Genomic DNA, 72,089 nt, shown 5'->3' on the forward strand with positions numbered 1-72,089 from the left:
CCATCTGGCAGTCCGACGGACGAATCTGGGTTTGGCGGATGCCAGGAGAACGCTACCTGCCCCAATGCATAGTGCCAACTGTAATGTTTGGTGGTGGAGGAATAATGGTCTGGGGCTGTTTTTCATGGTTTGGGCTAAGCCCCTTAGTTTCAGTGAAGGGAAATCTTAATGCTACAGCATGCAATGACATTCTAGACAATTCTGTGCTTCCAACTTTGTGGCAACAGTTTGTGGAAGGCCCATTTCTGTTTCAGCATGACAATGCCCCTGTGCACAAAATGGTTTGTTGTGATCAGTGTGGAAGGACTTCACTGGCCTGCACAGAGCACTGACTTCAACCCCATCATACACCATTGGGATGAATTGGAACGCCGACTGCGAGCCAGGCCTAATCACCCAACATCAGTGCCAAACCTCACTAATGCTCTTGTGGCTGAATGGAAGCAATGTTCCAACATCTAGGTGAAAGCCTTCCTAGAAGAGTGGAGGCTGTTATAGCAACAAAGGGGGGACCAACTCCATATTAATGTCCATGAATTTGGAATGAGGTGTTTGACGAGCAGGTGTCCACATACTTTTGTAGACACTGGTATAGTGCTGGAGATAATGAATGAGGTTGAAATGTGGCGGAATTGGCCTTTAAGGTGAGGCTTTTATTGGGAATTAAGTGAAAGGGGAGACCTAGTCAGGTGCACAACTGAAGTGCATTTATCCGAAATGTGTCTTCTGCATTTAACCCAACCCCTCTGAATCGGAGAGGTGCAGGGGTCTGCCTTAATCGATGTTCAGGTCTGAACCTTCCATTTTAGAATGTAAATATATTTATTTAGTTTCCTGTCATGAATGATACATGTTATGTACAACAATTTAGTATATCAGGATTTGTCACTCATCTACAAAATGTTAGAGAATTGAGAACATTGTTTTTACTGTGTCATGATGCAACAGACAGTACAATGTAACTGTTGTCTTTGATTCAACCGGCCCCTATAATCTGTGCTTCATCATAAACACCTCTGGACTGGTCTCCCTGCCTTTTCATATGGCCCTATTTATTATACACAATAACCTTATTTCTACACACACTTGTGTGTGTGTATTCCCACTTGGGAAGAGGACACGGTGGTGGAGAGACAAGACAGAGACGGGAGAAAAACAATGCAGTACTAAAGAAACAAAAAGGAAGCCGACATTGTAGCAAGTTATTCAAAAGCAGTCAGTACAACAGTTTAATCCCTTCGGCTAGAGTTGCTGACAGTGGCTAACCCTTTAAAATGGCCCCTGTCCTGCCTCGTGATGTTGGAGCGCCCCCTGTCTTTATACATAAAGATACCTGCTTTCAACAGGCCAGTTTCACCCGCACAAATCCTCCCACAGGACTGAATCCCCTTGGCTTCCCCAAACACACTTGACCACTTGTCTTCATACGCCAGTGAGCAGGCCAAAGCCGAACAAGGTCAGTGATATGCTGGTCAGTGATAGGCTGGTCATTTATGAACATTTGAACATCTTGGCCATGTTCTGTTATAATCTCCACCCAGCACAGCCAGAAGAGGACTGGCCACCCCTCATAGCCTGGTTCCTCTCTAGGTTTCTTCCTAGGTTTCGGCCTTTCTAGGGAGTTTTTCCTAGCCACCGTGCTTCTACACCTGCATTGCTTGCTGTTTGGGGTTTTAGGATGGGTTTATGTACAGCACTTTGATATATCAGCTGATGTAAGAAGGGCTATATAAATAAAATGTATATTTGAGACAGATTGATGAGAAGCTTGCATTGATGGAAAGATACTGGATGGATGTTAGTATCAATCAAAACCTGAATGTTATTGAACTCAAACTGTTAAACGTAATGATTTTATCTACAAATGTGATTTTTGTTGTTGTTGTTGTTGTTGTTAGAGATGGTGATGATCAGTTCACTGAATTATTCAGTGATATGTCTGTTAATTGTTGTACACTTAAACTATGTGTTTACCTTGATGAACACAGAAGAATGTTTATCTATGATAATTTGAGTGACCAATGAATATGTGTATTTTATGGAGGGTATTACATTTTTTAAATATGTGCAAATAAGACATTGAGAAGATGAATAATTTACAGTTGTTGGAATACAGGAATGACAAGGCAATTTAGAGTTGATGTATCCCAATTAAGCATAGGATCCACTGTACATCACATCTTCACAACAGAGGAACCTGACCCAGCCAACAAGCCTGCAGAGTACAGAGGGACCAACCAGTCACGTCATGATTGAAGCTGACCGAGAGCTATCAGTCATGGTGCAGGAAATATGGGATAAAGACGTCAACAGACTGAAACCAGGGACAGACTACCGGATCTCTCTGCAGGTAGAAAAACTATACAAACGGGACTACTGTATGTGGATGACATTTATTAATTTACTGACGGCATTCCGTGACAGATTGTGCAAACATATTACTCCAAAATAACTTATGATGTTTTTGCTAATAGTAAGGTCACAGGCATTGTTTGTTGTAAGGTCACAGCACATTGAACAAATCCAGACCCCTAAAATGCTCTATATTGTTGCTGTTGTGGTCTTTCTAAAGCAGGGTTCCCCAACTGGTGGGCCACGGGCCGAATTTGGCCCGCATTTGATTTGGCCCCCCAAGTTTTCTGAGCAAGACATTTTTTGTTGTTGAGAAATCACTTTTTATTTTTTTATTGTTGGACATAAGACTGTAAAAACATCAGCAAATCAGCTCCAAGTGATTTTAATTTTGGAAATCTGTTTCAAAGTATTCCCATGCATAATAGCGAGATATACTGTATGTGATCGTACACAAATGTAAGCAAGGTTTCAAATTATTATGTTTTAGTCAAATATATCTGTTTGGGCTTCTTGCGTTACCTTTTTTGGTCTACAAATTATTTGTAATTATGTTCTGGCCTCCTGACCAACCGCTCAAGAAAAAAAATGGCCCCGGACTGAATCTTGTTTATGATCCCTGTTCTAAAGGACACAATAGCATGTTAGACACTGTGCCACAGATAGAGTGCAAGTCCAGTGAAAACATGCTGCTGTTGGAATCTCCTAACTCATAAACAAATGTGGAGTTGCAGCTTCAAAGGGCACTGGGTCATGCTTCATTTCTTTCAAGAGGATACAATGTTTCTAAACAAAAGTGGACAGCTTCATCCCTACATCATTGGTGGGCATACTTACATATTTGTAATGTGTAACTGATTTCCTCTTCCTCTGCTGTGCTTTGTGCAGGGGAAAGCCAGGACTGTGAATGCTGACATGAATGATGACAGTGATGGAGCTGGATATCCTCTATTCTCGTTTGTCGATGAAAGCATTTTCAAAAAGGAGTCTTTCTTAGGTAAACGCTTGAGGTGTGAGTGTTAGTGCTTTCATTTTTATGAACTTTTGATTTCAACCGTTTCCTGTGTGTTACCATTATTTTCCTTTGGAAATCCTATCATATCTGCAATGTATTACGTACGTAAAGAGTAGCAGGAGTTCAAGTATAATTGCACATGATACAAACAGGATGTGTACTGACATCCAGGAGGAGTGGATAGACAAAACAAAATATTCCTTTTGTAAGATCAGAACACATGCTACCCTCGAAACCGATCTGCATGCCCTCTTTCAGCCTTTATCTCTCTACTGGATAACTATGAAAGTGATACCGGTGAGCCTGAGACTGTAACCCCAGAGGAGGAAGCAGAAAACCACACGTTTCTGGACTGCATGCTTCGAATGCCCACCATGAAGGTATCAGTTAAAACATATGGTGGATAGGTCGGTAACAAGAATACTGTATCTTTATTTAGTCTGGTGAGTAGGAACATAAGTCAAATCACAGATGCATGCAGAAAAAGTTAAAACCATTTTAATGTCACATCAATTCACAGGGAGAACCATGGCCAAGTTGGAACCTTTACAAGCTAAAGTGAGTCAATCAACACCCCATGATTGAAATTGTCTCCATATGTTTCTCTCATTTTTAGATTGCACATTAGTACCTAGTAGAGGAACCGCTCTCCCCAGAGGTATTACCGGAATTCAAGGAGCAACTCTACCGTATCTGGTTTGAGCTGTACGCCAGACGAGGAACTAGCAAGTGGGTAAAACTCTCCTCTTATGTAACTGTTACTTTTCAGATGTCAAAATAGTTCTTCATTAGGCTGCTAAATGTTTTCTCTTCACTGGTTAGGGTTATGTTTGTTCAATGTGAAATCCATTCACAATTAAAGAAGGCTGTATTGTCACCTCAGTCTCTCATTTATTTAGTCTTTATGCCTGTCTTTTCAAATGGCATACAGTGTGGACTTAAGACTTGAGACTTGGACCGACTCAAGGCACACATTTGATGAATTGAGACTTGACTTGGCAGGAAAGTAAATAACTTGAGCCTTGACTTGGAGCCTCGAGGCTCGGGACTCGTCTTGAGATTGATGTCTCGAAAGGCTTGATCTGGCCTGTTTCTGTACAGCTTAGTCCGAATTTGATAGCTTATCTTACTATATGACACAATGAAAATGGCCTGTTGCTGTTTCATTCAATGACTAGACAAAATATAATTCTATAGTCATCATTACATCTAGGGAAAATATGACCAATGACTCGAGCTTGGGAGAAAAAAACTAACTTGTGACTCCACATGACTTGAGATTACAATGACTTGACTTGCCCTTAGCTTTTGTGTATTCCTAGGAGTAGAGTAGTCTATTTTCACCTATGCTGTACAGTATGTGAAGCCGCAGATTGTGCTATCATGTCATCGTGTGCATCATCAAGCTAATCTAAGTGGTGGATGACCTCGCATTACTCTTCAATATCATCCCTTCAGGAAGAGGGTGGAAAAGCAGTGGTGTTCTATGTTCCAGCCTAATAATGTTCTCCCATGTTCCTCCAGGCCGGACTCCTCAGGGTTTGAGCATGTCTTTGTCGGAGAGACCAGAGGGGGCCGCACAGTCATCGGCTTTCATACCTGGATCCAGTTGTGTGTGTGTATATATATATATGTATGTGTGTGTGTGTATCTATGTGTGTATGTATATATATATATATATATATGTGTATATATATATATATGTATATATATATGTATATATATATATATATGTGTATGTATATATATATATATATGTGTATATATATATATATGTATATATGTGTATATATGTATATATGTATATGTATATATGTATATGTATGTATATGTATATATATATATGTATATATATATGTATGTATATATATATGTATATATATATGTATGTATATATATATATATACATATATATACACACATATATATATATATATATATATATATATACATATATATATATATATATATATACACACATATATATATACACACATATATACATATATATATATATATATATATATACATACATATATATATACACACATATATACATATATATATATATATACATATATATATATACATACATATATATATATATACACACATATATATATATATACAGTGGGGGAAAAAAGTATTTAGTCAGCCACCAATTGTGCAAGTTCTCCCACTTAAAAAGATGAGAGAGGCCTGTAATTTTCATCATAGGTACACGTCAACTATGACAGACAAAATGAGAAAAAAAATCCAGAAAATCACATTGTAGGATTTTTAATGAATTTATTTGCAAATTATGGTGGAAAATAAGTATTTGGTCACCTACAAACAAGCAAGATTTCTGGCTCTCACAGACCTGTAACTTCTTCTTTGAGACGCTCCTCTGTCCTCCACTCATTACCTGTATTAATGGCACCTGTTTGAACTTGTTATCAGTATAAAAGACACCTGTCCACAACCTCAAACAGTCACACTCCAAACTCCACTATGGCCAAGACCAAAGAGCTGTCAAAGGACACCAGAAACAAAATTGTAGACCTGCACCAGGCTGGGAAGACTGAATCTGCAATAGGTAAGCAGCTTGGTTTGAAGAAATCAACTGTGGGAGCAATTATTAGGAAATGGAAGACATACAAGACCAATGATAATCTCCCTTGATCTGGGGCTCCACGCAAGATCTCACCCCGTGGGGTCAAAATGATCACAAGAACGGTGAGCAAAAATCCCAGAAACACACGGGGGGACCTAGTGAATGACCTGCAGAGAGCTGGGACCAAAGTAACAAAGCCTACCATCAATAACACACTATGCCGCCAGGGACTCAAATCCTGCAGTACCAGACGTGTCCCCCTGCTTAAGCCAGTACATGTCCAGGCCCATCTGAAGTTTGCTAGAGAGCATTTGGATGATCCAGAAGAGGATTGGGAGAATGTCATATGGTCAGATGAAACCAAAATATAACTTTTTGGTAAAAACTCAACTCGTCGTGTTTGGAGGACAAAGAATGCTGAGTTGCATCCAAAGAACACCATACCTACTGTGAAGCATGGGGGTGGAAACATCATGCTTTGGGGCTGTTTTTCTGCAAAGGGACCAGGACGACTGATCCGTGTAAAAGAAAGAATGAATGGGGCCATATATCGTGAGATTTTGAGTGAAAACCTCTTTCCATCAGCAAGGGCATTGAAGATGAAACGTGGCTGGGTCTTTCAGCATGACAATGAACCCAAACACACCGCCCGGGCAACGAAGGAGTGGCTTCATAAGAAGCATTTCAAGGTCCTGGAGTGGCCAAGCCAGTCTCCAGATCTCAAACCCATAGAAAATCTTTGGAGGGAGTTGAAAGTCTGTGTTGCCCAGCGACAGCCCCAAAACATCACTGCTCTAGAGGAGATCTGCATGGCGGAATGGGCCAAAATACCAGCAACAGTGTGTGAAAACCTTGTGAAGACTTACAGAAAACGTTTGACCTGTGTCATTGCCAACAAAGGGTATAAAACAAAGTATTGAGATAAACTTTTGTTATTGACCAAATACTTATTTTCCACCATAATTTGCAAATAAATTCATTAAAAATCCTACAATGTGATTTTCTGGATTTTTTCTTCTTCTCATTTTGTCTGTCATAGTTGAAGTGTACCTATGATGAAAATTACAGGCCTCTCTCATCTTTCTAAGTGGGAGAACTTGCACAATTGGTGGCTGACTAAATACTTTTTTCCCCCACTGTATATATATATATACACATATATACACATATATATATGCAAATGGCATAGACAACAGGTGGAAATTATAGGCAATTAGCAAGACACCCCCATTAAAGGAGTGGTTCTGCAGGTGGTAACCACAGACCACTTCTCAGTTCCTATGCTTCCTGGCTGATGTTTTGGTCACTTTTGAATGCTGGCGGTGCTTTCACTCTAGTGGTAGCATGAGACGGAGTCTACAACCCACACAAGTGGCTCAGGTAGTGCAGCTCATCCAGGATGGCACATCAATGTGAGCTGTGGCAAGAAGGTTTGCTGTGTCTGTCAGCGTAGTGTCCAGAGCATGGAGGCCCTACCAGGAGACAGGCCAGTACATCAGGAGACGTGGAGGAGGCCGTAGGAGGGCAACAACCCAGCAGCAGGACCGCTACCTCCGCCTTTGTGCAAGGAGGAGCAGGGGGAGCACTGCCAGAGCCCTGCAAAATGACCTCCAGCAGGCCACAAATGTGCATGTGTCTGCTCAAACGGTCAGAAACAGACTCCATGAGGGTGGTATGAGGGCCCGACGTCCACAGGTGGGGGTTGTGCTTAAAGCCCAACACCGTGCAGGACGTTTGGCATTTGCCAGAGAACACCAAGATTGGCAAATTCGCCACTGGCGCCCTGTGCTCTTCACAGATGAAAGCAGGTTCACACTGAGCACATGTGACAGCGTGACAGTCTGGAGACGCCGTGGAGAACGTTCTGCTGCCTGCAACATCCTCCAGCATGACCGGTTTGGCGGTGGGTCAGTCATGGTGTGGGGTGGCATTTCTTTGGGGGGCCGAACAGCCCTCCATGTGCTCGCCAGAGGTATCCTGACTGCCATTAGGTACCGAGATGAGATCCTCAGACCCCTTGTGAGACCATATGCTGTTGCGGTTGGCCCTGGGTTCCTCCTAATGCAAGACAATGCTAGACCTCATGTGGCTGGAGTGTGTCAGCAGTTCCTGCAAGAGGAAGGCATTGATGCTATGGACTGGCCCGCCCGTTCCCCAGACCTGAATCCAATTGAGCACATCTGGGACATCATGTCTCGCTCCATCCACCAACGCCACGTTGCACCACAAACCGTCCAGGAGTCGGTGGATGCTTTAGTCCAGGTCTGGGAGGAGATCCCTCAGGAGACCATCCGCCACCTCATCAGGAGCATGCCCAGGCATTGTAGGGAGGTCATACAGGCACGTGGGGCCCACACACACTACTGAGCCTCATTTTGACTTGTTTTAAGGACATTACATCAAAGTTGGATCAGCCTGTAGTGTGGTTTTCCACTTTAATTTTGAGTGTGACTCCAAATCCAGACCTCCATGGGTTGATAAATTGGATTTCCATTGATTATTTTTGTGTGATTTTGTTGTCAGCACATTCATCTATGTAAAGAAAAAAGTATTTAATAAGATTATTTCATTTTTTCAGATCTAGGATGTGTTATTTTAGTGTTCCCTTTATTTTTTTGAGCAGTGTATATATTTTTTTATTTCACCTTTATTTAACCAGGTAGGCAAGTTGAGAACAAGTTCTCATTTACAACTGCGACCTGGCCAAGATAAAGCAAAGCAGTTCGACACATACAACAACACAGAGTTACACATGGAGTAAAACAAAACATACAGTCAATAATACAGTAGAAAAATAAGTCTATATACAATGTGAGCAAATGAGCTGAGATAAGGGAGGCAATAAATAGGCCATGAAGTAAATACAATATAGCAAGTAAAACACTGGAATGGTAGATTTGCAGTAGATGAATGTGCAAAGTAGGTGCACTGGGGTGCAAAGGAACAAAATATAAATAAATACAGTAGGGGAAGGGGTAGTTGTTTGGCCTATTTATAGATGGGCTATGTACAGGTGCAGTGATCTGTGAGCTGCTCTGACAGCTGGTGCTTAAAGCTAGTGAGGGAGATAAGTGTTTCCAGTTTCAGAGATTTTTGTAGTTCGTTCCAGTCATTGGCAGCAGAGAACTGGAAAGAGAGGCGGCCAAAGGAGGAATTGGCTTTGGGGGTGACCAGAGAGATATACCTGCTGGAGCGCGTGCTACGGGTGGGTGCTGCTATGGTGACCAGCGAGCTGAGATAAGGGGGTACTTTACCTAGCAGGGTCTTGTAGATGACCTGGAGCCAGTGGGTTTGGCGACGAGTATGAAGCGAGGGTCGCAGTGGTGGGTAGTATATGGGGCTTTGGTGACAAAACGGATGGCACTGTGATAGACTGCATCCAATTTATTGAGTAGGGTATTGGAGGCTATTTTGTAAATGACGTCGTCGAAGTCGAGGATCGGTAGGATGGTCAGTTTTACGAGGGTATGTTTGGCAGCATGAGTGAAGGATGCTTTGTTGTGAAATAGGAAGCCAATTCTAGATTTAACTTTGGATTGGAGATGTTTGATGTGAGTCCGGAAGGAGAGTTTACAGTCTAACCAGACACCTAGGTATTTGTAGTTGTCCACATATTCTAAGTCAGAACGGGCGGGCAGGTGCAGGCAGCGATCGGTTGAAGAGCATGCATTTAGTTTTACTTGTATTTAAGAGCAGTTGGAGGCCATGGAAGGAGAGTTGTATGGCATTGAAGCTCGTCTGGAGGGTTGTTGACACAGTGTCTAAAGAAGGGCCAGAAGTATACAGAATGGTGTCGTCTGCGTAGAGGTGGATCAGAGACTCACCAGCAGCAAGAGCGACATCATTGATGTATACAGAGAAAAGAGTCGGCCCAAGAATTGAACCCTGGGGCACCCCCATAGAGACTGCCAGAGGCCCGGACAACAGGATGTGGGGATTGACAGAGTCGAAAGCCTTGGCCAGGTCAATGAATACGGCTGCACAGTATTGTTTCTTATCGATGGCGGTTAAGATATCGTTTAGGACCTTGAGCGTGGCTGAGGTGCACCCATGACCAGCTCTGAAATCAGATTGCATAGTGGAGAAGGTACGGTGGGATTCGAAATGGTCGGTAATCTGTTTGTTAACTTGGCTTTCGAAGACCTTAGAAAGACAGGGTAGGATAGATTTAGGTCTGTAGCAGTTTGGGTCAAGAGTGTCCCACCCCCTTTGAAGAGGGGGATGACCGCAGTATATACACTGAGTATACCAAACATTAGGAACACCTTCCTAATATTGAGTTGTACCTCCCCCCACTACCGTTTGCATAAATTCGTTGGGGCATGGACTCTACAAGGTGTCAAGCGTTCCACAGGGATTCTGGCCCATGTTGACTACAATGCTTCCCACAGTTGTTAGGTTGGCTGGATGTCCTTTGGGTGGTGGACCATTCCTGATACACACAGGAAACTGTTGAGCGTGAAAAACTCAGCAGTGTTGCTATTCTTGACACAAACCGGTGCGCCTGGCACCAACTACCATACCCTGTTCAAAGGCACTTAAATAGTTTGTCTTGCCCATTCACCCTCTGAATGACACACATACACCACCCATGTCTCAATTGTTTCAAGGCTTACAAATACTTCTTTAACCTGTCTCCTCCCCTTCATCTACACTAATTGAAGGAGATTTAACAAGTGACATCAATAAGGAATCATAACTTTCACCTGGATTCACCTGGTCAGTCTGTCATGGAAAGAGCAGGTGCCCTTAATGTTTTGCATACTCTGCGTATATGTCAAGCATAACGAATGACTCTTTCTCGTGGATGTATGTCTTCATTGTTGTCTCTCTCTTTTCTCTTTTATGTCAAAACCAGCCTGATGAGAACAAGCACAACCTGGCGCTACAGTTCAGTTGGAAGAATGGAATAAAACCCAAAGGCAGCATCTTCGTTGGCGTCAGTCCTGAATTTGAGTTTGCCCTTTTATACCCTGTGTTTTCTGTTCTCACCCAATGAGCGTGTCAGTGTTCTTCCGTATCTATGAGGTGGACATCGTCTGTCACCACTATAACAAGAAGCATATCGGCACAACCTACCCTGTTCTTGTGAAGTACCAATACGAAGAAAAAAACCTAAAAACCCTAATCAAACTTATCAAATACACTCTCATCCATGTGTCACGAGTATTGTTTTTGTCTTTTTCATTTAAATAAAGATAAAATAAATCTGTAAGTGTTCTGTTGCTTTATTCATTATTGCTGCACTATCACACAAAAGCTGAATATTGAATGTGAAAGACAGTATCAAGAAGAACTGTCAGCACAGGATGCAATCTTCAGAGGTAACCTCTGTATCATTTCACTATTCAAGTTCCTGAATAGTGAAATACACTAAATTCTAAGCCAAAATGTACAATAACTGGAATATGGATGGCTATTCTTTAACTGTCAATGGTAGATGCCAGTGTCACGGACAGAAGTGTTAGTTACAAATACAGTGGCGATCGGTGCCATTTAAGATGAGCATAGCCTTATTTCTATTAGAGCATATTAGATGACTGTCATTAATTTTCCATTCACCCAGTTCAATGTAACATTGATGATACTCAAATTGTCCCTATACCCACCATTAGCTTGCTACAACCTAGCCTATGAATGAAAGTTTACAATGTAGGTGCACACAGGTCGAGAGAAAGATTTGAGGTGACAGACAGTGACGCATTCAATACAACCTTGCATATTCTTGCCTGCATCTACTTGATCTAGTGTGTAATCATTAGTCCAAAAGTTGCAAACAAGAGTTTCTATTGGGCAAATTCAGGTATGTTTATCCCCGTTTCATTCCATTTGCTTCCGTTTAAGAAACACATTACATTTACGTCATTTAGCAGACGCTCTTATCCAGAGCGACTTACAAATTGGTGCATTCACCTTATGATATCCAGTGGAGCAACCACTTTACAATAGTACATCTATATATTTTGGAGGGGGAGGGTAGGGGGGAGGGTTAGAAGGATTACTTAATCCTATCCCAGGTATTCCTTAAAGAGGTAGGGTTTCAGGTGTCTCCAGAAGGTGGTGATTGACTCCGCTGTCCTGGTGTCGTGAGGGAGCTTGTTCTACCATTGGGGTGCCAGAGCAGCGAACAGTTTTGACTGGGCTGAGCGGGAACTGTGCTTCCGCAGAGGTAGGGAGGCGAGCAGGCCAGAGGTGGATGAACGCAGTGCCCTTGTTTGGGTGTGGGGACTGATCAGAGCCTGAAGGAACGGAGGTGCCGTTCCCCTTACAGCTCCGTAGGCAAGCACCATGGTCTTGTAGTAGATGCGAGCTTCAACTGGAAGCCAGTGGAGTGTGCGGAGGAGCGGGGTGACGTGAGAGAACTTGGGAAGGTTGAACACCAGACGGGCTGCGGCGTTCCGGGTGAGTTGTAGGGGTTTTAAGGCACAGGCAGGGAGCCCCGCCAACAGCGAGTTGCAGCAATCCAGACGGGAGATGACAAGTGCCTGGATTAGGACCTGCGCCGCTTCCGGTGTGAGGCAGGGTCGTACTCTGCGAATGTTGTAGAGCATGAACCTACAGGATCGGGTCACCGCCTTGATGTTAGCGGAGAACGACAGGGTGTTGTCCAGGGTCACGCCAAGGCTCTTAGCACTCTGGGAGGAGGACACAATGGAGTTGTCAACTGTGATGGTGAGATCATGGAACGGGCAGTCCTTCCCCAGGAGGAGGAGCAGCTCCGTCTTGCCGAGGTTCAGCTTGAGGTGGTGATCCGTCATCCACACTGATATGTCTGCCAGACATGCAGAGATGCGATTCGCCACCTGGTTATCAGAAGGGGGAAAGGAGAAGATTAATTGTGTGTCGTCTGCGTAGCAATGATAGGAGAGACCATGTGAGGATATGACAGAGCCAAGTGACTTGGTGTATAGCGAGAATAGGAGAGGGCCTAGAACTGAGCCCTGGAGGACACCAGTGGTGAGAGCACGTGGTGTGGAGACGGATTCTCGCCACGCCACCTGGTAGGAGCGACCTGTCAGGTAGGACGCAATCCAAGAGTGAGCCGCGCCGGAGATGCCCAGCTCGGAGAGGGTGGAGAGGAGGATCTGATGGTTCATTGTATCAAAGGCAGCAGATAGGAGAGCCTCCGTGACACAGAGAAGAGCAGTCTCAGTTGAATGACCAGCCTTGAAACCCGACTGATTTGGATCAAGAAGGTCATTCTGAGAGAGAGAGATAGATAGAGAGTTGGCCAAGGACGGCACGCTCAAGAGTTTTGGAGAGAAAAGAAATAAGGGATACTCGTCTGTAGTTGTTGACATCGGAGGGATCGAGTGTAGGTTTTTTGAGAAGGGGTGCAACTCTCGCTCTTTTGAAGACGGAAGGGACGTAGCCAGCGGTCAAGGATGAGTTGATGAGCGAGGTGAGGTGAGGGAGAAGGTCTCCGGAAATGGTCTGGAGAAGAGAGGAGGGGATAGGGTCAACCGGGCAGGTTGTTGGGCGGCCGGCCATCACAAGTCGCAAGATTTCATCTGGAGAGAGAGGGGAGAAAGAGGTCAAAGCATAGGGTAGGGCAATGTGAGCAGGACCAGCGATGTCGTTTGACTTAACAAACGAGGATCGGATGTCGTCAACCTTCTTTTCAAAATGGTTGACAAAGTCATCCGCAGAGAGGGAGGAGGGGGGGAGGAGGATTCAGGAGGGAGGAGAAGGTGGCAAAGAGCTTCCTAGGGTTAGAGGCAGATGCTTGGAATTTAGAGTGGTAGAAAGTGGCTTTAGCAGCAGAAACAGAGGAAGAAAATGTGGAGAGGAGGGAGTGAAAAGATGCCAGGTCCGCAGGGAGGCTAGTTTTCCTCCATTTCCGCTCGGCTGCCCGGAGCCCTGTTCTGTGAGCTCGCAATGAGTCGTCAAGCCACGGAGCAGGAGGGGAGGACCGAGCCGGCTGGGAGGATAGGGGACATAGAGAGTCAAAGGATGCAGAAAGGGCGGAGAGGAGGGTTGAGGAGGCAGAATCAGGAGATTGGTTGGAGAAGGATTGAGCAGAGTGAAGAGATGATAGGATGGAAGAGGAGAGAATAGCAGGAGAGAGAGAGCGAAGGTTGCGACGGTGCAATACCATCTGAGTAGGGGCAGAGATGAGTAGTGTTGGAGTAGAGCAAGAGGGTAAAGGATACAAGGTAGTGGACGGAGACTTGGAGGGGAGTTGCAGTGAGATTAGTAGAAGAACAGCATCTAGTAAAGATGAGGTCAAGCGTTTTGCCTGCCTTGTGAGTGGGGGGGCGGACGGTGAGAGGGTGAGGTCAAAAGAGGAGAGGAGTGGAAAGAAGGAGGCATAGAGAAATGAGTCAAAGGTAGACGTGGGGAGGTTAAAGTCACCCAGGATTGTGAGGGGTGAGCCATCCTCAGGAAAGGAACTTATCAAGGCGTCAAGCTCATTGATGAACTTTCCAAGGGAACCTGGAGGGCGATAAATGATAAGGATGTTAAGCTTGAATGGGCTAGTGACTATGACAGCATGGAATTCAAAGGAGGAGATAGACAGATGGGTCAGGGGAGAAAGAGAGAATGTCCACTTGGGAGAGATGAGGATTCCAGTGCCACCTCCCCACTGACCAGATGCTCTCGGGGTATGCGAGAACACGTAGTCAGACGAGGAGAGAGCAGTAGGAGTAGCAGTGTTTTCTGTGGTAATCCATGTTTCCGTCAGCGCCAAGAAGTCGAGGGACTGGAGGGTAGCATAGGCTGAGATGAACTCTGCCTTGTTGGCCGCAGACCGGCAGTTCCAGAGGCTGCCGGAGACCTGGAACTCCACGTGGGTCGTGCGCGCTGGGACCACCAGGTTAGAGTGGCAGCGGCCATGCGGTGTGAAGCGTTTGTGTGGCCTGTGCAGAGAGGAGAGAACAGGGATAGACAGACACATAGTTGACAGGCTACAGGAGAGGCTACGCTAATGCAAAGGAGATTGGATTGAAAATTAACTAAACAACTGGGGAAGCGAGAGAGCAGGGCCTCCCTCACTAACACTTTTCAACAGTATCGGCGGAATGAATACACCCCTGATCACATGCAAACAGTTAACTTTTATAGCCACACAAACAGCTCAATATATTCCTTCTCACATCTACGCTCTCTTCCTCTCACCTTTTCCCTTTGCTTGTGGACTTCAATGCACAACACATCAGCTGTCTGTGACCAGGTGAAAAACCCTTTCCAAGCCAAACCATACCATAACTACTATACACGGTCTACATCATTGTCACCATTAGCTAAAGTAACGTCATGGTCAACATAGCTAATAGAATTAACGCGTTAGTAAACCAGCTACACTCATGCAGTACAGTGTACAGTCAGTAAGCAGTTACACTAACGAGCCCCGGTGGCAATACATTTGTAAAACCAAAAGCTTACCTTGACTTGGAAGAGTTCCAGTGTTGGATAGCCATAGCCAGCTAGCTAACATAGCATCCCTCTGTTTGAGCCGGGTGTTTGAGTAGGCTAACTAGCTGGCTGCATTTGCTAGCTAAGTAAGTGGAAGTGAAGAAAAACAATCTTTCTCTCTTGCTCTGTCATTTTTTAAGAAATTGTCTGTTGTCTTTCTCTATCTTTTAGTCAACTACTCGCCACATTTTATGCAGTGCTAGCTAGCTGTAACTTATGCTTTCAGTACTAGATTAATTCTCTGATCCTTTGACTGGGTGGACAACGTCAGTTCATGCTGCAAGAGCTCTGATAGGTTGGGGGATGTCTTCCGGAAGTTGTCATAGTTACTGTATAAGTCTATGGAAGGGGGTGAGAACCATGAGCCTCCTAGGTTTTGTTTTGAAGTCAATGTATCCAGAGGAGGATATAAGCTACACCATGGTGCTACCCTATAGAGTGCAGCTGAGGCTACTGTAGACCTTCAATGCCAAACAGTGTGTTTTAATAAATTATTTGGTGACGTGAATATATTTTGTATAGTTTTATCTAAAAAAGATCACTTTAAATGTTTCACTATTTTTATATTTAAGAAATTCCCTGAGGATGGTCCTCCCCTTTCTCCTCTGAGGAGCCTCCACTGTACAAATATATTTGCCAGTGCGTTCTGTTGGGGCAGTAGAGTAAAGAGCGAGACCAGGCTGCTGAAAGAGCAAATGCTACCATGTTTTGGAGTCTTGATGTCACAAGCTCGCAAGAGAGGGACAGTGAGTGGGTGTGGCCTTGTATTTATTTTACTAGGCAAGTCAGTTAAGAACAAATTATTATTTTCAATGATGGGGAAGATACAAGAAGCTGTGGGAGTTGTGGAAGATTGGTATCTAACATGGGGTTTAGGATGTCTGTGGCCAAGTCTTGCTTTGTGGTGTATTCTAGGAGGAAAGTTAAATATGTTAGGCTGTAAATATACAGTCAGGATATAGGTAGGGTGTCTGAGTTTAAGTATTTAGGTATGTGGTTTGATGAAAGGCTTACGTGGAAGAGACATGTTGAGCATATTTAAATGAAGTGCATGAAGGTACTGAACCTCATGAGGGCAGTGGCAGGATAGGGGGTCGTATAGACAAACATTGTTGTATATGTATCAGGCATTGATCAGGTCATCTTTGTGTGTTATGGGTGCTTTGTATATGGATCAGAAGCCAAAACGGTACTACAGCGCCTGGATAGGATACAGTCAAGGGCCCTGAGATTATGTGTGGGTGCCTTCAAAATGATACCTGTTGAGGCATTGCAGGTGGATAGTGGGTAACTGCCACTGAGGATAAGATGGGACAAACTTGCATTAGCCTACTGGGCGAGGTTGAAAGGGAGTTAAGAAGGACATCCTGCAGTCACGGCAACTGGGGAATGCTGAGAGCGAGGAGTGGTTAAGCAGAAGGTGTACGGGTGGACAATCAGGCAGAAGGTGGTAGAATATGGACTGGTGGAGAGAGAGATAGGGCCGGAAATTGCATTGGGGAACGTTCCTCCGTGGTTGTTTCCGAAACCAAGTGTAGATGTGGACATGATTGAAGGCAGGAGAGAATGGGGTGAGGACGTGAGACAGTGTGTGGAATGATATATAGATTATCGGTTTTATTTGTTTTTAAGGAAATATACAGATGGTTCAAAGGCTACAGTCAGTGGTAGGCTGGGGTCAGGGGTGAATATCCCCGATTTCAATATTAGAGTATATAAGCAGGTTAACTGATTACGTGTCAGTGTATGCGGCCAAGTTGATGCCATGATAGGCTTGAGATGGGTGGAGTAGGTGAAACCACTCAGAGTCTGTTAATGGGATTGGAGAGGATAGGAGTGGTGGTAAGCTTTTACTGGGTTCCTGTCCATGTGGGTGTGGAGGGTAATGAGAAGGTCGATTTGGTGACTAATGCTGCGTTTAGACGAGGGACGCTAAAAACGTCATACCTGTCAGCATAGTGGGATGAGAAATCAAGAAAGAGAGTGACAGCAAAAGAAAGCCAGCACGACGGTATGTGTTGCTATGGTGATTTCAGTAAACAATCAGTGCAAATCAACATCCGAAAGAAAACAACTCGACAGCAGACCAGACGGCAAAAGTTGAAATATTTGAACTTCGGCGGCAAGTCCTGACTAGTGGCGGCTGACAGCATTCACCGCCAGCTTCAATGGCATTTACCGTTGTGCTCTCATTGAAAACAATGACATCCGGTTTGCCGCTTATCATCTACCTCGTACCATGTAAACGCAATATAAGCACAGATACAACAATGAGACAGATATTTCACCGGATGTATAAATGTGAGCATCCGGTTGGCGTTTCCACTCACTACCAAACATGTGGGCCGGCAGTGGGAGAAGATGGAACGAGATGGATTTTGGCTGACACACAATTTGCGTTGTTTAGTAGGCGTTCCCCAACAGAAATTTGCAAATGAATGCTAGAATGCGCTAATAGGATTTCGCTAGCTCCTGCTTGGCTCTGCCAACCCCATTGCTTGTGTTGCCCACTATGGCTCATTTGTTCCCGTTTGAAACGACAGGTTGTGGTCTGTCTTGGTTTAGATATAAAAATCTTTGGTCCCGCTGGGCCGCAGGGAAGTCAAGTCCTTGATCCAGGCAAAAGGGCTCAATCTTTGGGAGTGGGATGCTAGTAGTAAGGGAGTGGGATGCTAGTAGTAAGGGGAGGCAATTTTATCGTGCGCACCGGCCAGTAAAGGAAGAGGTGGGGAGTATGGGATGTAGGAGAGAGGAAGTTGTGTGGAGTAGACTACAGTTTGGGCACAGGTTTGAATGCAACATTGTGGATGATAAGGAGACATGAAACAGTTCTGTGTGATGAGTGTTTAGTGGAGGAAACGGTGGAGCATATGTTGATATTTTGTGAACTGTATGAAGTAGGTAGGGAGAGATTTATGTGAAAGGGTTCGAGATGCTGGACAGAGTTGGAGTTTGGGTGGTGTAATGGGGGAGGGAAGTGGTGTCTAGGGCTCTGTTTCACTTTCTTATAGGAACAGGATTAATGAAGATAATGTAAAGTAGGTATGCCGTGATTGGCCTCACACTCCGGTACAGTAGGTGGCGGTGTATGCACCTTAAAAATTGGATGCGATCTGCCAGCCAAATCCCAAAGAAGAAGAACAAGACGAAGAAGAAGAAACAAGGGGAGGGACCTGAGCAGAGACAGTGTCCCGAGGAAAGAGTTTATATTACGGTTATAGCTATAATTTCTGTATTGAATAACGTTACATTGGTGATAATCTAATTGATTTATTGTTTAAATACAAGGATTTGCCTCTGTTCATATCAGGATGTCTGAGCCAAGCGCTAGATATCAGCAGGTGAGTAAAACGTTTGTCGTGTCTTTGAGTTAACGTTGGCAAGCATTAGCTAACAAACGTTAGTTAGCTAGAGGTTTGCAAGAAACACTGGTGATGGGTTGGCTCGAGTTAGGCCTCGTTGTTTTGAATGGCACCATGATTGAAACGTCAGTTAACAAATTAATATTAACACGTCATAATGCTTTATAGCTACATTAACATGTTAGTCATTGTTTTGTTGGTTAGCAATGCATTTTTGCTAACTTGGTCAACTTTCATAATGGTAATGTTTTGATAGTGTAACTAACATTAGCTAATAATGCTAGCTAACAAACTACACTACATTTTATTTGATATTTTTTTACATTTACTCCCATTTCTCCCCAATTTTGTGATATCCAATTGGTAGTAGTTAGTCTAGTCACATTGCTGCAGCTCCCGTACGGAGAGCCATGCGTCCTCAGAAACATGACCCTGCCAAGCCGCACTGCTTCTTGACACACTGCTCGCTTAACCCGGAAGCCAGCCACACCTATGTGTCGGAGGAAACACCGTACAACTGTCGACCGAAGTCGGCATGCATGCGCCCAGCCCGTCACAAGGAGTGGCTAGAGCGTGATGGGAGAAGGACATCCTGGCCGGCCCAACCTAGACGACACTGGGCCGATTGTGCGCCGCCTCATGGGTCTCCCAGTCACGGCTGGCTTCGACACAGCCTGGGTTTGAACTCAGGTCTGTAGTGACGCCTTTAGCACTGCAAGGCAGTGCCATAGGCCGCTGCGCAGCTCAACATGACCAAAAGCATGTGGACAACTGCTCATTGAACATCTCATTCTAAAATTGTGGGCATTAATATGGAGTTGGTCCCACCTTTGTTGCTATAACAGCTTCCACTCTTCTGGGAAGGCTTTCCACTATATGTTGGAACATTGCTGCAGGCCTTGATGTTAGGTGATTAGGCCTGGTTTTCAGTCATTGCTCCATTTTATCCCAAAGGTGTAAGATGGGGTTGAGGTCAGGGCTCTGTCAAGTTCTTCCACACTGATCTCGACAAACCATTTCTCTATGAACCTTGCTTTGTGCACGGGTGCATTGTTATGCTGAAACAGGAAAGTGCTGTCCCGGAACTTGCCATAAAGTTGGAAGCACAGAATTGTCTAGAATGTAATTGTATGCTGTAGTGTTAAGATTTCCCTTCACTGGAACTAAGGGGCCTAGCCCGAACCATGATAAACAGCCCCAGACCGTTATTCCTCCTCCACCAAACTGTACATTTGGCATTATGCATTAGGGCAGGTAGCGTTCTGGCATACACCAAACTCAGATTTGTCTGTCTGACTGCCAGATGGTGAAGCGTGATTCATCACTCCAGAGAACACACCTTCTGTACCCTTTTTATGGAGAACAACATAGGACAATGGGTTGAGTCTTGCGACGCTAACAGATCGGCAACGGCCCTTCTGAGTCGTGCCCAGATCATCGCCACTACTGTGGGATATATCCTCCAGTCTGAAGGAAGAGGGCCTCTAGAGAGAGGGCCTGCTGCCTGATTCTCCACCCCTGGCAGGTGTATTGCTCTGAAGAATGTGAGGTGTCTGTTTGCCCATAGCAGTAGTTACCTGGTGCAGTTGATGTGTGCAAGGCTGTGGGACGTGAGTAATGGTTTGCTGGCTGATGCATTCTATGGTTTGAAATTAAGCTCCATTTGTGCTTCTCTGCGTTCCTGCAGTTCCTTCTAATTGAAGGCCACTGTCGCTGCTGAATTGCTAAGCTTTTTGGCTGAAGCAGTGCTGTCATATGTCCTGCGTAGGATGCAATCAGATGCCCTGCATTGTTTGTTAGGCAGCTCTTTGTCTGAAAAGAGAGCGAGAGAAGCAGGCAGGACAAGTGAAGCAAATGATTTATCCACACGGGGGAAGTGGCCAAAACCAAGTGCCTTGGAGCACGCCAAATCTTTGAACAACGGGATTATGTCTGTCTTTTAAAAAACGGAATTGATCAAACTTGGATGTGGATGCCATGGCAGTAGGTGCATGTTCCACGTTGAAGTTCCTGCTTGCCCTCTCAAATATTTCAGACAAATGTATTTTCTGGTCAACCGTCACTGCTAGGCCGGCAGGCTTAGACGATACTAGAGCTGTGGTACATGACAGCATCATCAGATGTAGGGGATTTGGGACCGGCAGGGGAAGCCTGGCCAGGATGTGCTTAAGGGCAGACCTTAGACCGCTGCGCCACTCGGGAGCAGTGGTCTAAGTCACTGCGTCTCAGTGCAAGAGGCGTCACTACAGTCCCTGGTTCGAATCCAGGCTGTATCACATTCGGCCATGATTGGAGTCCCATAGGGCGGCGCATAATTGGCCCAGCTTCGTCCGGATTTGATCGGGGTAGGCCGTCATTGTAAATAAGCAGTTGTTCTTAACTGACTTCCCTAGTTAAATAAAGGTTGAATTTAATCTTATACCGCATCTGTGTCAATTTGTGCCCTGGCAAGGATGAGCTATGGTGTTTATTGAGTGGTGGATCACGAGGGGAGTGAGACCCATCATTAGACCTGGAGTGTTAGATCTGTGTGGTAGACTCATTTGATGCAAAGTGCGCAAGTCGAGATTTGAATGATCTTGGGTTTGAATTTCTGACTGAGTGCATGAGCTTCTACCCTGTCCGCTTGAGCATGTTCAGCTCCCAAACAAAGAAGTGTGTGTGCTCATCTGAGGCTGGGAGTTGTTTTTCACACTGTTGACATTTAGAGGTCAACCGATTATGATTTTTCAATGCCGATACCAGTTATTGGAGGACCAAAAAAAGCCAATACCGAATAATCGGTCAGATTTTTTATTTAAAAAATATATATTTATTTTATTTGTAATAATGACAATTACAACAATATTGAATGAACATTTTTTTATTTTAACTTAATATAATACACCAGTAAAATCAATTTAGCCTCAAATAAATAATGAAACATGTTCAATTTGGTTTAAATAATGCAAAAACAAAGTGTTGGAGAAGAAAGTAAAAGTGCAATATGTGCCATGTAAAAAAGCTAACGTTTAAGTTCCTTGCTCAGAACATGAGAACATATGAAAGCTGGTGGTTCCTTTTAACATGAGTCTTCAATATTTCCAGGTAAGAAGTTTTAGGTTGTAGTTATTATAGGACTATTTCTCTCTATACCATTTGTATTTCATATACCTTTGACTATTGGATGTTCTTATAGGCACTATAGTATTGCCAGTGTAACAGTATAGCTTCCATCCCTCTCCTCGCCCCTACCTGGGCTCGAACCAGGAACACATCGACAACAGCCACCCTCGAAGCATCGTTACCCATCGCTCCACAAAAGCCGCGGCCCTTGCAGAGCAAGGGGAACAACTACTTCAAGTTCTCAGAGCGAGTGACTTTACCGACTGAAACGCTATTAGTGCGCACCCCGCTAACTAGCTAGCCATTTCACATCGGTTACACCAGCCTAATCTCGGGAGTTGATGGGCTTGAAGTCATAAACAGCTCAATGCTTGAAGCACAGCGAAGAGCTGCTGGCAAACACACAAAAGTGCTGTTTGAATTAATGCTTACGAGCCTGCTGCTGCCTGCCACCGCTCAGTCAGACTGCTCTATGAAATATCAAATCATAGACTTAATTATAACATAACACACAGAAATACGAGCCTTAGGTCATTAATATGGCCAAATCCGGAAACTATAATTTCGAAAACAAAACGTTTATTCTTTCAGTGAAATACGGAATCGTTCTGTATTTTATCTAACGGCTGGCAACCCTAAGTCTAAATATTCCTGTTACATTGCACAACCGTCAATGTTATGTCATAATTATGTAAAATTCTGGCAAATTAATTACGTTCTTTGTTAGGGATAAATGGTCTTCACACAGTTCTCAACGAGCCAGGCAGCCCAAACTGCTGCATATACCCTGACTGCTTGCACGGAACGCAAGAAAAGTGACACAATTTCCCTAGTTAAAAGAAATTCATGTTAGCAGGCAATATTAACTAAATATGCAGGTTTAAAAATATATACTTGTGTATTGATTTTTAAAGAAAGGCATTGATGTTTATGGTTAGGTACACATTGGTGCAATGACAGTGCTTTTTTTGCGAATGCGCTTGTTAAATCATCACCCGTTTGGCGAAGTGGGCTGTGATTCAATGAAAAATTAACAGGCACCGCATCGATTATATGCAACGCAGGACACGCTAGATAAACTAGTAATATCATCAACCATGTGTAGTTAACTAGTGAGTATGTTAAGATCAGTTTAATGCTAGCTAGCAACTTACCTTGGCTTCTTGCTGCACTCGCGTAACAGGTAGTCAGCCTGCCACGCAGTCTCCTCGTGGAGTGCAATGTAATCGGCCACAATCGGTGTCCAAAAATGCCGATTACCGATTGTTATGAACTCGAAATCGGCCCTAATTAATCGGCCATTCCGATTAATCGGTCGACCTCTAGTTGACATGGGTGGAATGACATGTGTACAGCACTGAATCAGTGTGGAAAGAACAGATTTCACGTAAGAGAAGTGTGTTCCAAGAAAAAGGTAACAAGAAGTAGCTTTTTGTCTCTGTGTGCTTCGATTGCCTTGGTATTGGCTTTGGATGCTTAGAAAGTAATATTTACCGTTGGCTTCGACCCATCGTGCTTCGGAGTCGAGACTCCCACCTAAATATGTATCAAGGACCCAACTCGAAACTCCCGCCTATATGACGCCATCAGACTGGCAGAGTTAAGAGTGGACTGTAAGGCTCAGCGTTGGTGGACTTGGTCAAGAGAGGACCGGTAGCCAACAGCACCGCTGAGCACTGTGGTCACAGCAGAACTCCAAGTGAGGGAATGGTAATGCTAGATCAACGGGCTAGTCTGCGGGGACTGGCCCGACATGGCGGGTCAACAACCGCCAACCGGGTACAACAAACCAACTAGCTACGGTAGCTATGTGTGGCTAATTTAGCTAGCTAGCTACGAGCTAACTTTTGAGGTAGCTTCGAGTGTATCCCGAAAACTAGCTAGCTAGAGAACACACAAAGATGGAAATGCCTGACAAAAAGCAATACAAGTTAGCTAGTATGGGCCAGCACAATAACGACAGAGGGGGACTAGATTAGATAAAAATCAACAATTCCTAGAACTGGGATGTGATGACTTGTGCTTGTGAACCCATTTAGTTCTGTATTGTACCTTGTGAGATACTGTGTATATGTGCTATGTTGGAGGATATGTCTGGATGTCATGCTCAATGTTTTTATGCTGTATTTTATAAATGCATAAATCAACTATTCACGGCCAGGGCTCAAAATTAAGGGCGTCCTAAAATGTTTAAACACCATTCTCAAACACGCACCTGATGCGAGCAGTTTTTATAATGCGACAGATGGATATACAGACTAATGGTAGAAACGTAGAGTATCTGAAGATGCAACAATAGGATTCTGCCTTACTGACTTTGGACAGTAGAAGAATGCTTTCAATGGCATATCAGGAAGTCTTTGCTTTTTTTTCTTTGGTCGGATTTTGGATGTAGTCTATTAAAAGCAAGGTAAGATATGCCATGTAAAAGGTCCAGGTTTCAAACAGTGATATGGCTGGCTAGGCATCGCATATGTAACATAATATTAGAATATCATTCCAATGTTGAGCAAATAGGCCTATTAGAATGCACATTTGACTCTCCCAGCCCGTCTGCGGGCCACCAGCCCGGAGAGGATATTTCGCGTGCAGGGAGTTGCTGTGCCATTTGCATTGTCTGTTTGCTATGGCTAGCTACTATGGTATTCTAGAGAATATGGTTGTATCTCCTGAAACGAATGCAAACAGTAAAATGTTCTAAGTATTTCTGCCTCGCGCTGCAACACTGCCTGCCTGGGGACTGTGTGTGCACACGTGAAGAGCTGAGTGACAGATTCATTTTTAGAATTGCTGCGTACAGGCATACAGTCTACAGAAGTGAGACTTTGTGCTTGTGTTCCTTGGCTATTTATATTGTTTTGTTCACAAGCTAGGTTGTTTTTCAATGTTTAGTTTCAACTGCTAGGGAAGAGAAGCACCCCGGATACGAGTCACTCTCACAAACACCAACATGACTGGAGTCGCATTACTACGGTAACCAGGTGAACATTTGTCTCATCTGTGATATTTTGATTTAAAAGACTCATGTCACAAAAGAAATTGAAGAAATATACTTCATGATGCTAAACGTTTTTCTTAACAAATTTAAGGTTATGAAATATACACCAATTACTTTAAAAGCCCTGCAAATGACCTAGTCCTAGCCCCATGTTGGCATAATAAAATAAAATAAATTGTTTTTTCATTTTGGGAATGATCAAGTTCTGTTTGGGACAGTTGAAATTCCACTCTGGGATGGTGAGGGAAAAAGTTAGTCGCGCCATGCCTCTTTGTACAGTGGGGGGGAAAGTATTTGATCCCTGCTGATTTTGTACGTTTGCCCACTTACAAAGAAATGATAAGTCTATAATTTTAATAGTAGGTTTATTTGAACAGTGAGGGACAGAATAACAACAACAAAATCCAGAAAAACGCATGTCAAAAATGTTATAAAATTATGTGCATTTTAATGAGGGAAATAAGTATTTGACCCCTCTGCAAAACATGACTTAGTACTTGGTGGCAAAACCCTTGTTGGCAATCACAGAGGTCAGACAGTTCTTGTAGTTGGCCACCAGGTTTGCACACATCTCAGGAGGGATTTTGTCCCACTCCTCTTTGCAGATCTTCTCCAAGTCATTAAGGTTTCGAGGATGACGTTTGGCAACTCAAACCTTCAGCTCCCTCCACAGATTTTCTATGGGATTAAGGTCTGGAGACTGGCTAGGCCACTCCAGGACATTAATGTGCTTCTTCTTGAGCCACTCCTTTGTTGCCTTGGCTGTGTGTTTTGGGTCATTGTCATGCTGTAATACCCATTTTCAATGCCCTGGCTGAGGGAAGGAGGTTTTCACCCGAGATTTGACGGTACATGGCCCCGTCCATCGTCCCTTTGATGCGGTGAAGTTGTCCTGTCCCCTTAGCAGAAAACCACCCACAAAGCATAATGTTTCCACCTCTGTGTTTGACGGGGATATGGTGTTCTTGGGGTCATAGGCAGCATTCCTCCTCCTCCAAACACGGCGAGTTGAGTTGATGTCAAAGAGCTCCATTTTGGTCTCATCTGACCACAACACTTTCACCAGTTGTCCTCTGAATCATTCAGATGTTCATTGGCAGACTTCAGACGGGCATGTATATGTATTTTTGAGCAGGGGGATCTTGCGGGAGCTGCAGGATTTCAGTCCTTCACGGCGTAGTGTGTTACCAATTGTTTTCTTGGTGACTATGGTCCCAGCTGCCTTGAGATCATTGACAAGATCCTTCCGTGTAGTTCTGGGCTGATTCCTCACCGTTCTCATGATCATTGCAACTCCACGAGGTGAGATCTTGCATGGAGCCCCAGGCCGAGGGATATTGACAGTTCTTTTGTGTTTCTTCCATTTGCGAATAATCGCACCAAATGTTGTCACCTTCTCACCAAGCTGCTTGGCGATGGTCTTGTAGCCCATTCCAGCCTTGTAGGTCTACAATCTTGTCCCTGACATCCTTGGAGAGCTCTTTGGTCTTGGCCATGGTGGAGAGTTTGGAATCTGATTGATTGATTGCTTCTGTGGACAGGTGTCTTTTATACAGGTAACAAACTGAGATTAGGAGCACTCCCTTCAAGAGTGTGTGCCTAATCTCAGCTCCTGGGAGCCAGAAATCTTTTTGATTGAGAGGGGTCAAATACGTATTTCCCTCATTAAAATGCAAATCAATTTATAACATTTTTTACATGTGTTTTTCTGGATATTTTTGTTATTCTGTCTCACTGTTCAAATAAACCTACCATTAAAATTATAGACTGATCCTTTCTTTGTCAGTGGGCAAACGTACAAAATCAGCAGGGGATCAAATACATCTTCGATATTATGCTTTTTCAATCATATCGTGTGACGGGGAAGGAGTTCCCATAGATCGTTCAGCGACCTGTTATGAAAATGAAAGAAATGACAACCAAAATGGGGAACTGTCTGCTTGCCATTTTGTCAAATAAGTAGGTGGTCATGTGAGTTCCTGTCAAAGCGTGATGCTGGAACCTAGTGTGACCACTTCTTCTTTTTATTCTACGAGAGGGAACGAAACAGCAGATGTCGACTGCGCAGCCTCGTCTCTTCTGATTGCAGAACATCGGCCTTCATTTTCTGTTAATTTCCTGATGATTGTACGTGCTGAATCGCCACAGTTCATCACCCAGCAGGTGATCTACTGAGAACGGCTGGCGTTCGTTATTTTGTTTTCTGTCCAGAAGTCTGCTATAATATGTGCTCGCCTGACCCTTTAGCTTAGAGCCTGAATAAAACGAGCACTTTCTCCAGGCCTTGAACTGATCTCTTCACTAGGTCATGTTGATGTTCTCTGTCAGCTAGGCATAACCAGTTTATTGACTCTTCCCCTATTCAGCTGCCTAATGAAGAGGAGCCAGAGGAGGTTCTCCAGGTGGCAGCTGAAGCCCCACCCCCTTACAGCAGCATTGCAGCAGATAATGCAGGTAATAGTTCAATGCATACACAAATACACACATCACAGTGGAGTGTTATGGTTTGGCCTGGGGGTCAATGTCTTTACCGCTGCCCTGAGAGTCATTGGACAATTACAGTCTAGAACTAAACTAGGACAAGTCAAGTATCTTTTTTTTTATAACAGGCGATTTCCCTGCTAGCCTAGCATTAGGTTTACTTATGGTGTTACAGCAATTAGCCTACCAAAAGGGGATATATTGCACTCCAGTGTAACACAGCAGCTTATTTCACTTATTTACCTCCCTTAGCTTATTTTGCCTACAAAGAGGACGGGGGGTTCCCCAAGCCACCGTCATACAACGTGGCCACAACTCTCCCTTCCTATGACGAGGCAGAGAGAACAAAGGCTGAAGTCCATGTTCCCTTGGTGGCTGAAAGGGTGAGTCTTCCAGCACTACAAACTCCACGTAACCATCCCTTGTAGTTTTGCTGGACTATTTTGTGTTCATCCAGGTTCTGTGTTGTTCCTCGGTGTTGTGGGTGTGGCAGAAAGGAATTCAGTCCCTGTCTATTGACGGTCAGAATACTTCCTGAGTACATTTTCTACATTCTTTTTTTGATGGTGTGGCTGATCTCCCACGTAACCAACCGTGCCTCAGTTTTGTGTACTATTTACATTGAGCTGGATGCGGGCTAGTTTCTGAAAATGACTCCATGAACCCCATTGCATATAATATCAAAGTACGCCTGTTTAACCATGGGTGTGTGTAGGTATACAGTGCCTTCGGAAAGTATTCAGACCTTTTCCACATTTTGATACGTTACAGCCTTATTCTAAAATGGATTAAAAAAAAATATATATATATATATATATCCTCATCAATCTACACACAATACCCCATAATGACAATGCAACAACAGGTTTTTAGACATTTTTGCAAATGTATTAAAAATAAAAACACATCTTATTTACATAAGTATTCAGACCCTTGGCTATGAGACTCGAAATTGAGCTCAGCTGCATCCTGTTTCCATTGATCATCTTTGAGATCTTTCTACAACTTGATTGGAGTCCACATGTGGTAAATTTAAATTGATTGGACATGATTTGAAAAGGCACACACCTGTCTATATACGGTCCCACAGTTGACAGTGCATGTCAGAGCAAAAACCAAGCCATGAAGAAGGAACTCTCTGTAGAGCTCCGGGACAGGATTGTGTCGAGGCACAGATCTGGGGAAGGGTACCAAAACATTCCAGCGGCATTGAAAGTCCCCAAGAACACAGTCGCCTCCATCATTCTTAAATGGAAGAAGTTTGGAACCACCAAGACTCCTCCTTGAGCTGGCCGCCCAGCCAAACTGAGCAATTGGGGGAGAAGGTCCATGGTCAGGGAGGTGACCAAGAACCCGATGGTCTCTCTGACGGAGCTCGAGAGTTCCTCTGTGGAGATGGGAGAACCTTCCATCAGGACAACCATCTCCACAGCAATCTACCAATCAGGCCTTTATGGTAGAGGCCAGACAGAAGCCACTCCTCAGTAAAAGGCACGAGAGCCTCTTTGGAGTTTGCTAAAAGCCACCTAAAGACTCTCAGACCATGAAATAAGATTCTCTGGTCTGATGAAACCAAGATTGAACTCTTTGGCCTGAATGCCAAGCGTCTCGTGTGAAGGAAACCTGGCACCATCCCTATGGTGAAGCATGGTGGTGGCATCATCATGCTGTTGGGATGTTTTTCAGCGGCAGGGACTGGGAGACTAGTCAGGGTTGAGGCAAAGATGAACAGAGCAAAGTACAGAGCTCCTTGACGAAAACCTGCCCAGGACCTCAGACAAGGGCGAAGGTTCGCCTTCCAACAGGACAACGTCCCTAAGCACACAGCCAAGACAACGCAGGAGTGGCTTCGGGACAAGTTTCTGAATGTTCTTGAGTGGCCCAGCCAGAGCCTGGACTTGAACCAGATCGAGCATCTCTGGAGAGACCTGAAAATAGCTGTGCAGCAACACTCCCCATCTAACATGACAGAGCTTGAGAGGATCTGCAGAGAATAATGGGAGAAACTCCACAATTACAGATGTGCCAAGATTGTTGCGTCATACCCAAGAAGACTCAGTTCTGTAATTGCTGCCAAATGTGCTCAACAAAGTACTGCGTAAAGGGTCTGAATACTTATGTCAATGTGAGCTTTTTAAGGTTAGTATTTTTAATAAATTAGCAAAAATGTCAGCCAGTTTTTGCTTTGTTATTATGGGGTAATGTGTGTAGATTTAATCCATTTTAGAATAAGGCTCTAATGTGAAAGTCAAGAGGTCTGAATACTTTCCGAAGGCACTGTATACTGTACTCTGTATAGGTCAAGTCTGTTTTGAAACGGTTTAATCCCGGGCTGTATCACAACCGGCCGTGATCAGGAGTCCAATAGGGTGGCGCACAGTTGGCCCAGCGTCGTTAGGGTTTGGCCGGGGTAGGCCGTCATTGTAAATAAGAATTTATTAATTGACTTGCCTAGTTTAAATTAAAATTACAAAATTATAATTGGAACATCTCCAGCTGAATAACTTGTACATCCACTACTTTAGGGCAATGTAAAGAGAAGGACATGTTCGTAGCATGAATGTTTGCTGTCTTTGGTTGATATAGACTGCAGTGAGGTTTCCATCATCAAAAATGACTTGACGATCATCTCCACCATTTCTTTATCTCTGCAGGATGATGACTTTGCAGCCAGGGATGACTTTGAGGATGCGGACCAGCTGCAGATAGGCAACGATGGGATTTTCATGTTGACATTTTTTAGTAAGTCACATCTTGAAGTTGAATCTTCTCCTTGGTGAAGACTGGGGTTAGTATAATACACCCAGCAAAATGAAGAGGCATGTCATGTATTTATTTGATGATAAAGGTATTTGATGTGATCTTAGAATAGTATTTGTGTTGAGAAACAGCCCATCCTAGTCGACCATATGCACAGGTCTGTTTTAAAGCTCCTCCTCTCTCTCTCCTCTTCAGTGGCATTCCTCTTCAACTGGATCGGCTTCTTCCTGTCCTTCTGTCTGACCACCTCAGCAGCTGGCCGCTACGGGGCCATCTCTGGCTTTGGCCTGTCTCTCATCAAGTGGATCCTCATCGTCCGGGTAACATATCACTAACATTTCAGTTTACCCATTCAACTATTGGGAGCATATTTACAGTAGCCTGACAACTCCCACTAAATGATTCCGCTGTTCTGTAGATTGCAGTTTCAGACTCAAGAATGTAGCAATCATTTGAAGTCGTTTGTGATGACGAGGGGCACGATTTGGATCGTCTCTAACTAATCCGAGTATCAAAGCCAATGACACATTTTCAAACCTCCGCTTTACCCACGTGGCTATGGCCCAACCCATGGTGAAGGGTCAGGGAGGTACTCAGATCCAGACTCACTGCAGAGGAGAAACTAACGTCTGTGGGCGTGGCCAGGCAGTATTTAGTGTGCCTATATATATATATATATTTATTTATTTTACACAAGATATCACTACCAACACCCTCTGAGCTTTAGTTTTAATGTCACATGCACAGGATACAGCGGGTATAAAACAGTGCAGTGAAATGATAAACTTGTGAGCTCTTTCCCAACAATCAAAGTTGCCATCTTGGAGTAGTGATCTGATGGCAAAGTACTTCAGTTTGGTGTAGGTTTCCCTCTTCCAGAGCCCAAGATCACGTTCATGATTACTCTGACTGGTCCACTTATCTGTTAAAATCTCTAGGGAAGGTGGGACGAAATCGTCCCACCTACGTAACAGCCAGTGGAATCCTGTGGCGCGTTATTCAAATACCTTAGAAATGCTATTACTTCAATTTCTCAAACATATGACTATTTTACACCATTTTAAAGACAAGACTCTCGTTAATCTAACAACACTGTCCGATTTCAAAAAGGCTTTACAACGAAAGCAAAACATTAGATTATGTCAGCAGAGTACCCTGCCAGAAATAATCAGACACCCATTTTTCAAGCTAGCATATAATGTCACATAAACCCAAACCACAGCTAAATGCAGCACTAACCTTTGATCTTCATCAGATGACAATCCTAGGACATTATGTTATACAATACATGCATGTTTTGTTCAATCAAGTTCATATTTATATCAAAAACCAGCTTTTTACATTAGCATGTGACGTTCAGAACTAGCATACCCCCCGCAAACTTCATGTGAATTTACTAAATTACTCACGATAAACGTTAACAAAAAGCATAACCATTATTTTAAGAATTATAGATACAGAACTCCTCTATGCACTCGCTATGTCCGATTTTAAAATAGCTTTTCGGTGAAAGCACATTTTGCAATATTCTAAGTAGATAGCCCGGCATCACAGGGCTAGCTATTTAGACACCCACCAAGTTTAGCCCTCACCAAAGTCAGATTTACTATAAGAAAAATGTTATTACCTTTGCTGTTCTTCGTCAGAATGCACTCCCAGGACTTCTACTTCAATAACAAATGTTGGTTTGGTTCAAAATAATCCATAGTTATGTTCAAATATCCGCTGTTTTGTTCGTGCGTTCAAGACACTATCCCAAGTGTAAAGAAGGGCGACGCGCCCGACGCGTTTCGTGACAAAAAAAATCTAAATATTCCATTACCGTACTTCGAAGCATGTCAACCGCTGTTTAAAATCAATTTTTATGCCATTTTTCTCGTAAAATAGCGATAATATTCCGACCGGAAATCTGTGTTTTAGCTCAGAGAGAGAAAATAAAAACATGGGGTCGCCTCGTGCACGCGCCTCAGTCTCATTGTCCTCTGATAGACCACTTACCAAAGGTGCTAATGTTTTTCAGCCAGGGGCTGCAAAGACGTCATTCTCAGCTTTTTCCTGGGTTCTGAGAGCCTATGGGAGCCGTAGGAAGTGTCACGTTACAGCAAAGATCCTAAGTTTTCAATAAAAAGAGTCAAGAAGCCCAATGAATGGTCAGAGAGGGCACTTCCTGTACAGAATCTTCTCAGGTTTTTGCCTGCCATATGAGTTCTGTTATACTCACAGACACCATTCAAACAGTTTTAGAAACTTTAGGGTGTTTTCTATCCAAAGCCAATAATTATATGCATATTCTAGTTTCTGGGCAGTAGTAATAACCAGATTAAATCGGGTACGTTTTTTTATCTGGCCGTGTAAATACTGCCCCCTAGCCCTAACAGGTTAATGTTTGTTTTTCCCCCCAGTTCTCCACCTACTTCCCTGGGTACTTTGATGGGCAGTACTGGCTGTGGTGGGTGTTCCTGGTAATGGGTAGGTACAACCACTCTTCTGTAGTTTTCATTTGTAGTACTAGACAGGTAAATGCATTGTAGCATTGGTGTAGAAGGGTCTTTTTATTAGGGTACCAGTGAGGATTTCCTACACTGGACAACTTGTTACAGCTGTTAAGTCATTGATAATAATCTGCCAGTTTTTCATTTACATTTAATATATAAATGGGGATCAGAGCTATTTTCAATAAAAATTCACAAGTTGATTTTAAAACCAATGTTGTCGGATTTGTCCAAAATTGTTACATTAAACATAACATAAACCTTGCGTTTATGGCAATGTAAGTTATGTCATGAGATTTAACTGTCGGACAGTTTTATTTAGTTAATTTTTTGTGTAGAGATCTCAGAAATTCAGTGTAACTACGTAACATTTTGTGTCTCCTTATGTTACGGGGTTAAAACAGTTTTCATGGGCACATAATCATGTATGCATTGCAAAATCAAATGCTTCTGAAAGTCGCCTGCCTTTGATGCTTAACCTAAATCGATACTGTCATTAACGTGGTTCTTCTATAATTATGCATAATACTTGTTGGATGCGCATTTGGTGTCCAGCTGATTAGTTACGTGGTGATACAGGAAGGAGTTTTCCTAATGACAGTCAAGTGATGAACGGCTGTTGTGGAAGCGTATGCGACGCAACAACAGCCCAAGTGCTGGAAAAAAGGTGCTTGTGAGGAATGTCCAGAATATTTTGGTGTTTCATTCGTTATGCCGGTGAAGACAGTTGTGCCTGGATCCACGTTGGATCTAATATCCCTAGAGAATTGATGTTGATTTACAGCAGGGTCTCGTTAGAGTAAACAGAAAAAGCAGCAAGTTAATGTTTTTATGCCTCGGATTGGACGCTGAGTCTACTGTGCACAATTGTGTAGGATAGACTACTATGCAACACCCAAGCTATTCCTATTAATTATTCTGGATATAATGACAATGGCTTATTCATGATATGATCTGGTAATGAAATGACAACATACATTTTGTTTTCCATGTTAGACCTGCAATTTTAAACCATACAAGGGGCTTGAAGTAGCCTACTTGAATTTGGAGCTCAGAAATTCAAGTACTGTAATAAGCCTACCTTTTTTTTTTTTTATGACATTTCCTCAATTTGGTGCATAAAAAGTTATTGTAGCCAGTTTCTAAGTTCTCCTGGTCCCTCATACTTATTTGTTTTTGTGGGAGATGTGGCCACTTTTGTTTGTTTCCCGTCGCTTCAGTTGGAGGGTGTTGCGCCACTCTTGCAGTAAAACCACGTGCGGTGATTATGAGGACGACATCTGTTGGCATCAACTTGGTTTTCCATACAATTCCTTTCATTAAAAAAGAAACATGGTTTTTGGTCACTCTCTCATTGTAAAAACCGCATTAGTGACTTTCAGATGGTGAGATTAATGCTACGGCTATTCATGGCTTTATTATGTGTGCCTGCGTTGGCCACACAGGCTACTATATTAGGCCCTATATGTACCATTATATCAATTGTACAATTGTGTAATGTTGAGGTCCTTAAATTACAATTAAGTGCTTGATCAAGTCTCTGAAAGTCCTTGAATGACTTGCCAATGTCTGTATGAACCTTGCTTAAAGGATGTATAGTCCTAGACCTATGTTGGTGGAGTTATGGGCCAATTTGCATATTCACTTTATTCCTTAGTGCACATGGAACGGCATGAAAGTCCATTTTATTTGTTTCAAACCATATAGATTTTTTTCATCCTGTCACACATTGGCCCCATTTTTATTTATAGAAATACCCAGCACTATCTATTAGGGTTGAATATTTTCCCGGTGTTTTACAAATGTTCCATCCCGAGAATAAATCACTTTTCTCCTGGGTAACCCAGTATTTCCCGCTAAAACCGGAAGTGTCATTCAAAAGCATTAATTAATCATTAAAGCATATAAATAGGTATATGCCTGGATTTGATTTAGTCAAGCCTGAAGCTACCTGAGCCATACATGAAATACATTTTAATGAGCCCAAGCCCAAATGATTAGTGTTATCCAATACATATATGATGTAGGCTACTGCACATTACACTCAACAGAAAAGCCCATAGATGTAGCTTATATGTCCTCTTGGGTAAATAAATGAAACTAGCTTAAGTAGGCCAATCTTTGAGTGTGAACTGTATTAAATGGACTGGAATTAGGCACATCATTCAAACCATGATAAAGCAGGGAGAGAACATGCAATTCTGGGTCCGCACATGCGGCCTACAAAGTTACAAGTATAGGCTAGCAAATTTAATTTTGAAATATAGTAGGGCCTATTTGTATAATTGGTAGGCTGACACATACACTACCATTCAAAAGTGGGGTCACTAAAATGTCCTCACTTTTATTTATTTTTATTTTTTTGTCCATTTTTAAAATAACATTGATCAGAAATAGGGTAGACATTGTTAATGTTCTGAATCACTATTGTAGCTGGAAATATAGGCGTACAGAGGCCCATTATCAGCAACCGTCACTCCTGTGTTCCAATGGCATGTTGTGTTAAACTTGGATTAGCTATCATTTTAAAAGGCTAATTGATCATTAGAAAACCCTTTTGCAATTATGTTAGCACAGATAAACTGTTGTCCTGATTTTAAAAGAAGCAATAAAACTGGCCTTCTTTAGACTAGTTGAATCTGGAGCATCAGCATTTGTGGGTTCGATTACAGGCTCAAAATGGGCCAGAAACAAAGTACTTTCTCCTGAAACTTGTCAGTCTATTCATGTTCTGAAAAATGAAGGCTATTCCATGCGAGAAATTGCCAAGAAACTGAAGATCTCGTACAAATCTGTGTACTACTCCCTTCACAGAACAGCGCAAACTGGCTTTAACCAGAATAGAAAGTGGGAGGCCCCGGTGCACAACTGAGCAGGAGGACAAGTACATTAGTGTTTAGTTTGAGAAACAGACGCCTCACAATTCCTCAACTGGCCACTTCATTAAATAGTACCAACAAAAAACCAGTCTCAACGTCAACAGTGAAGAGGCGACTCCGGGATGACAGCTTTGCACACTCTTGGCATTGTCTCACCTGGAATGCATTTCAATTAACAGGTGTGCCTTGTTTAAAATTTAATTTGTGGAATTTCTTTCCTTCTTATGGATTTGAGCCAATCAGTTGTTGTGACAAGGTAGGGGTGTAAATAAGAATTTGTTCTTAACTGACTTGCCTAGTTAAATAAGGTTTTTTGGCAAAGAATGAGAGTGGAGTGTTGCATCAGATGACCTGGCCTCCACAATCACCTACCTTCAACGCAATTGAAATAGTTTGGGATGAGTTGGACAGCAGAGTGAAGGAAAAGCAGCCAACAAGTGCTCAGCATATGTGGAAACTCCAAGACTGTTGGAAAAGCATTCCAGGTGAAGCTGGTTGAGATAATGCCAAGAGTGTGCAATTCTCTCAACGCAAGGAGTGGCTACTTTGAAGAATGTGTATATATTTATCATATACTGCTCAAAAAAATAAAGGGAACACTTAAACAACACAATGTAACTCCAAGTCAATCACACTTCTGTGAAATCAAACTGTCCACTTAGGAAGCAACACTGATTGACAATACATTTCACATGCTGTTGTGCAAATGGTATAGACAACAGGTGGAAATTATAGGCAATTAGCAAGACACCCCCAATAAAGGAGTGGTTCTGCAGGTGGGGACCACAGACCACTTCTCAGTTCCTATGCTTCCTGGCTGATGTTTTGGTCACTTTTGAATGCTGGCGGCGCTTTCACTCTAGTGGTAGCATGAGATGGAGTCTACAACCCACACAAGTGGCTCAGGTAGTGCAGCTCATCCAGGATGGCACATCAATGCGAGCTGTGGCAAGAAGGTTTGCTGTGTCTGTCAGCGTAGTGTCCAGAGCATGGAGGCGCTACCAGGAGACAGGCCAGTACATCAGGAGACGTGGAGGAGGCCGTAGGAGGGCAACAGCCCAGCAGCAGGACCGCTACCTCCGCCTTTGTGCAAGGAGGAGCAGGAGAAGCACTGCCAGAGCCCTGCAAAATGACCTCCAGCAGGCCACAAATGTGCATGTGTCTGCTCAAACGGTCAGAAACAGACTCCATGAGGGTGGTATGAGGGCCCGACGTCCACAGGTGGGGGTTGTGCTTCCAGCCCAACACCGTGCAGGACGTTTGGCATTTGCCAGAGAACACCAAGATTGGCAAATTCGCCATTGGCGCCCTGTGCTCTTCACAGATTAAAGCAGGTTCACACTGAGCACGTGACAGAGTCTGGAGACGCCGTGGAGAACGTTCTGCTGCCTGCAACATCCTCCAGCATGACCGGTTTGGCGGTGGGTCAGTCATGGTGTGGGGTGGCATTTCTTTGGGGTGCCGCACAGCCCTCCATGTGCTCGCCAGAGGTAGCCTGACTGCCATTAGGTACCGAGATGAGATCCTCAGACCCCTTGTAAGATATGCTGGTGCGGTTGGCCCTGGGTTCCTCCTAATGCTAGACCTCATGTGGCTGGAGTGTGTCAGCAGTTCCTGCAAGAGGAAGGCATTGATACTGTGGACTGGCCCGCCCGTTCCCCAGACCTGAATCCAGTTGAGCACATCTGGGACATCATGTCTCGCTCTATCCACCAACGCCACGTTGCACCACAGACTGTCCAGGAGTTGGCGGATGCTTTAGTCCAGGTCTGGGAGGAGATCCCTCAGGAGACCATCCGCCACCTCATCAGGAGCATGCCCAGGCGTTGTAGGGAGGTCATACAGGCACGCGGAGGCCACACACACTACTGAGCCTCATTTTGACTTGTTTTAAGGACATTACATCAGTTGGATCAGCCTGTAGTGTGGTTTTCCACTTTAATTTTGAGTGTGACTCCAAATCCAGACCTCCATGGGTTGATAAATTGGATTTCCATTGATTTATTTTTGTGATTTTGTGGTCAGCACATTCAACTATGTAATGAAAAAATATTTAATAAGATTATTTCTTTCATTCAGATCTAGGATGTGTTGTTTAAGTGTTCCCTTTATTTTTTTGAGCAGTATATTTCCGCTTATGTTATTAACCTAGTAGGCTCTTTTCTTTATTTTAACATTTTAGTCATTTAGCAGACGCTCTTATCCAGAGCGACTTACAGTAGTGAGTGCATACATTTCATACATTTCCCCGTGGGAATCGAACGCACAACCCTGGCGTTGCAAACACCATGCTGTACCAACTGAGCCACACGGGACCATGTGCCTAATTTCTCTCTTGTTTAATTTCTTCCTCGCTTTCAACAGTTAAATGAAATATGTTTTGTCCTTATCTTCGTCATTCTAATGTCATACTTGAATATTATAGGACTAGAATCAGATGCAGAAGGATTTCACTTCTCTTGATGAAGATAATTGAATAGTTATGGGTCTAAATAAATAACTGCTATAGCCTACTGCCATCGTGCGTTTGCTCTTTCAAACTACCTGTGATTTCTATTGGCTGATGTATTTAACGTTCAGCATACGCACTTGCTTACCTCTTTGAATAGTCTATTGGTATAAAAAATGTCCAGCAAGCTATTCTAGTCTAACTTTTCCTGCATGGGACTCCAAGGCTAGTGTAGCACAGGTGCTTGCTTATTGCGCAAGAGACAGCGGCTATAAGTAAGAAGCTTATTATTCATAAGCCATCAATAATTATAAAAATATAAGGCTAATACTGCATTAAATGTATTACCTGAAACAGACCAGGACATATAGGGCTATGTATCACTCTACAACTGGATTATCTATTTTGGATGCAATGAGAGAGCAGGAGAGATTTAAAGCAACGATATTTGAGTGACGGGCTGTTTTAACTCTGCAGCTGCAATAAAAAAATATATATTTACATAAAAAAAATATAAGGTGACCCCCGAAAGCCAGGTGGAGATGGGTAAATTAGATGCACATTCTGTCTTTATATTATAGACTATGCTGCCGCAAATGTAGGTCTACCTGTCACAAGAAAAACGGTTACCATGATGAGATAAGATCTGCATGCATTTGTGAACTGCGCTCCAATCTGAGATGGGTCTGTGCCCATCCTCAGCGGTGATGATTCATCATGCAGAGGCCGTAGAGAAGACCGATTTTAGACATCTCATATAATTTAACAGTTCCAGTTTACGCCATGCTGTTCATATAAATAATTTATTATAATTTACCGGTTTCTTGCAGTTATTTTTTCCCGGGAAAAGAGTGGTTTTGGGAGGTAAATCTCGGTAACCATGTTCCCGCCATTCAACTCTAGTATCTATTGAATGGACAGTGTGCATGAAGAGTTAACTTACACTAACAAGAATGCCTTGTTTGATGCCTGGAGTTGAGTTGCTGCCCCAAAAAACATCGTAGAAAAATGACTCCTGTATTCTCTGTCTTCTAGGATTCCTGCTCTTCCTCAGAGGTTTCATCAACTACGCCAAGATACGCAAAATGGCTGACTCGTTTTCTACTCTTCCGCGAACCAGAGTCCTTTTCATCTACTAAAAGTGGAAATCTGACTTCTATAGAGAAGTTTGCTCTGGCTTCTAAACTCCATCACGGGAGGCTGAGAAATGTTTTGCTGCTGTTGAATCGGACGATACACTTTCGCTCTCTTGATGTAAACTGGTGGATGCTGAAAATTCTGTAACTATTCAATCATTAGTGGTTTGTCAAGTGCTATTTGCAATCAAATCTGTGATGTATAAATAATGCCTTACATATTATTATCAGTTTGTAGCAATGGTATGTACTCTACCCCTTTTAGCCAATAGGGGGCAGTCTTGTCTTTTTCTGTCCTCTTTCAAAGTGTTTGATATGGAGACTGCTCAGCTGTATGCTGAACCTGTGACAGTACTATTGAGTTCGGTCTGTGGATCGGAGCATTGAGTCAAATTTATCAAAAGCAGTGCTTTTTTCTTGATGTGTATATGATAATGAAATTAAAGTCTGTCTTAAGATGTTACCTTCAATGTGTAGAAAACTGATTTTGTATTCAAGTGTCATTTTCACTCTGGAAATCCTAGTCAATACAGTCATCGAGGTAGGCATTGGAACCTTGTTGCTAGGGTTTGTCAGTGCATTTCAGACATTTAAGGAGTATCCGAGGAATTGATTTAACCTTTTTATTTAAGCAGGGAGTCCCCTTGAGACTAAGCTCTTGTTTTTATAAGGAGGCCTGCATGACAACCAAAAATTGGTTGAACTGTTCAGGTTTATGTACCAATCCTATTTGACACTCATCAATCCTTGCATCGACGGTTTTGATTGGCACAGGTTTTTGTACACAACCCTTATAAATCAGTATTCGGTTTGCTATTATCACCATAATTACCTATCTCTACAGTCTACTGCATTTTGTTTTTTAACAATCGTTCTGGGGTATCTAATGTATTTCTGTATTACTGCGGTTAAGAGGGAGGTGGGAAGTTAGCTTGAGATGGATGTTGGAGTAGTAGAGTACACGTCTGCAGTGAATAGTTCCCTCCATGTTTGGGGTTGGTCAGTGAATCTGGTGTAATACACATGAAGATATAGGTGCTGGGTGGTTCCTTAATGTATCGTATGATCAATTGAGTTACCTGGCGTTTTCACTCCCCTATCTAAGGACAGGGGGAAGGAGAAGCTGATGTGTTTATGCCCTGATTTCTTCATTTGGCCGTACGTAGAGTGAAAGACCCTTCACCTAAAAAAATGTTGATGGTTTGAAGTGCACTTCTCCCCGATGTTGCAATGTTCACCTAAATTGCTCAAGTCTGAAGATTGGAATAGCTCATCTTCGAGAACAACTAGCCTACCATGGCTGAACTGTTGTACACATCTACAATGTGTTCACATTTATAAACATTTGAGGGACTGAAATAATGCATCACCAAATTGAAATCCCACGCTTTAAGTAATGTGAGCCTGCATGTACACTTTTCAGAGCATTTGTGTGTTCTAGATTTCATTAAATAAATCACTATGTCAAAATATGTTGAGGAAAGTTTTATGACTGATGTGGTTGCTTTACCTACCGTATTTGAATGCACTGGCTGTAAGTAACTGAATAAGAACACTTTCATTGATCTCTTCTCTTTTGCATTTTGGGTTAACATGTTCTACACCCCATAGCATCACGTCGGTGATAAAGTAGGCAGTGGTGAGGGGGTGGAGCTTCCTTGTTACTTGTCATCTAAAAGAGTATCTTCTGTCAACTTGTATCTTATACCTAGCCTGGGTAAAAAAGGTCTATTTAGCTAACATTCCACTCCATGTACTCCATTTCATATGCCTAAGATATATGTTTAGCATGGTAAGGAGTGGCATGATAGCCTAACTGACTGGTACCAAGACTATCCTATCGCTGTTCTCAACGTACACTACATGACCAAAGTATGTAGACATCTGCTTGTCGAACATCTCATTCCAAAATCATGGACAGTAATATGGACTTTGTCCCCTCTTTGCTGCTGTAACAGCCTTCACTCTTCTGGGAAGGCTTTCCATTAGATGTTGGAACATCCATTCAGATACAAGCGCATTAGTGAGGTTGTGAACTGATGTTGGGCGATTTGGCCTGATTCGCAGTCGGCGTTCCAATTCATCACAAAGGTGTTCGACGGGGTTGAGGTTAGGGCTTTGTGCAGGCCAGTCAAGTTCTTCCACCGATCTCGACAAACCATTTCTGTATGGACCTCGTTTGTGCACGGGGGCATTGTCATGCTGAAACAGGAACCCAGAATGTTGCCACAAAGTTGGAAGCACAGAATCGTATAGAATGTCATTGTATGCTGTAGCGTTAAGATTTCACTTGAACTATGGGGCCAATTCCGAACCATGGAAAACAGCCCCAGACCATTATTCCTCCTCTACCAAACTTTACAGTTGGCACTATTCATTGGGGCAGGTAGCGTTCTCCTGGCATCTGCCAAACCCAGATAAGTCTATCGGACTGACAGATGGTGAAGCGTGATTCATCACTCTTGGGAAGGCATTTCCAATGCCAATACTTGGCATTGCGCATGGTGATCTTAGGCTTGTGTGCCACTGCTCGGCCATGGAAACCCATTTCATGAAGCTCCCGACCAGCAGTTCTTGTGCTGACGTTGCTTCCAGAGGCAGATTGGAACTCTAGTGAGTTGCAACTGAGGACAGATTTTTACACTACACGCTTCAGTACTCGGCGGTCCCGTTCTGTGAGCTTTCGTGGCCTACCACTTCGCTGCTGAGCCGTTGTTCCTCCTGGACTTTTCCACTTCACAATAACAGCACTTATAGTTGACCGGGACAGAAATTTGACGAACTGACTTGTTGGAAAGGTGACATCCTATGACGGTGCCACGTTGAATGTCACTGTGCTCTTCAGTAAGGTCATTCTACTGTCAATGTTTGTCTATATGATTGATTTTTATACACCTGTCAGCAATGGGTGTGGCTGAAATTTTCTAATCCACTCATTTGAAGGGGTGTCCACATACTTTTGTATAAATAGTGTATCAAGGGACATTTAGATTTGATGGAAATGCTTCCTGCTTCAGTGTTATGGCCCATGTGTACTGGCTCCCAGCTCCTGTCCTGTGTGACTTCCTTGGGGAGAAAGAAGCACTTAGTACTTGCTATTGGTAACAACCCACATCAGCCTCATGTAAATTGCAGGCAGTCAAATGACCTCATTGTTAAAAATAAACAGATTTCAGGGGAAGGGGTTTAGCAAGCAGGTTGGTGTGGAGGAAGGTGTGTCGCCTGTCACCACTGACATGTGAGTCATCCTGGCCCTCCCCATCTCTCATTCCCTTGCTCCCTTCATATGGGTACTGTTGTGTGTGTGAGAGTGTGTGTTGGGGGATGGGAGGCAGGGCTGTGAAAGGGGCTGACTCTACTGATAAGGTCATCCTGACAGTGGGAGGAGAGGATGCTAGCTAGCACTGGCTGGTGGGTGGAGAGGAGAGGATTCTAGCTAGCACTGGCTGGTGGGAGGAGAGGATGCTAGCTAGCACTGGCTGGTGGGAGGAGAGGAGAGGATGCTAGCACTGGCTGGTGGGAGGAGAGGAGAGGATGCTACCACTGGCTGGTGGGAGGAGAGGATGCTAGCACTGGCTGGTGGGAGGAGAGGAGAGGATGCTAGCTAGCACTGGCTGGTGGGTGGAGAGGATGCTAGCACTGGCTGGTGGGAGGAGAGGAGAGGATGCTAGCACTGGCTGGTGGGAGGAGAGGAGAGGATGCTAGCACTGGCTGGTGGGAGGAGATGAGAGGATGCTAGCTAGCACTGGCTGGTGGGAGGAGATGAGAGGATGCTAGCTAGCACTGGCTGGTGGGAGGAGAGGAGAGGATGCTAGCACTGGCTGGTGGGAGGAGAGGATGCTAGCACTGGCTGGTGGGAGGAGAGGAGAGGATGCTAGCTAGCACTGGCTGGTGGGAGGAGAGGATGCTAGCTAGCACTGGCTGGTGGGAGGAGAGGATGCTAGCACTGGCTGGTGGGTGGAGAGGAGAGGATGCTAGCACTGGCTGGTGGGTGGAGAGGAGAGGATGCTAGCTAGCACTGGCTGGTGGGTGGAGAGGAGAGGATGCTAGCTAGCACTGGCTGGTGGGAGGAGAGGAGAGGATGCTAGCACTGGCTGGTGGGAGGAGAGGAGAGGATGCTAGCACTGGCTGGTGGGAGGAGAGGAGAGGATGCTAGCACTGGCTGGTGGGAGGAGAGGAGAGGATGCTAGCTAGCACTGGCTGGTGGGAGGAGAGGAAGCTAGCTAGCACTGGCTGGTGGGTGGAGAGGATGCTAGCACTGGCTGGTGGGTGGAGAGGAGAGGATGCTAGCTAGCACTGGCTGGTGGGAGGAGAGGAGAGGATGCTAGCACTGGCTGGTGGGAGGAGAGGAGAGGATGCTAGCACTGGCTGGTGGGTGGAGAGGAGAGGAGAGGATGCTAGCACTGGCTGGTGGGTGGAGAGGAGAGGAGAGGATGCTAGCACTGGCTGGTGGGAGGAGAGGAGAGGATGCTAGCTAGCACTGGCTGGTGGGTGGAGAGGATGCTAGCACTGGCTGGTGGGTGGAGAGGAGAGGATGCTAGCACTGGCTGGTGGGAGGAGGGAGGGCTGGTCGCCGGGGGTTACGGATGAGCAGCGGTGACTCATTGTCGAGCTGCCGTTGCCACGGGGGAAAGACAGCAGGTAGTCCAGAGATGCTCTACACCACACGTGCTGGCTTGGCGCTCCGCTCAGCTTCGCTTTCATCTTCATCCTCACCTGCTCCTCATCCTCACCACTCTGACTCACTCCCCCTCAGCCTCGCCTACCCCAGTGGCATCATTTCAAAACAGGCTTATATTGTTAACGTGAATCATGCCTTTTTGTCTCTGTGCTAAACCTGGCAGGAAACATCTGAATGTTGCTCATGAATGAAGTTATTTTGGAGTGTCGCATCCCTTGTCTTCCGCATCTCATTTGTTATTTCACTGGTGAGGATGATTGTGTGTTTGTGAATGACACTTGCTCCGTGGTGTTGGTGTGTGTGTGTGTGTGTGTGTGTGTGTGTTGAGACAGAAAGCTGGTTCAGTCGGGGGGGGAGACTGAGACGTCACACTATGCTTCTGCAGTGCATCAAGGGAACTGGCCTGTCTGACTCATACTAGAGGAGCAGGTGAGGGAGGGGGTCTGCTCTTTTCTCCTATCCCTCCCCCCCTCTGCTAGAGCAGTGATGTAATCCAGGTGAATTATTCATATACAGTACCAGTCAAAAGTTTGGACACAAGGGCTTTTCTTGATTTTTACTATTTTCTACATTGTAGAATAATAGTGAAGACATAAACTATGAAATAACACATATGGAATCATGATGTAACCAAAAAAGTGTTAAACAACTCAAAATATATTTTACATTTGAGATTCTTCAAAGTAGCCACCCTTTGCCTTGATGACAGCTTTGCGCACTCTTTGCATTCTCTCAAACAGCTTCATGAGGAATGCTTTTCCAAAAGTCTTGAAGGAGTTCCCACGTATGCTGAGCACTTGTTGGCTGCTTTTCCTTCACTCTGCGGTCCAAATCATCCCAAACAATCTCAATTTGGTTGAGGTTGGATGATGCAGCATCATCACTCTCCTTCTTGGTCAAATATCTACAGCCTGGAGGTGTGTTTTGGATCATTGTCCTGTTGAAAATCAAATGATAGTCCCACTAAGCGCAATCCAGAATGGATGGCATATTGCTGCAGAATGCTGTAGTAGCCATGCTGGTTAAGTGTGCCTTGAATTCTAAATAAATCACAGACAGTGTCACCAGCAAAGCACCATCGCACCTCCTCCTCTATGCTTCACGGTGGGAACCACACATGTAGAGATCATCCGTTCACCTACTCTGCGTCTCACAAAGACACTGCAGTTGGAACCAAAAATCTTTCATTTGGACTTATCAGACCAAAGGGCAGATTTCCACTAGTCTAATGTCCATTGCTTGTGTTTCTTGGCCCAAGCAAGTCTCTTCTTATTTTTGGTGTCCTTTGGTAGTGGTTTCTTTGCAGAAATTTGACCATGAAGGCCTGATTCAGGCAGTCTCCTCTGAACAGTTGATGTTGAGATGTCTGTTGCTTGAAATCTGTGAAGAATTTATTTGGGCTGCAATCTGAGGTGCTGTTAACTTTAATGAACTTATCCTCTGCAGCAGAGGTAACTCTGGGTCTTCCTTTCCTGTGGCGATCGTCATGAGAGCCAGTTTCATCATAGCGCTTGATGGTTTTTGCAACTGCACTTAAAGAAACTGTCTTAAGTTCTTGAGATTTTCCACATTGACTGACCTTCATGTCTTAAAGTAATGATGGACTGTCATTTCTCTTTGCTTATTTGAGCTGTTCTTGCCTTAATATGGACTTGGTCTTTTACCAAATAGGTCTATCTTCTGTACACCACACCTACCTTGTCACAATACAACTAATTGGCTCAAACACATTAAGAAGGAAAGAAATTCCACAAATTAACTCTTAACAAGGCACACCTGTTAATTGAAATGCATTCCAGGTGACTACCTCATGAAGCTGGATGAGAGAATGCCAAGAGTGTGCAAAGCTGTCATCAAGGCAAAGGGTGGCTACTTTGAAGAATCTCAAATATAAAATATATTTTGAATTGTCTAACACTTTTATGGTTACTATGTGATTCCATATGTGTTATTTCATAGTTTTCATGTCTTGTGTGTGTATATATAAACAGCAAAAAAAGAAATGTCCTCTCACTGTCAACTGCGTTTATTTTCAGCAAACTTAACATGTGTAAATATTTGTATGAACATAACAAGATTCAACAACTGAGAAATAAACTGAACAGGTTCCACAGACATGTGACTAACAGAAATGGAATAATGTGTCCCTGAACAAAGGGGAGGTCAAAATCAAAAGTAACAGTCAGTATCTGGTGTGGCCACCAGCTGCATTAAGTACTGCAGTTCATCTCCTCCTCATGGACTGCACCAGATTTGCCAGTTCTTGCTGTGAGATGTTACCCCACTCTTCCACCAAGGCACCTGCAAGTTCCCGGACATTTCTGCGGGGAATGGCCCTAGCCCTCACCCTCCGATCCAACAGGTCCCAGATGTGCTCAATGGGATTGAGATCCGGGCTCTTCGCTGGCCATGGCAGAACACTGACATTCCTGTCTTGCAGGAAATCATACACAGAATGAGCAGTATGGCTGGTGGCATTGTCATGCTGGAGGGTCATGTCAGGATGAGCCTGCAGGAAGGGTACTACATGAGGGAGGAGGATGTCTTCCCTGTAACGCACAGCACTGAGATTGCCTGCAATGACAACAAGCTCATTCCGATGATGCTGTAACACACCGCCCCAGACCATGACGGACCCTCCACCTCCAAATCGATTCCGCTCCAGAGTACAGGCCTCGGTGTAACGCTCATCCCTTCGACGATAAACGCGAATCCGACCATCACCCCTGGTGAGACAAAACTGTGACTCGTCAGTGAAGAGCACTTTTTGCCATTCCTGTCTGGTCCAGCGATGGTGGGTTTGTGCCCATAGGCAACGTTGTTGTCGGTGATGTCTGGTGAGGACCTGCCTTACAACAGGCCTACAAGCCCTCTCTCAGCCTATTGCGGACAGTCTGAGCACTGATGGAGGGATTGTGTGTTCCTGGTGTAACTCGGGCAGTTGTTGTTGCCATCCTGTACCTGTCCCGCAGGTGTGATGTTCCGATGTACCGATCCTATGCAGGTGTTACAAATGGTCTGCCACTGCGAGGACGATCAGCAGCCCGTCCTGTCTCCCTGTAGCGCTGTCTTAGGCGTCTCACAGTACGGACATTGCAATTTATTGCCCTGGCCACATCTGCAGTCCTCATGCCTCCTTGCAGCATGCCTAAGGCACGTTCAGGCAGATGAGCTGGGACCCTGGGAATCTTTCTTTTAGTGTTTTTCAGAGTCAGTAGAAAGGCCTGGCCTTCTAGGCAGAGTTCCTCTGCCCAGTGTCTGTGTTCTTTTGCCCATCTTTATCTTTTCTTGTTATTGGCCAGTCTGAGATCTGGCTTTTTCTTTGCATCTCTGCCTAGAAGGCCAGCATTCCGGAGTCGCCTCTTCAATGTTGACGTTGAGACTGGTGTTTTGTGGGTACTATTTAATGAAGCAGCCAGTTGAGGACTTGTGAGGCATCTGTTTTTCAAACTAAACACTCTAATGTACTTGTCCATTTGCTCAGTTGTGCACCGGGGCCTCCCACTCTTTCTATTCTGGTTAGAGCCAGATTGTGCTGTTCTGTAAAGGGAGTAGTCACAGCGTTGTACGAGATATTCAGTTTCTTGGCAATTCCTCGCAGGGAATAGCCTTCATTTCTCAGAACAGGAATAGACTGATGAGTTTCTGAAGAAAGTACTTTGTTTCTGGCCATTTTGAGCCTGTAATCGATCCCACAAATGCTGATGCTCCAGATACTCAACTAGTCCAAAGAAGGTCAGTTTTATTGCTTCTTTAATCAGCACAAAATTTTCAGCTGTGCTAACATAATTGCAAAAGGGTTTTCTAATGATCAATTAGCTTTTTTAATATGATAATCTTGGATTAGCTAACACAACGTGCCATTTGAACACAGGAGTGATGGTTGCTGATAATTGGCTTCTGTACGCCTATTTAGATATTCCATTAAAAATCTGCCTTTTCCACAATAGTCATTTACAACATCAACAATGTCTACACTGTATTTCTGATCATTTTGATGTTATTTTAATGGACAAAAAATGGCCTTTTCTTTCAAAACAAGGACATTTCTAAGTGACCCCACGGAAGTGTGTGTGTCAGACTGTGTGTGTGTGTGTGTGTGTGTGTGTGTATGTAATGTATGTATGTATGTATGTATGTATGTATGTATGTATGTATGTATGTATGTATGTATGTATGTATGTATGTATGTATGTATGTATGTATGTATGTATGTATGTATGTATGTATGTGTGTGTGTATATACACAGTTGAAGTCAGAAGTTTACATACACCTTAGCCAAATACATTTAAACTCAGTTTTTCACATTTCCTGACATTTAATCCTAGTAAAAATGTCCTGTCTTAGGTCAGTTAGGATCACCACTTTATTTTAAGAATGTGAAATGTCAGAATAATAGTAGAGAGAATGATTCATTTCGGCTTTTATTTCTTTCATCACATTCCCAGTGGGTCAGAACTTTACATACACTCAATTAGTATTTTGTAGCATTGCCTTTAAATAGCTTAACCTGCGTCAAACATTTCAGGTAGCCTTCCACAAGCTTCCAACAATAAGTTGGGTGAATTTTGTCCCATTCCTCCTGACAGAGCTTGTGTAACAGAGTCAGGTTTGTAGGCCTCCATGCTCGCACACGCTTTTTCAGTTCTGCCCTCAAATTTTCTATAGGGTTGAGGTCAGGGCTTTGTGATGGCCACTCCAATACCTTGACTTTGTTGTCCTTAAGCCATTTTGCCACAACTTTGGAAGTATGCGTGGGGTTGTTGTCCATTTGGAAGACCCATTTGTGACCAAGCTTTCACTTCCTGACTGATGTCTTGAGTTGTTGCTTCAATATATTCACATAATTTTCCTCCCTCATGATGCCATCTATTTTGTGAAGTGCACCAGTCCTGCAGCAAAGCACCCCCACAACATGATGCTACCACCCCTGTGCTTCACGGTTGGGATGGTGTTCTTCGGCTTACAAGCCTCCCCCTTTTTCCTCCAAACATAACGATGGTCATTATGGCAAAACAGTTCTATTTTTGTTTCATCAGACCAGAGGACATTTCTCCAAAAAGTACGATCTTTGTCCCCATGTGCAGTTGCAAACTGTAGTCTGGCTTTTTTATGGCGGTTTTGGAGCAGTGGCTTCTTCCTTGCTGAGCGGCCTTTCAGGTTATGTCGATATAGGACTCATTTTACTTTGGATATAGATACTTTTGTACCTGTTTCCTCCAGCATCTTCACAAGGTCTTTTGCTGTTCTTCTGGGATTGATTTGCACTTTTCGCACCAAAGTATGTTCATCTCTAGATGACAGAATGCTTCTCCTTCCTGAGTGGTATGACGGCTGCGTGGTCCCATGGTGTTTATACTTGCGTACTATTGTTTTTACAGATGAACGAGGTAACTTCAGGCGTTTGGAAATTGCTCCCAAGGATGAACCAGACTTGTGGAGGTCTACAATTTTTTGGGGCTTGGGGCTGATTTCTTTTGATTTACCCATGATGTCAAGCAAAGAGGCACTGAGTTTGAAGGTAGGCCTTGAAATACATCCACAGGTACACCTCCAATTGACTCAAATGATGTCAATTAGCCTATCAGAAGCTTCTAAAGCCATGATATCATTTTCTGGAATTTTCTAAGCTGTTTAAAAGGCACAGTCATCTTAGTGTATGTCAACTTCTGACCCACTGGAATTGTGATACAGTGAATTATAAGTGAAATAATCTGTCTGTAAACAATTGTTGGGAAAATGACTTGTGTCATCCACAAAGTAGATGTCCTAACCGACTTGCCAAAACTCTAGTTTGTTAACAAGAAATTTGTGGAGTGGTTGAAAAACGAGTTTTAATGACTCCAACCTAAGTGTATGTAAACTTCCGACTTCAACTGTGTGTGTGTGTATATGTATATATATATATATATGTGTATGTGTGTGTGTGTGTGTGTGTGTGTGTGTGTGTGTGTGTGTGTGTGTGTGTGTGTGTGTATGTATGTGTGTGTGTATGTATGTATGTGTGTATATATATACATATATGTGTATATATATATATATATATATATATATATACATATATGTGTGTATATATATATACATATATGTGTGTATATATATATGTGTGTATATATATATGTGTATATATATATATGTGTGTGTATATATGTGTATATATATGTGTGTGTATATATGTGTATATATGTGTGTGTGTATATATATATATATATATGTGTGTGTATATATGTATATGTATATATATATATGTATATATATATATATATGTATATATACTGTATATGTTCGTCACAGCCCTCCCCCATTTCCTCTCTCCCAGCTGACTGAATGCATGAATGGACCTCTCTGCTTTCACTGGGTGGAGGAGGGGAATGAGGGAGGGGGGACTCACGGAGCCAAGCAGCAGTGTCACACATTCACAACTAAAAAAAGAAGGCAAGCTAGAGCTCCCAAAGCAGCTGGGCTGAATATGTCTGAAATGAGTTATATGCTGATCTCATCCATTGCCACCTACGTAGGCTGTTTCTATGTGTACAGTATTTGTGAATGAGTGTTGTCCTTTATTCATTCATACTGAAATGCCTGTAGATATTTGCCATCTTGTATCATGTATGTGAATATCTGTAATTGTCTTTGTCAAATACCGGCGCAACCTGCATGCATTCCAGTGCCACATTGACTGAAAGGAAGTGGGTCAAGGTAAAGAGTCTAGAATTCTAGAATGGACAGAGCCCAGCATGTAGCATCTTCATCAATGAATTGTGGATACACTTCTGTTAATGTATCCCTGGATAACCAGCTGGGCTCTGTAGACTGTGTGTGGGTGTGGATGCTAATAGAGGAATGTATTTGCATGTGCTCATTGTCAGTCAGCAGACCCTGGCCGTCTCTGCCTTGATCGTGAATGAGTCAGTGCTGCAGTGCTCTGTGGGAGGGGCTAGGATTTGATCTCCTGCTGGAAGCCTGGCCAAACACACACACACACCAACGCTGCATGCTGTCACATCCGGCCCTCCGCTCCAAAGTGTGGCCTATAATTAGCTGCCTGCATAGCTTATAGCTTTGCGATGATCTAACCAAATGGATTTGGATGCTGCTCCTTAGAGCTGGAGGAAGAAGAGAGGAGAGAGAGATGGAGGAGGCTTGGGAAGATGTTTGTGTGTGAGGGGAGGTGGGGTGGATATAGAGCTTGCAGGTGGGAGTGGCTTAAGAGCATGCTCAGTTGGAGTTTGGAATGTCACAAGCAATGACAATCCTATCACTGTGCCTCTATTGTCCTGTGTCAATGCTCTTTGATCTTCATGTCCCTCCCTCCCTCTGCCCACGGAATACAGCAACCACAATGTAATGACCTCTGGATGATTTCATAGATGCTAACAATGATAGGCAATGTTATATTTGGATACAACAGGATGTCCTTAACACCTCTTGTACACTGTACAGAGAAACACTTATAAGCACTCTCCATAAGAGAGCCTTGGCTATGACTCATCCATCCACTCCCACTGTCATCCCATTGTCATCCCACTGCAGAAGTGGTCTGTCATCAGTCAGTCCTTCCCCACTGCCGGTCTGCCTGCCCCCCTACTGCCTGTTTCCTCCCTACTGCCTGCCTGGCTGCCCCCCTACTGCTTGCCTGTCTCCCTGCCTGCCCTTCCCTACTGCATCCTTCCCTGCTGCCTGCCTCCCTACTGCTTGCCTTCCTTCCCCTTTACTGACTCAAATAACCAACCAATCAGCCTGTTACCAACTCTTTGAAAATGTTTGGAAAAAATTGTGCTTGACCAGATACTATGCTATTTTTCAGTAAACAAATTGACAACAGACTTTCAGCACACTTATAGGGAAGGCCATTCGACAAGCACAGCACTTACACAAATGACTGATGATTAGTTGAGAGAAATTGATGATAAAAAGATTGTGGGGGCTGTTTTGTTAGACTTCAAAATCAAATGTTATTTGTCATATGCGCTGAATACAACAGGTGTAGACCTTACCGTGAAATGCTTACTTACAAGCCCTGAACCAACAATGCAGCTCAATAAATAGAGTTATTAAGAAAATATTTACTAAATAAACAAAAACAAATTAAAAATATAAAAGTAACACCAGAAAATGGCATAACAATAACAAGTCTATATACAGGGGGTACCGGTACCGAGTTAATGTGCGGGGGCACAGGTTAGTTGAGGTAATTGGGGGGGGTGGTCAATGTAAATAGTCTGGGTGTCCATTTAATTAATTGTTCTGCAGTCTTATGGCTTGGCGGTAGAAGCTGTTAAGGAGCCTTTTGGTCCTTTACTTGGCACTCTGGTACTGCTTGCCGTGCGGTAGCAGAGAACAGTCTATGACTTGGGTGACTGGAGTCTGACAATTTTTGGTGCCTTCCTCTGACACTCTGGTCTAGTATATAGGTCCTGGATGTCAGGAAGCTTGCCCCAAGTGATGTACTGGGCCGTACGTACTACCCTCTGTAGCGCCTTATGGTCAGATGCCGAGCAGTTGCCAAACCAGGCGGTGATGCAACCGGGATGCTCTCGATGGTGCAGCTGTAGAACCTTTTGAAGATCTGGGGACCCATGCCAAATCTTTTCAGTCTCCTGAGGGGGAAAAGGTGTTGTCGTGCCCTCTTCACAACTATCTTGGTGTGTTTGGACCATGATAGTTTGTTGGTGATGTGGACACCAAGGAACTTGAAACTCTCGACCCACTCCACTTCAGCCCCTTCTATGTTAATGGGGTTCTGTTCGGCCCTCCTTTTCCTATAGTCCACAACCAGCTCCTTTGTCTTCCTTACATTGAGGGAGAGGTTGCTGTCCTGGCACCACACTGCCAGGTCTATGACCTTCTCCCTATAGGCTGTCTCGTCGTTGTCGGTGATCAGGCCTACCACTGTTGTGTTGTCAACAAACTTAATGATGGTGTAGGAGTCGTGATTGGCCACGAAGTCGTGGGTGAACATGGAGTACAGGAGGGAACTAACCACACACCCCTGAGTGGCCCCAGTGTTGAGGATCAGCGTGGGAGATGTGTTGTTGCCTAATCTTACCACCTGGAGGTGGCCCATCAGGAAGTCCAGGAACCAGTTGCAGAGGGAGGTGTTTAGTCTCAGGGTCCTTAGCTTAATGATGAGCTTTGTGGGTACTATGGTGTTGAACGCTGAGCTGTAGTCAATGAACAGCATTCTCACACCGGTGTTCCTTTTGTCCAGGTGGGAAAGGGCAGTGTGGAGTGCAATTGAGATTGCGTAATTTTTGGATCTGTTGGGGCGGTATGCGAATTGGAGTGGGTCTAGGGTTTTCGGCATGATGGTGTTGATTGAGCCATGACCAGCCTTTCAAAGCACTTCATGGCTACCGATGTGAATGCTACAGGGCGGTAATCATTTAGGCAGGTTACCTTTGCTTTCTTGGGCACAGGGATTATGGTGGTCTGTTTGAAACATGTAGGTATTACAGACTCGGTAAATAGTCCATCTGTAAATAGCCCAACCAATCTACCTACCTCATCCCCATATTGTTTTATTTACTTTGCTGCTCTTTTGCACACCAGTATCACTACTTACACACCTTCATCTGCTCATCATTATCTGCTCATCTATCACTCCAGTGTTAATCTGCTAAATTGTAATTACTCTGCTACTATGGCCTATTTATTGCCTTACCTCCTCATGCCATTTGCACACACTGTATATAGACTTTCTTTTCTTTCTATTGTGTTATTGACTGTACGCTTGTTTATTCCATGTGTAACTCTGTGTTGTTGTTTCTGTCGCACTGCTTTGCTTTATCTTGGCCAGGTTGCAGTTGTAAATGAGAACCTGTTCTCAATTAGCTTACCTGGTTAAATAAAGGTGAAATAAAAATTAAAAAACTTGGTCAGGGAGAGGCTGAAAATGTCAGTGAAGACACTTGCCAGTTGGTCCACGCATGCTTTGAGTACACGTCTTGGTAATCCGTCTGGCCCCACGGCTTTGTGAATGTTGACCTGTTTAAAGGTCTTGCTCATCGGCTACGGAGAACGTGATCACACAGTCAACCAGAACAGCTGGTGCTCTCATGCATGCTTCAGTGTTGCTTCCCTCGAAGCGAGCATGAAAGGAATTTAACTCGTCTGGTAGGCACACGTCACTGGGTAGCTCACAGCTGGGGTTCCCTTTGTAGTCAGTTAAAGTTTTCAAGCCCTGCCACATCCAACGAGCGTCAGAGCCGGTGCAGTAGGATTCAATCTTAGTCCTGTATTGACGCTTTGCCTGTTTGATGGTTCATCTGAGGGCATAGCGGGATTTCTTGTAAGCATCCGGATTAGTGTCCCGCTCCTTGAAAGTGGCAGCTCTAGCCTTTAGCTCGGTGTGGATGTTTCCTGTAATCCATGGCTTCTGGTTGGAATATGTATGTACGGTCACTGTGGATTTGATGTCGTCGATGAGCTTATTGATGAAGCCGGTGACTGAGGTGGTGTACTCCTCAATGCCAATGGATGAATCACGGAACATATTTCAGTCTGTGCTAACAAAACAGTCACGCAGCATAGCATCTGCGTCACCTGACCATTTCCGTATTGAGCAAGTCACTGGTACTTACTTCCTGCTTTAGTTTTTGCTTGTACGTAGGAATCAGGAGGATAGAATTATGGTCATATTTGCCAAATGGATGGTGAGGGAGAGCTTTGTATGCGTCTCTGTGTGTGGAGTAAAGGTGGTCTAGAGTTTTTTCCCCCTCTGGTTACACATGTGACATGCTGGTAGAAATGAGGTAAAACAGATTGAAGTTTGCCGGCATCAAAGTCCCCTGATCAGCATTTTCTTGTTTGCTTATGGCCTTATACAGCTTGTTGAGTACGGTCTTAGTGCCAGCATTGGTTTGTGGTGGTAAATTGACGGCTACGAATAATATAGATGAGAACTCTCTTGGTAGATAGCTTATCATGAGGTATTCTACCGACTTCAGTGCAGCTTTTGACATTATCGATCATAGTCTGTTGGTGGAAAAACGTACACTACCGTTCAAAAAGTTTGGGGTCACTTAGAAATGTCCTTGTTTTTGAAAGAAAAGCACATTTTTTGTCCATTAAAATAACATAATATTTATCAAAAATACAGTGTAGACATTGTTAATGTTGTAAATGACTATTGTAGCTGGAAACGGCTACATAGGCGTACAGAGGCCCATTATCAGCAACCATCACTCCTGTGTTGAAATGGCACGTTGTGTTAGCTAATCCAAGTTTATCATTTTAAAAGGCGAATTGATCATTAGAAAACCCTTTTGCAATTATGTTAGCACAGTTGAAAACTATTGTGCTGATTAAAGAACCAATACAACTGGCCTTTCTTAGACTAGTTGAGTATCGTGTGGTCAGATGCCACAAACAGGGACTTTGCAATTGGCTCAGAACAGGGCAGCACGGCGTGCCCTTGGATGTACACAGAAAGCTAACATTAATAATATGGATGTCAATCTCTCCTGGCTCAATGAACGAATTAATATTTACAATGCTTGAGTGTTATAACTCTTCTTCTGGTGTTCTCTGCAGTGCGTATTGCATAAAAAGTGAAAAAAATTCAAGATCAAAATCAATACAAAATAATAAATAAGGTTATCCAAACAATACTTATATCCTTAGAGCAGTAAAAAACATACATATATACAGATAAATAAATACAGAAAAATTAAACAAAAGGCATTTTTAACCCAGTCTGGCGCAAAGAGAAGATTCATGTGGGAGACAAGCACACAACATCCCTGGGTCGCTCCTCTTTTCAGTTCGCTGCAGCTAGCGACTGGAACGAGCTGCAACAAACACTCAAACTGGACAGTTTTATCTCAATCTCTTCGTTCAAAGACTCAATCATGGACACACTTGCTGATGGTTGTGGCTGCTTGTGAGATGTTTTGTTGTTTCTACCTTCTTGCCCTTTGTGCTGTTGTCTGTGACCAATAATGTTTGTACCATGTTTTGTGCTGCTACCATGTTGTGTTGCTACCATGTTATTGTCATGTTGTGTTGCTACCATGCTGTGTTGTCATGTGTTGCTGCCATGCTATGTTGTTGTCTTAGGTCTCTCTTTATGTAGTGTTGTGGTGTCTCTCTTGTCGTGATGTGTGTTTTGTCCTTTTTAAATTTATTTGGATTTTTAATCCCAGCCGTCATTGTAAATAAGAATTTGTTCTTAACTGACTTGCCTAGTTAATTAATGGTTAAATAAAAGTAAAATATTCACAATCTATATACACAAGAGCCATTTACCATATAGAAGCTAAATATTTGTATCATTTAATAGTAGCCCTTTTTCTTTTATTCCAGGCTTTATCTAAATATTCTGCAAACAGAAATACACAACGGACAAAAAAACATTTTGGTTTCTCCTCATGGCTCAGCCACATAATGCCAGGGTATATCTGGTGGTCTGTCTCCTCATGGCTCAGCCACATAATGCCAGGGTATATCTGGTGGTCTGTCTCTTCATGGCTCAGCCACATAATGCCAGGGTATATCTGGTGGTCTGTCTCCTCATGGCTCAGCCACATAATGCCAGGGTATATCTGGTGGTCTGTCTCTTCATGGCTCAGCCACATAATGCCAGGGTATATCTGGTGGTCTGTCTCCTCATGGCTCAGGCACATAATGCCAGGGTATATCTGGTGGTCTGTCTCTTCATGGCTCAGCCACATAATGCCAGGGTATATCTGGTGGTCTGTCTCCTCATGGCTCAGCCACATAATGCCAGGGTATATCTGGTGGTCTCTCTCCTCATCGCTCAGCCACATAATGCCAGGGTATATCTGGTGGTCTCTCTCCTCATCGCTCAGCCACATAATGCCAGGGTATATCTGGTGGTCTGTCTCCTCATGGCTCAGCCACATAATGCCAGGGTATATCTGGTGGTCTGTCTCTTCATGGCTCAGCCACATAATTCCAGGGTATATCTGGTGGTCTGTCTCTTCATGGCTCAGCCACATAATGCCAGGGTATATCTGCTGGTCTGTCTCCTCATGGCTCAGCCACATAATGCCAGGGTATATCTGGTGGTCTGTCTCCTCATGGCTCAGCCACATAATGCCAGGGTATATCTGGTGGTCTGTCTCCTCATGGCTCAGCCACATAATGCCAGGGTATATCTGGTGGTCTGTCTCCTCATCACTCAGCCACATAATGCCAGGGTATATCTGGTGGTCTCTCTCCTCATCACTCAGCCACATAATGCCAGGGTATATCTGGTGGTCTGTCTCCTCATGGCTCAGCCACATAATGCCAGGGTATATCTGGTGGTCTGTCTCTTCATGGCTCAGCCACATAATTCCAGGGTATATCTGGTGGTCTGTCTCTTCATGGCTCAGCCACATAATTCCAGGGTATATCTGGTGGTCTGTCTCATCACTCAGCTACATAATGCCAGGGTATATCTGGTGGTCTGTCTCTTCATGGCTCAGCCACATAATGCCAGGGTATATCTGGTGGTCTGTCTCTTCATGGCTCAGCCACATAATGCCAGGGTATATCTGGTGGTCTGTCTCCTCATGGCTCAGCCACATAATGCCAGGGTATATCTGGTGGTCTGTCTCCTCATGGCTCAGCCACATAATGCCAGGGTATATCTGGTGGTCTGTCTCTTCATGTCTCAGCCACATAATGCCAGGGTATATCTGGTGGTCTGTCTCCTCATGGCTCAGCCACATAATGCCAGGGTATATCTGGTGGTCTGTCTCCTCATGTCTCAGCCACATAATGCCAGGGTATATCTGGTGGTCTGTCTCTTCATGGCTCAGCCACATAATGCCAGGGTATATCTGGTGGTCTGTCTCCTCATCACTCAGCCACATAATGCCAGGGTATATCTGGTGGTCTGTCTCCTCATCACTCAGCCACATAATGCCAGGGTATATCTGGTGGTCTGTCTCCTCATGGCTCAGCCACATAATGCCAGGGTATATCTGGTGGTCTGTCTCTTCATGGCTCAGCCACATAATTCCAGGGTATATCTGGTGGTCTGTCTCTTCATGGCTCAGCCACATAATTCCAGGGTATATCTGGTGGTCTGTCTCATCACTCAGCTACATAATGCCAGGGTATATCTGGTGGTCTGTCTCTTCATGGCTCAGCCACATAATGCCAGGGTATATCTGGTGTGCTTTCTGGAATAAGAGCAAGCCTATATCGTGGTAGAAAGGGCAATAGAGGATAACATGAGTTTCATTCTCTATTTCTTCGAGGTCACAATAGTTACATAGTTACGCAGAGACAATATCCCTGATCTTACCTGTTTCAATACGCAGAGACAATATCCCTGATCTGACCTGTTTCAATACGCAGAGGCAATATCTCTGATCTTACCTGGTTCAATACGCAGAGGCAATATCCCTGATCTGACCTGGTTCAATACACAGAAGCAGTATCCCTGATCTGACCTGTTTCAATACGCAGAGGCAATATCTCTGATCTTACCTGGTTCAATACGCAGAGGCAATATCCCTGATCTGACCTGTTTCAATACGCAGAGGCAATATCTCTGATCTTACCTGGTTCAATACGCAGAGGCAATATCTCTGATCTTACCTGGTTCAATACGCAGAGGCAATATCCCTGATCTGACCTGTTTCAATACACAGAGGCAATATCCCTGATCTGACCTGGTTCAATACGCAGAAGCAATATCCCTGATCTGACCTGTTTCAATACGCAGAAGCAATATCCCTGATCTGACCTGGTTCAATATGCAGAAGCAATATCCCTGATCTGACCTGGTTCAATACGCAGAGGCAATATCCCTGATGTGACCTGTTTCAATACGCTGAGACCATATCCCTGATCTGACCTGTTTCAATACGCAGAGGCAATATCTCTGATCTTACCTGGTTCAATACGCAGAGGCAATATCCCTGATCTGACCTGTTTCAATACGCTGAGACAATATCCCTGATCTGACCTGTTTCAATATGCAGAGGCAATATCCCTGATCTGACCTGTTTCAATACGCTGAGACAATATCCCTGATCTGACCTGTTTCAATACGCTGAGACAATATCCCTTATCTGACCTGTTTCAATACGCAGAGGCAATATCCCTGATCTGACCTGTTTCAATATGCAGAGGCAATATCCCTGATCTTACCTGTTTCAATATGCAGAGGCAATATCCCTGATCTGAACTGTTTCAATACGCAGAGGCAATATCCCTGATCTTACCTGTTTCAATACGCAGAGACAATATCCCTGATCTGAACTGTTTCAATACGCAGAGGCAATATCCCTGATCTTACCTGTTTCAATACGCAGAGGCAATATCCCTGATCTGACCTGTTTCAATATGCAGAGGCAATATCCCTGATCTTACCTGTTTCAACACGCAGAGGCAATATCCCTGATCTGACCTGTTTCAATACGCAGAGGCAATATCCCTGATCTTACCTGTTTCAATACGCAGAGACAATATCCCTGATCTGAACTGTTTCAATACGCAGAGGCAATATCCCTGATCTTACCTGTTTCAATACGCAGAGGCAATATACCTGATCTTACCTGTTTCAATATGCAGAGGCAATATCCCTGATCTGACCTGGTTCAATACGCAGAAGCAATATCCCTGATCTGACCTGTTTCAATACGCAGAGGCAATATCCCTGATCTGACCTGTTTCAATACGCTGAGACAATATCCCTGATCTTACCTGTTTCAATACGCAGAGGCAATATCCCTGATCTTACCTGTTTCAATACGCAGAGGCAATATCCCTGATCTGACCTGTTTCAATACGCTGAGACAATATCCCTGATCTGACCTGTTTCAATACGCAGAGGCAATATCCCTGATCTTACCTGTTTCAATACGCTGAGACAATATCCCTGATCTTACCTGTTTCAATACGCTGAGACAATATCCCTGATCTTACCTGTTTCGACACGCAGAGGCAATATCCCTGATCTGACCTGTTTCAACATGCAGAGACAATATCCCTGATCTGACCTGTTTCAATACGCAGAGGCAATATCCCTGATCTTACCTGGGCACATAGCGATCTCTTGCTTTTAGGTAGGTTATACATAATATATCTCGCATGCACAAATTCACCTTTAATCAAACAAAAGGTTCTCAATTTGGGTTTATGACGAATCTTCTCCACCTATTTCTTTTCATATTGCATCAACAGGTGTTTTTTAATAATGTCTGTTTCCCTTAATTCTGTTTTCGTACAGATGTTCACAGTCAGACTGTTGAAAAAGGTCAGACATTTCCGTTGCCCAGGCTCTCCTATGGATAGATCCCGTTGAAAAACTTTACTAGCTATTCTGGCAGTTGGCATATCTAACAGTCTATTCCAAAGTCTCACCATACCTTCCTTCCATCTCACCTCACAGGGTTCCCAGCCCATGTCCCCAGTTATTGCAAGTATAGGCACAGACTTGTGGACACCTAAAAAGTAATGTACTGCTCCTTATGGACATGTTTGTTTGATACCTCTTAGCAACCCACACTCCTGCTGAATAGTCCACACTATTAGTGGGGGGAGAGTGACTTCATCACTACCTGTATTTGTGAAAGGTATTGTTGTGAGAGGTATTGACATGTTGAATGTCTGTTTGAACTAGTGGCACACAGCTCGGACACCCATGCATACCCGACAAGACATGTCACAAGAGGTCTCTTCACAATCCTCAAGTCCAGAACAGACTATGGGAGGTGTACAGTACTAAATAGAGCCATGACTACATGGAACTCTATTCCACATCAAGTAACCCATGCAAGCAGTAAAATTTGATTTTAAAAAAGCCCCTTATGGAACAGCGGGAACTGTGAAGCAACCCAAACATAGGCACAGACACATGCATACAAACACACGATAACATACGCATTATCCACACACGTACAAATTGATTTTGTGTTGTGGATATGTGGTAGTAGAGTAGGGGCCTGAGGGAACACACTTAATGTGTTGTGAAATCTGTTGTGAATGTATTGTAATGTTTAAAAAAATGATAACTGACTTAATTTTTTTGGCCCCCAGGAAGAGTAGCTGCTGCCTTGGCAACAGACAATGGGGATCCATAAATACAAATACATAATACAAATGGCACTTGCTCATGCATATTAGGTGCATCTATTTTCTGCCTTCCTATCAGAACTAATGATTTCACTTTGGCCCATTTAAAAGGTTGGAAAATGAGACCCAGACTCTGTAACGAGTGGTTAATTCATGGTCATTATCAATCAAGGCTCTGCTGGGATTCTTCCATTGGCCTCAGATCAACATTTACAGTGGGACACAGTGAAAAGCCATAGGGGTTGTTTTAGTTCTCTGTACACACATTCCACTTCCATGACATCATGCTCAGGAGGGTTGTGTCCTCTTGATATCTCCACTAAAGAGGCTTGAGGAAACAAACCCATGGAAGTAGAATTCTAGTGAGCCTATTAAAGAATGTGATTGACAGATGACAGTTGACATGTGTTGTGCTTGGTGCAGGAAGAGAGGTGGTGTGGTGGATGGGAGCCTGTTCACCGAGGCCTACTCTGTGCTCCCAGGAAGCTGTCAGCAGCTGAGGTGTTGGAGTAACAGCCAGTTATTGTGAAGTGTTGCATCGTTGAGAGGAAGTGCTGGCCGGAGGGCCAGGAAGGGTAATGAAGGTGTAATTTGGGAACTGAAGGGGTTCCTCTCCGGAACTCCCCCTGCGGAGGGGCACAGGTGCTGGATGCCGGGTAGGTGCACCCGGGGTGCGAGGGCTGAGGTTGAGCTGGAGCTGAGCATGTCAGTGTGTAGTGAAGGGACAAAGGGAGAACCTGTGGGTGAGGCTGGAGGTCCACTCCATGCAGGCTGGGTGTGTATAGAGAGAGCAGAGAGGTTTTGTCAGTGAGAGAATTTGGGCTGTGGTTCCTCTTTATTGCTGAGACCCTCCTGGGTTGATTGTGTGTGTTGAGGCCCAGGGCTGAGCCCTAATTGGCAGTGACCTCACTTGAAAAAAGGGCGATTTTTGCGGATCCCCTCTCGCATGGATGGTTATGAGGTGGTGTGCCGGCTGTCCTCTTCTGATCTTTGATGTGGGGGATAAAGATGGGAGAGGTCCTAAGCTTAAGTGGTTTTAAGCTGGAGTCTTTGAGTGGCTTTTAATGGTCTTAAATGAGCACAGATGACTGAGAAAACATGGACAAAAGAGAGCGTTATTAAATACACAGACACTGTTTTCACATGTTCCTGCTGCCTTCCTTGGCCTGTGGAATGATGGTGCTTGTGTTTAGCTGTGCGTTTAGTTTCAGGAAAGCCATTACTATATGCTACACAGAGAAAGGCTGTGTATTTTCTTTACTTTCTAAATGTATAGGCAGTGGAAATCCTTGTTAATAAATCAGGGGGCTCTGTATCCATGGTAATACTGATATCCCAGGGCTCCTCACCTCTCACATTTCATGAATGACCAATCAGTGTTATGGGCTTATGGCTGGGGATAGCAACCAATACCATATTTCTTGATTACAAGTTTGGGAGTGTGTATGTGTTTGTGTGTGTAAATAAACCACGAAGAAGTGGATAGTGAAGAAGAGGATGGTGAAGATGAAGAGTATCAGTTATATTTGTTATTGTTTATCATATGATAAATCATCATATGATCAAATCATTTGAGCAAATTAGCCTTCTGTGAGCAATGGATGGATAACACCACCAAGTTCCGTACAGAATTGATCTCATCCTCTCTTCCGATTAAGTTTGTCTCTGCTCCCTCACTTACACATTCAGAGAAGGGATTCCTCCCATTCCGTAAGCCATAGGAAATCTGCCCAAACCCAAACCGCCCGCCCACTACCTCTGAGGTGAGGCAGGTGTGGGAGCTTGCCGGCGAGTTTAATGCTTGTTTTTAATCCTTTCGTGTCCGCCTCTCTGCCCCTCCCCCACATCCCCTCCTACCCCCCCACTTCCTCCTAAATGTGCACGGTGGCGGCTAGCTCCTTCCTGCTTTGAAACGCTCAAGTCAAGCGTGCTGGCTCTCTCACTGGTAATGGGTTTAAGAGGCTCTGCTGAGCCACCCGGGCTTCCTGAATAATAGTCCTTCCGCTGGCTCTGTCCTTGTCGGGGAATGTGGCAGGTGGCTGGGTTGGGCAGACTTTTGTCTGTCTTGTTTTCTCCCTCCTTTTTGGACAGGACAGAACAAGGCCTTTAAACCCCACACACCAACCCTACTTCAGCCACAGTGTGTCTGTCTCTCTATAACCTGTGTTGTTATCAGCAGCTTCAGCTTTGGAGGACTGTGAAGTCAAAATCAAATTAAACTTTATTTGTCACATGCGACGAATACAACAGGTGTAGACCTTACAGTGAAATACTTACTTACAAGCCCTTAACCAACAATGCAGTTTTAAGAAAAATAAGTGTTAAGTAAAAAATAGATAAGTAAAAAACAAGTGTTTTGTTTAATGGAGATGCATTAACTGAAGTATTGTAATTTTTTATAAACAAACTTTAACACTCAACTTTCAAACAAGATACTGAATGTAGCCTAAAGTATATTGATACTTTTTGTTATTCTCCTTGTACTTGCCTGTAGTTGAGTGCTGGTAATGACCCCACTCACTGGATCGATTCCTCGAGCTGACAAGGTAAAAATCTGTTGTTCTGCCCCTGAACAAGGCAGTTAACCCACTGTTCCTAGGCTGTCATTGTAAATAAGAATTTGTTCTTAACTGACTTGCCTAGTTAAATAAAGATAAACAAACAAACAAACAAACAAACACGACTAAAGTGGCCACAGTCTCTGCTGTCTCCTGGTGTCACGTCCGTTTGTAGAATGAGACCAAGGCGCAGCGTGAGTATCGTTTTCACATCTTTTATTAGAATGTGAAACTTTGCAAGACAAACAATAAACTATAAACAAAACACAAACCGTGACAACAGAGGTGCAACATGCACTAACTCAAAAATAATCTCCCACAAACACAGGTGGGAAAAACAACTACTTAAATATGATCCCCAATTAAAGACAACGATGACCAGCTGCCTCTAATTAAAGATCATCCAAAAAACCCAACATAGAAAAACAGAAACTAGAACCAAACAACATAGAACTAAATAAACTAGATAAAACCCCCACAGTCACACCCTTACCTAATCTACCATAGAAAAGAAGAGCTCTCTATGGTCAGGACGTGACAATACCCCCCCCCCCCAAAGGTGCGGACTACAGTCGCAAAACCTGAAACCCAAAGGGAGGGTTGGGGGGGGGGTGTCTAGTGTTGGTGGCGGTTCTGGTGCAGGACGAAGAACCCTCTCAAACCCGCCAGCATCGGTGGAGGCTCTGGACTGCCAATCGTCGCTGGAGACTCTGGGCCGTGGACTGTCGCTGGAGACTCTGGACCGCAGACCGTCGCTGTAGACTCTGGACCGCGGACTGTCGCTGGAAGCTCTGGACCGCGGACCGTCGCTGGAGATTCCAGACCGCCGCTGGAGACTCCGGACCGCGGACCGCCGCTGGAGACTCCGGACCGCCGCTGGAGACTCCGGACCGCCGCTGGAGACTCCGGACCGCCGCTGGAGACTCCGGACCGCGGGCCGTCTCAGGATGCTCCGGGCCGCGGGCCGTCTCAGGAGGTTCCGGACTGTGGGCCGTCTCAGGAGGTTCCGGACTGTGAAATGTCACCGGAAGCTCTGGACTGGGAACTGTCACCGAAAGCTCTGAACTGGGAACTGTCGGCGGAAGCTCTGGACTGGGAACTGTCGCCGGAAGCTCTGGACTGGGAAGGCGCACTGGAGGCCTGGTGCGTGGAGCTGGAACAGGTAGTGCCAGACTGGTGACGCACTTCCGGGCGAGTGCAAGGAGCAGGCATAGGACGTACCTGACTGGGCAGGCGCACTTCAAGGAGAGTGCGAGGAGCAGGCACAGGACGTACCTGACTGAGGACATGCACTTCAGGGAGAGTGTGAGGAGGAGGCACAGGACATACTGGGCTGTGGAGGCGCATTGGAGACCTGGTGCGTAGAACCGGTGCAGGATATACTGGACCGTGGAGGCGCACTGGAGGTCTGGAGCGTAGAGCTGGCACAACCTGTCCTGGCTGAATGCTCACTTTAGCCCGGCAAATGCGGGGCGCAGGCACAGTGCACACTGGGCTATGAATGCGCACTGGAGATACAGTGCGCATCACCGCATAACACGGTGCCTGACTGGTCACACACTCCCCACGGTAAGCACGGGAGTTGGCTCAGGTCTAAACCCTGACTCCGCCAATCTCCCCGTGTGGCCCCCCCAAAAAAGGTTTTTGGGGAGCTGCCTCTCGGGCTTCCGTTGTTGCCGTGACTCCCGATCTCGTCACCGCTCCTCCCTCGCTGCTTCCACCTGTTCCCATGGGAGGCGATCCCATCCGGCCTGGATCTCCTCCCACGTCCAGGATCCTTTGCCTTCCAGGACGTCCTCCCATGTCCATTCCTCCTGGCTATGCTGCTTGGTCTTCTGGTGGTGGGAGATTCTGTCACGTCCATTTGTAGAATGAGACCAAGGCGCACCGTGAGTATCGTTCCACATTTTTTATTAGAATGTGAAACTTTGCAAGACAAACAATAAACTATAATCAAAACACAAACTGTGACGACAGAAGTGCAACATGCACTAACTCAAAAATAATCTCCCACAAACACAGGTGGGAAAAACAACTACTTAAATATGATCCCCAATTAGAGACAATGATGACCAGCTGCCTCTAATTGGGGATCATCCCCCCCAAAAAACATAGAAAAACAGAAACTAGAACCAAACAACATAGAACTAAATAAACTAGATAAAACCCCCCCAGTCACGCCCTGACCTACTCTCCCATAGAATATAAGAGCTCTCTATGGTCAGGACGGAGAGAGCCTTTCCCCTGGAGCAGGGCTAGTTGTTTTCCCAGGAAAGAGGACTGTGTTCATCTACAGGGGCACAGATTTTCTCTAATCTGGCATGCCTCACATTCCCAATTTCCTACACTGATCTGTGACTTTTCCCCAATGTGTGCTGCTGCTGCCATGGTCAGGTCCTGCCTCCCTCCCTCCCTGCCTGCCTCCCTCCCTGCATGCTCATATATAGCCGGCCTCAGCCAACCACGGCCATGGATAGGCCTCCCATAGTCCTCTCACAACATGAGGAATTTCTCTTTTCCCCCTGAGGCTGTACACTTCCATCTACTAGTAGTCTGTCTCTGTCTGTCTGTTTGAATAGAGCTTTTATAATGTGTAATTCTACAGTGTATTATTCTATGTTCCTGCTGCAGAACTGACAAAAACAAGTAGAAGACGTGTTCTCTGCTTATCACAACCCCCACAGAAGTCCCTATGCACATCGACTTTATTCCCATGGTCCGATAGAACACAATTGTTCTTTGGTCAAGAGCATGACAGGGTGTCCCTGGCAGTGAAGCGTGAGAGCTTTTGTCTGGTAGCCCTCCTCCTTCACGCCATGGCTCTTTATTCACCGGTGCCTGGGGGTGGAATGTGGCGACACCGAGTGCTGCGATGATGGAGACACTGGCTGCTGGGATCGTGGTGCAAGTCCTCTTCCTATCAGTGTGCATCCCGAATGGCACCCTACATTCTATACAGTGCAATACTTATCCTATGGGCCTTGGTCAAAAGTAGTGCACAATATAGGAAATGGGGTTCCATTTTGGATGCAGATCGATCTCCATTAATGTTGCTGTAGCCAATGGGGAAAAATATCAGAAATCTGAAGTATGAGCATACTGGAATTATCTATGTTTAGATCCCTCAAGCGTCATACAAGTCAAGACCTCTAAGCCCAAAGCCAGAGACACTGTGGATGAGGTAACATTAGCCTTTAATAAGTATGAGTGTTTGGGACTACTGTCTGTCTCCTGCCCTCCACGTGCATCGGCAGCAGCAGCTCTCCGGTGATTATTAAAGTGTGTGTGGTTGGAGGACAGAGGTGCTACCGGATATTTTCCCACAGTTCAACTCTGGGATGTTAATTGCTATTTTCTTTGTACATGAGAATAGATGTTTGGGCTCAGCTTGGTTGTGCTTTCGTTACGACTGATTACCTTGTGGGACGGGGATCCACGTCTGTCTCCCTGGGCCACGTGTTCAACCTGAGGAGAGGAGAGGAGAAGAGAGGAGGGGAGAAGAGAAGAGAGGAGGGGAGAAGAGAGGAGGGGAGAGGAGAGGGGCCTTACGAGCACCACCATCTGACCCTGCCCCTAACTTTGATGTCCATCTGACAATATTTGCACTCCAGGTGGAAATGGGACCCAGCTGCAGCAGGCTTTTTGCTCCAATTGGCCAGTGTGCACAACACTGCACACAAATACAGGCCCACGCATAGACACACACACATACAGGCATACACACACACGTATACACATATAAAGGCATGCACGCACACACACACATGCACACGTGCACATGAGCACACACGCAACCCCCACACAGCACACAGCTCGACATGGCTTATTGGCCACTTCATCAGATGGTAAATAGAAGGTAGCGGAAGCATGGGAACACTCTATCAGCACAGTATCGCCAGTCCTGTTTACTCTGCCAGTCTTTATCTGTCACGAGTGCGGCCCGGTCACATAAACATTGCCCTAGAGTGGAGCACCCTGGGATAGCGGCGGATGCCACGTGAACACTGGAGATATGCTCTCTGTAAAGCCTCTTGGACCGAGTCGCTTGCCTCTTACATTATACACACGTGTCCTTCCCAGGGCAAAAACACAAACAGTGCTTTTCATGTCCAAATCAACATCTGTATTTTGAGAGAAAATAAAGTAAGCCACTGTGTCATTGATTTAAATGATTCTTGTTGTTACAGCAGCTTCGAACTATGTAGATGTGAGCTCTAATTCAACCTTTAGTCAATAGCTTAATGTGACTTTGATCAGTCAAGTTTTATTTTCGGGCCTTAACAGACATTACAGAAGTTGTATACAACATGATTTCTGTGGTTAACCTTTTCTCTTTCCCATCTTACATCTTGAATGAAAAACAGACCTCTTGGCTAATCAAGATGTCCTCCAATGAGTTAAACATATGAGAGGAATAAACAGAGAGCTCCGATGACCGGGGATAACTCCCAGGACAAGCCCCACTGATTGAAAGGAACGATATCAGCATCTCTCTTTGACCCGACCTGCGTTTTCACTATCATCCTCCACAGAGGATGGGGGAGGGAGGGAAGAGGAGGGGGGTTAAAAGGTGTTGGGTTTGAGGACGGTAACAAGCTCAACCCTTGCTTGTTTTCCTCTGAATGACAAGTAAATAAAAAAGTGGCAGTAAAATGAACTACGGGACAGATCCAACAGGAATCCCTCACGGCACTTCCTGCCGCTCAGAGGCCATAAACAAGCCTGGCTGGCTCCAGCTCATATCCCACGGCAACAGGCCAGGGTCACGGCAGCCAAGCTACCCGCTGCTGCCTAGGCTAGGCCAGCGGCTAGGAGAGAGGTGGGAAAGGTTACTAATGTTCAAGCTGGGTGGACCTCTTAAAGCAACTACTGGTAGTTAAAGTCTGTGTAGATGTCTGTCTGCCTCACTGTGGCAGATGATGGCTGCCACCTGCGGTGCAGTGGAAAATCAGGCTTTACGGGGACTGTAGGAGAGATGGGTTCATTAGAGGGAGCTCAACAGTGTAACAACAGTGTAACAACAGTGTAACAAATGTTAATGATAATGGCCTTTGTAAAATAGGGCAGGGTTAAACCTGTGTCTGATAGCTAAACTAGGTTGTTTGGTTGGATATTGAATCACTATAAGGCTGCAGGCTAGAGCACTATGGATGGCATCTTAACTGGCTTGTCACCTCACCACCATCAACCACCATTCTTTTTCTTCTTTTTTTTCTTGTGGTATCCAATTGTCACAGTCTTGTAACATCGCTGCAACTCCCCTATGGACTCGGGAGCGGCCACTGCTTCTTCACACACTGCTCTCTTAACCCGGACCAACCGCACCAATGTGTCGGTGGAAACACAGTCCAACTGACGACCGAAGTCAGCTTGCAGGCGCCTGGTCTCACTAGAGCACGATGAGACAAGGAAATCCCGGCCGGCCAAACCCTCCCCTAACCCGGACGACACTGGGCCAATTGTGCGCCGCCTCATGTGACAGCCTGGTATTGAACCCGAGGCTGTAGTGACACTGTAGTGACACTGTAGTGACCGCTGTGCTGTAGTGACACTGTAGTGACTGCTGTGCTGTAGTGACACTGTAGTGACCGCTGTGCTGTAGTGACAATGTAGTGACACTGTAGTGACCGCTGTGCTGTAGTGACAATGTAGTGACACTGTAGTGACCGCTGTGCTGTAGTGACACTGTTGTGACCGCTGTGCTGTAGTGACACTGTTGTGACCGCTGTGCTGTAGTGACACTGTAGTGACACTGTAGTGACTGCTGCACAGTAGTAACTGCTGTGCTATAGTGACCGATGCGCCACTCTAGTATGCTAACATAGAATACAGCTGCAGTCTATACACAGCTACACAGTACCGCCCTAATATGCCAACATAGAATACAGCTCTAGTATGCTAACATAGAATTCAGCTCTAGTATGCTAACATAGAATACAGCTCTAGTATGCTAACATAGAATACAGCTCTAGTATGCTATCATAGAATACAGCTGCAGTCCATTCACCGCTACACAGTACAGCCCTAGTATGCTAACATAGAATACAGCTCTAGTATGCTAACATAGAATTCAGCTCTAGTATGCTATCATAGAATTCAGCTCTAGTATGCTAACATAGAATACAGCTCTAGTATGCTATCATAGAATACAGCTGCAGTGCATACACCACTACACAGTACAGCCATAGTATGCTAACATAGAATACAGCTCTAGTATGCTAACATAGAATACAGCTCTAGTATGCTAACATAGAATACAGCTCTAGTATGCTAACATAGAATACAGCTCTAGTATGCTAACATAGAATACAGTTCTAGTATGTGGTCAATTATAAAGTGGCCCGCAAGGACAGGTGACAACTGGAAGTTGAAATAACTGACCATGAAAATGGTGGGACAGAGCGGGAGCGCGAGAGCACTCACTAACATAACTTAAACATGCTATATCTACTAAGCTGCTGCAGTTACCAGCAGGCTGTACAATGTAAACAAACTCTGCATATTATGACCACGATAATAAAGGGACCTAAATATTTTATCTAAAGCATAAACATAACTGCAATGCAATGTGTCCATGACGCATAGAAAACAGTTAGCCTGGCTACGTAGCTAACGTAGTTGCTAGCAATGACGATGCATAAGCAATTACAAATTACAACTTTATAATAAACCAGATTACTTCATCACCCCCTGACAGCATACATACAGTATGAGAAACATGACATATTCTTACTTTTAGATGCACACACAAATACAGTTAAACATGCTGCAACTTCTCTTCTTATTACTTCTGTGGATAATCACAAACTGTCTGTTCTCTGTCTTAAACGAAACTCACAGGCTGGAGGCGGGACTTACAACAAGCAGGCTAAATAGATTGTCTCTGATTGGATTAAAAGTTAGGGGTGATTGAATGATGAGCTGTCGGACATTCTAACTAAAGGGACAAACTAGGGGTGCATATGGAAATACTAAATCTGAAGGTCTGGCTTTTTCTACGACCTTAGATGACCTGAGACTCATATCCGTGATGGAATCCTGGTTTGTCTTTTTCAGGGCCAGGTTTTTTTTCCTGACCATGTGTGACCTGACCAGGAACAACTCTGGGGTCCTAGTTATAGGGTATAAGCCAGGCCGCTGGAGTTTATCCTGTGACGGTCAGTTACGTAATCAGGAAAGACCCCTAGCCCAATAGCCTAGTCATTACACATTTCTTGTCGTTGACATTTCCAAACCATGGTCAGAGCTAATTTGTGTTCTCCTCTCCTCTACCCTCCTCTCCTCTCCACTTCCCTCCTCTACCCTCCTCTCCTCTCCACTTCCCTCCTCTACCCTCCTCTCCTCTACCCTCCTCTCCCCTCCTCTCCTCTCCACTTCCCTCCTCTATCCTCCTCTCCTCTACCCTCCTCTTCCCTCCTCTCCTCTTCCCTCCTCTCCTCTCCCCTCCTCTCCTCTCCTCTACCCTCCTCTACCCTCCTCTCCACTACCCTCCTCTTCCCTCCTCTTCCCTCCCTCCCTCCTCTCCTCTCCTCTCCTCTCCTCTCCTCTCCTCTCCTCTCCTCTCCTCTCCTCTCCTCTCCTCTCCTCTCCTCTCCCCTCCTCTTCCCTCCTCTCCCCTCCTCTCCTCTACCCTCCTCTACTCTCCTCTACCCTCCTCTCCTCTCCTCTAACCTCCTCTACCCTCCTCTCCTCTCCACTTGCCTCCTCTACCCTCCTCTTCCCTCCTCTCCTCTACCCTCCTCTACCCTCCTCTCCTCTCCACTTCCCTCCTCTACCCTCCTCTTCCCTCCTCTCCTCTCCCCTCCTCTCCACTTCCCTCCTCTCCTCTCCTCTACCCTCTTCTACCCTCCTCTCCTCTCCACTTCCCTCCTCTACCCTCCTCTTCCCTCCTCTTCCCTCCTCTCCCCTCCTCTCCTCTCCTCTCCTCTCCTCTCCTCTCCTCTCCTCTCCTCTCCTCTCCTCTCCTCTCCTCTCCTCTCCTCTCCTCTCCTCTCCTCTCCTCTCCTCTCCTCTTCCCTCCTCTCCTCTACCCTCCTCTCCCCTCCCCTCCTCTCCACTTCTCTCCTCTCCTCTCCTCTACCCTCCTCTCCTCTCCACTTCCCTCCTCTCCTCTCCACTTCCCTCCTCTCCCCTCCTCTCCTCTCCACTCTCCCTCCTCTACCCTCCTCTCCTCTCCTCTCCTCTCCTCTCCTCTCCTCTCCTCTCCTCTCCTCTCCTCTCCTCTCCTCTCCTCTCCTCTCCTCTCCTCTCCTCTCCTCTCCTCTCCTCTAAGTTTACTCCTGGAGCCCGTGAACTCTGGGAGTGTGTCTGGGTCCCACAGTGAGTAGACTGGAGACACCCACTGGCAGTCTAACTGGCCAAGTGCTGCTGAGGAGTAGGGAGGGATGGACCCTCTATTGGACTGCAGCATTACGAACTAGTGCTCCATATAAAAACCTATCCACCAGGGACTAGCCTAAACAAACAGAGAGACTGGCTGACTGACCCACCACAGGGATCTGGTGGCAGGCTGGAGATATGCTGCTGATGTGATAGACATCCGCTGAGCGATTCACCATTCAGTAGCATCTGGAATATTAACATGCCCTTGAAATATTTTCCTGACAGGCCTGAACCACGTTTGTTCTCAATGCCAAGGTGACGTCTTACAGAGAAAAGTTGTGACAGTGAATCTAACAAGATTGGAGATTGAAGGACTTTACAGTTGTAAACGTTTTATTTTTCACAACCCACTTTCTTTTTCTTCTACAACAGTTTTTCATTTGGAGTG

General features: G+C 44.6%; 2 protein-coding genes across 4 annotated transcripts; both read left to right on the forward strand.

Annotated features, from left to right (window-relative positions):
• The first annotated feature begins 544 nt into the window (after positions 1-544).
• Positions 545-4,980, forward strand: LOC123723863 (uridylate-specific endoribonuclease B). 2 transcript variants are annotated; one of them, XR_006769742.1, is made up of 5 exons: positions 545-2,350; positions 3,241-3,349; positions 3,626-3,810; positions 3,984-4,096; positions 4,892-4,976. XR_006769742.1 is itself a non-coding variant. In XM_045717657.1 (5 exons), the coding sequence occupies exons 1-4, from the start codon at positions 2,249-2,251 to the stop codon at positions 3,993-3,995; spliced, it is 345 nt and encodes a 114-aa protein (XP_045573613.1). In that variant the 5' UTR covers positions 545-2,248; the 3' UTR covers positions 3,996-4,096; positions 4,892-4,980. The 2 variants fall into 2 exon arrangements, 1 of the variants encoding a protein (XP_045573613.1); XM_045717657.1 differs by having other exon boundaries at positions 3,626-3,747; positions 4,892-4,980.
• Positions 4,981-18,501: 13,521 nt separating this feature from the next.
• Positions 18,502-39,505, forward strand: LOC106603856 (NEDD4 family-interacting protein 1-like). 2 transcript variants are annotated; one of them, XM_014198054.2, is made up of 7 exons: positions 18,502-18,721; positions 27,212-27,299; positions 27,579-27,709; positions 29,981-30,068; positions 30,282-30,406; positions 32,489-32,555; positions 38,942-39,505. In XM_014198054.2, the coding sequence occupies exons 1-7, from the start codon at positions 18,692-18,694 to the stop codon at positions 39,043-39,045; spliced, it is 633 nt and encodes a 210-aa protein (XP_014053529.1). In that variant the 5' UTR covers positions 18,502-18,691; the 3' UTR covers positions 39,046-39,505. The 2 variants fall into 2 exon arrangements, with proteins under 2 accessions (XP_014053529.1, XP_045573309.1); XM_045717353.1 differs by lacking the exon at positions 18,502-18,721 and adding an exon at positions 26,782-27,008.
• The last annotated feature ends 32,584 nt before the right edge of the window (positions 39,506-72,089 follow it).

This window comes from Salmo salar, chromosome ssa04, assembly GCF_905237065.1.
Source record: "Salmo salar chromosome ssa04, Ssal_v3.1, whole genome shotgun sequence".
Lineage (NCBI taxonomy): Eukaryota > Metazoa > Chordata > Actinopteri > Salmoniformes > Salmonidae > Salmo > Salmo salar.

Coding starts and splice junctions, on each gene's coding strand:
- LOC123723863 (XM_045717657.1), top strand. CDS start 2,249: ATGATTGAAGCTGACCGAGAGCTATCAGTCATGGTGCAGGAAATATGG. Junction 2,351..3,240: donor ACTACCGGATCTCTCTGCAG/GTAGAAAAACTA, acceptor TGCTTTGTGCAG/GGGAAAGCCAGGACTGTGAA. Junction 3,350..3,625: donor CAAAAAGGAGTCTTTCTTAG/GTAAACGCTTGA, acceptor GCCCTCTTTCAG/CCTTTATCTCTCTACTGGAT.
- LOC106603856 (XM_045717353.1), top strand. CDS start 26,838: ATGCTGGAACCTAGTGTGACCACTTCTTCTTTTTATTCTACGAGAGGG. Junction 27,300..27,578: donor CATTGCAGCAGATAATGCAG/GTAATAGTTCAA, acceptor TACCTCCCTTAG/CTTATTTTGCCTACAAAGAG. Junction 32,556..38,941: donor GTGGGTGTTCCTGGTAATGG/GTAGGTACAACC, acceptor TCTGTCTTCTAG/GATTCCTGCTCTTCCTCAGA.